The following is a 72,089-nucleotide window of genomic DNA, read 5'->3' on the forward strand; positions in this document are numbered from 1 at the left end:
CTCTCAAGTAAGAAGGCACATGGCAAGCGCAGTCAAGGCTACTCTCTTGGCTGCAAGGGCACATGGTGAATATGGCATCATCTGCTAGCTTTCTCACTTGGCTTCCTATTTAATGAAATTCCCCAGGAAGCCTTTTCCTTCTTCATCTCCAAAGACCATTGGTTGGTGGACTCTGCTTCTTGTAGCTATGTCATTCTCTGCTCTCTCTGAAATGCTGCAGGGTATATTCCATTAGATTTCAAGGTCTGAGAATCATCTATGGAGCAATGTTTTGTCCTCCAGGCTTTGTAGTTGAGAAATCATGATTTAAGCGATGATTTTGATTACTGTATCATTATATAAATATTCCTTTTAACTTTCTGGCATATTGGAGTAGACAGGGAAACACCTGAAATCTCTTGATTGTAATCCAGCTGCCTTGATCTCTGATAATGGTTGTATAGCCCCTATTTTCTGCCCCTGTGATTGTAAAAACCTTGTGACTAACCTTCATCTTACTTAGTTTTCCAAGTTACTAAGTAAAGCAACTTAGTTTACTTAGTTTAGAGTCTTGTAATGACTAAAGACAGCCCCTAACGGATCAGCCCAGAACTAACTCACCACAAGTTCCATATTATCTTGATGACTCGACACTGGATTTAACCTAAATTGGCCCACCCAACATTCACAGTAGCTTAGACTTTAACCTACAAGTCACCTATACCTCATTCTGCCATTTTCTTTCATACGTTCTGCAACTAAGCATGGAATCAATCTGCACATGCTCGATAATTAGATCAACTTTAAATACATCATCTGGAGCCATGGTGCTCATTATCCTAAACTTTGTCCACCTTTTCTCTAATAAAACTGCCCACATTAATGCAGTTCTGGGAGACAGACAGATTTTGGTCCATTAGGCCTCTGCTTTCCTACTACACATGTCATAGTAATCTTTCTCTTTTTGAAGCCCAGTTTCTCAGGAGTTAGTTATTGGGTGCACTGGGCAGAAGAATCCATGGCCTTTGTCCTATAACAGCTTGATGGAGCATTCAGCCTGCCCCCTCCTCCTCCATCCCACTTCCCAAGTGCTTATGCAGCCATTCTCTCCTCAAGAATTTGAGTGACTGTCTCACCCTCTGAGAACAAAGGGGTGACAGGCCACCTCTTCACAATCTCCTGGACATATGCTCCACCTTCTCTGAAGATGAGGGCAACAGCACCTTCCTAAACAATGGAGTGGATGGTCTGCCATCTCCAGGTTCTGGGGCATACTTATTCTTTCCAGACACATGGGTGGATCTGTTCTCTCAGCCCAAGAAGATGACTTTCGTCCAGAACTCAGCTTTCATGCTTCTGACTTTGAAGTGTTTTTTCCTTCAATCTGTCCTGTTTAGTTCAGGTTGGCAGAGGTTTCATTCATGAGATCTTGCATAATGCTTGTTGATTTTGCATGTAGTGCACAGGACCAGTTTCACCAGACAGGAGGACTTTCCTGTCTCCTTCATGGATAACTGCACCTCCAATTCTGACTCATCCAGAAACGGTTGATTAGGTCCATGTTCAGTTAATCCCTCACATAGAGTATTACTCTCTGAGGATTCACTGTTGGGAAGCTCATAATTTTCAAAACCATAAACTTTGGGTTTCTTTTTGCCCAGGAATCCAGTTTTCAGTTTATGTCATTCCTCTCACATTTCAATATAAGTAATCTTTCCACACATAGCTTGGAAATCTTCTCAGCTAAATATTCAAACTCATTGCTTTCAAATTCTGCCTTTCATCTGATCTAAGAACTCAATTTGTCAAATTATCTAATATGTTAAAAGAATGATCACCTTTCCTCCAGTTTCCAATGACATATTTGTCATTTTCTTCTAAAGTCTCATCAGAAGTGTTTTTAGCATCTGTGTTTCTACCAGCGCCTCTTTAAAGCAAGGTAGGTCTTTTCAATCAAGTACCTCACTCTTCTGGTACAAAAATCTGTTTTAGTCCCTAGGTTGTTTACATCAATACCATGAAATGGTTCAACTAAAGCAATGGAAATTTATTTGCTTATGGTAGAATTCTGGAAAATGTCCAAATAAAGGCATCATTAACGATGATGATATTTTTTCCTGAAGACTGACTGCCAGAAATCCTTGGCTCTTCTCACATGGCAAGGAACATGATGGCATCTGCCGATCTCTCCATTCACTTCTCAGTTTCATTGCTTTCAGCTTCTTACTTCCATGGTTCTCTATCTCTTTCTCTCCCTCTATTAATTCAATCTATATAAGGATATATATCAATCTATATATTGGATGTAATAGGATTATATCTAATCCTGCATGAGGAGGCTTACACCTTAACTGAAGCACCTCATCAAAATTTTCTACTTAATGGGTTAGCACTCACAGGAATGGATTACATTGAAGAACTTTTTTCTGGGATACATCCAGCTTCAAACCACTGCACTGCGGAGATTACAAACATATATAAGCAGCTATCCTTCATCCTTCTGCTATCCCCACCTCCTTTTCAATTGTGTGCCATTCCACTGATCAGGGGAATATTAAGTCTAATGAGAAGCTCAAACAGACCTTAAGTCAAGAAACCAAGAACAAACAACCCCAAATACTAGTCAAGGCAGAAGTGCTCAGTGGCAGGACCTCATTCCCAGAGGTGGATAGAAACCACCTGTAAACAGTATACTTGTCTCTCTTTGCCATCTACCCACCATAACTCAAATAATTTTGATTACCTTGGGGACTGGACACAATGGGATTTCTTTTCCTGCTCCTTTAGACACTTAGTGCTTTATAAGTGACAAGTAGCATAGTTTATTTGCTCTTTTGAACACCTTTATGCTGTGCAATTAATAGACTGGGCTCTTTTCTTTGATGCACAGTGGGGCAAGGAACGCTGCCAGCTGTTGACCCCAACCTGGAGAAATTTTTGTTCATCCCAGGAGACCAGAAATATGGTCTTCTTCCTCTGCTCGTTTGAAATATTTGTGCTGTGTTCATAACAAGAGTTTATTTAACCTTCTGGACTTTTCATGATGTGTAAGTAATGAGGAAATCATTTGCTGAAAGTTTCTGTTGTGTTCTGAACTTATGTTCTCATGATATGCCATTTTAACAACTCACTCTACACCCATATTGTCTCCACACACTCCCCAGGGTAGCAGGCTCATTAACACTGAGCAGAGGTGAGAGACCCAATTCTCTATTAGGCTTCCTTTGATACAACCTCAATGAAGAGGGGTGAGCACATCATTAATGCACAGTAGAGTTAGAAGTATATGCTCCTCATGTGTTCTCTACTATACCTGGGGTTGGAGAGAGGTGAGCTCTATACTGCCCAGCATGGATGAAGGTCCTGGTTTGCCACTGTCTTCTCTGATAGAAGTCTAGTTCTTGTTGGATGTGGTGGCTGGGGTTGGGGAGTTTGTAATTGTTCCATCCCAGCTAGATGAGACTCTAGGATGGCATGGTTGGAACTGCACCACAGTTTTTGTCTATGTGTGATGTTCAGCTGGAGTAGAGCAGACAGCTGTCTAAAAGTTCTATCAAGTTATGCTGCACTTTTCCTGGTCCTTTGGCTAGAGAGACAAGCTTTCTGTTTTGTAGTGTTTTGGCTGTGTCCATTGCTATTTCCAGGTTTTCGGCTTCTTCAGATTCAAGTCTGGCATATATGAGGCAAAAAGAAAACTTAAGGAAATCACCACCATGCCATTTCTTGTGTCCCTAAGTTCACAGATGTTCTATCTTCTTTTCTCCAGTTTTTAGACTCTTCTAGGTTTATTTAATTTAAAGTATCAAGGGTTTTTAGGTTAACTTAGTGGGAAGAATAGGAAAACTTATGTCTACACCATCTTCCCAGACTGGATGTCTATTCTACTCTTTTAAATTATTGCTATATACCAATATGAAAAGAAAGAAAAGTACAGATTTTAAGCATCATTTGAGATCCTGTTTAAGTTTACTTTGCTTAATCATGTGTCTTGTGTAATCTATCCCAACATTTGCAGTCTCCACTGGGGAACACATAGGCAGATATATGATTCTAGCTTGAACTGTACTCTATTCTACTGATTTTTTTTTTGCATTCAGTTTATCAATAAAATATAGATCTTAATAATCAAACACTTGCTAATGTAAAATCTATAAAATCTCTTTCCAGTGAAAGCCATCAAGTTAAAAATATGATGGCTATCCTCTTGCCTCCTTCTGATCATTTTTCACGACCAGTCTTGTTATAACATTCGTTATCTTTGCCCACTGTTAATCTGTCAGAACCAGCAGTCTTTCTTCATATATTGATAATATATCAGTAATGTACAATGTAGGAAGAATAATACCTTGTATGTTTGTCTTGAGGTAATATATGATAATATTCCTTTTATTTTGCTTGGTACATATAAGGTACTCACCACCTGTTTGTTGTTTATTATCATTTTCATTAATAGAAGTGGAACTGGTTATAATCATAGTATCCTATTTTGTTGATTTTCTGTAGTTGATTTATGTTTACTTAAATAAACATAATGGATTATATTGTTATAGTTATTTAATGTACTTACTGAAATGATAGCTTTGCTAGAACAAGAATAAGAGCATGCAGAGATGTTTATACATTGACTGTCTGAACTTAAAAATGTAGGTATCTGTCAATGTCACCCTTGTCAATTTATAATTTTTGTCTATATACAACTGAATCTGAATATATATATTTCCTCATTTTATGATTTTTTATTCTTATGGACTAGATGTCATAATATCAAATGTGAAAATCCCAAAAATATATTTAATCTCCTAATTAAAATAATAAAAAATAAAGGGGTTATTGGCTTTCAAACAAAATCAAGACAACCACAAAAGTGTGTAAGAAGATAAGAAAGGAAAGTGTGAATTTGAAATACCATTGGATTATTCTGGTAATTATAGTGTCTGGAATTAGATACACAAAAACTATTATGCATTGTGAATTTATTAGCACCATTCAACTAAAAACAACATAAGAACAGAGGGAATATAATTGATGCAGAACTGTCAAAATTAAAAAAGAGTAAATACTTTTATCACAAATCTTTAAACATACGAACTTCATGATTAAATGTAGAGGAACAGAGAGTGAACTCACCTTTTATATAATAATTATGCACAGAAATTCTTGAATGTATGTGTTGTAAAAAGAACTCAGACAGTCCTGGAATTATCCATGCTAATTTTTATATTAGCTCAGAAAGTGTACACACATAAACTTAAGAAATAGTGGCTTACTGTCTTCCATTGAGACCCCCTCTACCTAACTACATTACAGTACCTTTTATGGTTAAGATAAAGCTGATGATTAAGATAAAATATCATGGGTTTTGTGTATATTTATATGCATGTGTATGTGTATGAATATATATGATTACATTAATATTGTGCGTCTATGTGTGTTATGTATATATACCCATATATACATATGCATAACTTTTTTCTCTTTTTTCTCCACCCACCTAGTATGTAAATTACCTGTGGTGATAGAAATGATGTTTACAACATTTGGGATTGTAAATGCTTATGCATGATCTTAAGAATCGTGTTGAAACTATAAAACACATCAGTACATCGATATGTAGAGTGCATCAACAGTAAATCAATAATGTTTTGAATCTTTTGATTGATAAAATAATGTACCTTAATTTGATGTGACTTGTGATAAAACAAACCAGGTATTTTAAAGACAGCACAAAGCCAAAATATTTTATGAATATTGCTACTTAGCTATTTTTGGATCACATTTTGTTATTCATATTGTGTTTAAAAATATTTCTGCCTAACAAATACTATAAATTTCTGTGATATTACTGAACAGGAAAACGTTTTAAAAGGTAAGATGTTTCTCCTTTTGAAAATTCTGACATTATAAATTGTCTATGTTAGAATATCTTTTTGATTGTTTACTGTTTGAATTGTATAAAAACATGGTATGTGAAAATAGATTATTTCACTATAATTAATTCCATGTGTTTATATTTGTAATTTTGAATTGACTATAAGTGTATTTAATCTGCATCTCACACATTGCAAAATATTGACGTTTCTATTTTGAGATTTAGTTATATTATGATGTAAACAAGAATTTGTCTAAACGTCTCATTAGGAACAATATCAATTAAAAATAGTAAAAATAAAATAAAATTCTCATTTCACTCTTTTTCGTTAGCATCCATTTGGCAATTTTGCTCTTTAAGATGTAGGGAAAATAATGAAAGCAAATAGGTGCAAGTAAGCCAACCTCTTTAAAGGAAAAAAATGAAAAGGTAATTGTGGTGGTTTGGAACTATATGTGCCCCAGAAAATCATGTTCTTAAAGCTGGACATTGCCGTGTGCCTCATCATGTGACAGAGGAGTGCAGGATTGCCTGGAGTTGATCTTCACGAAGATTTAGATACTTTAATGGTCTCAAAACTGCAAGCTTGTAAGTTAATAAATTTCCATGGTTAAAAGCCAATTCATATTGGGCGGGTCATGGTGACTCATCAAGCAGAGTTCTCACCTGTCATGCCAGAGACCCAAGTTTGATTCCTGGTGCCTGCCCATGATAAAAAAAAAAAAAAAAAAAAAAAAAGAGCCAATGCATAGTTACCCAGCAGCTTAGTAAACTGAATCAATCAGTAATCAAATATGAACTGGGAAGTATATGCGTCAAATTTCAATAATTGTAGATTCAGGAACAATTATTTAAGAATAAGATGGACATTTTCATAGCCAAGTTATTTTGATAGCTATGGGTTATGGAAATTTAATAAGAAATAACAGTAATAAGAATAATATAAATAATGTCACAACATCCACCTAGTTAAATTAGGATTTCTGAATGTTCAACAGTTTTAAGTGTTCTTGCTTTCATTTGGCACTTCACCAGTTTATTTATGTTTATTTGAACTAATTTAATTTACTAATTGTAAATAATAGTAAATGTCAGTCCTTTAAAATACATTGCATTTCTTAAAGCATATTAAGAATAAAACTGCAACAATTCGAAAAAAAAGTCTTATTTTATGCCTCTAATTGCATATTTGATAAAAAAAATTGGAATTAAAAACATGATAGAACAGCTAAACCTATAACCGAGGACAACACCAAAATAAAAACAAAAGGCTGTTAATGTTTTTGAAGTAAAGCACCTGCTACCAATTAGTTCATATAGCATTTCCCAAAAATGAGATTAAGTGCTGAATAAAACCTATCATTCAATTTTCAAGGAAATAAAAAAAAAATCCCTGAATGTACTAACATGGTTGAGAAGTGCAGTCTCTCTGTGACTCTTTCTCTGTCTCCCATTTTTTGATAATATTAACTTATATATTTATTTTTAGATATAAATCTACTTGGAACAGTAGGAATAATTTTGAGATACATTTAGAATTCTATACTTGAGGTAAAATGATCAAAATGCTGCCTATATATTTTAAACAACAAATAAGCTTAGTGTTTTTCAAAGTTATTGGGGCAAACAAATTGTAGAATCAATATGTTAGGTACATTATAAACATAGATGAATAATATTTTGAAAATGTAAATTGATGGATATTATCTGTTTTGCCTTTTTTTTTTTTTTTTGGTATTAGATTACCCTTATATCCTTCTCAATTCAGTCCCTTGGTTGGCCCTGTTGGATTAATCATACAAAAGAAAGAAAAGAGGTTGAGTCTTAGCTTCTACATGTCAAAAGTCCTGTCCCTCAGAAGTAATTAAAAAGGTTAAGGAACATAGATTTTAGAATTAAACATGATGTGTCAGAGAAGGACTCCACACACTTCTGTGTGAATGTAGATGAGAATTTAAGTGTTATCAGCCCCTGAGATTGTCACTTCCAGTACCATCTATCATCATCTCTACTCTCATAGGAAACAATGAATTATAACCTAGACATGTAAGACTTACGTGTAGGAAAAGAATGCACCCAAAGTTAAGGGTGGACACAACACTCTAGGGAAGAAATGCCTGACATGACTAGATCTATGATACTTAGTTCCACCTGCAAATTAGCATTATCCTGACAGCTTTGCAAAAGCACCAAAGTCTGATCACCTTCCCAGAGACTGTGATTCATTAGGTCTAGAAAATAGTCCATAGGTTTAAAAAACTCTGGAAGATGATTTACTGTGAAGCCAAGAAACACAAGTCTAGAATGATGTGTCCTCAGTCTTCCTGAAGAACTTCCCATACTCCTGCATATAAAGCAAGAAAATGAACAGCTATCACCAATCCAATAATATTTCAAAAATCACAGAGCATTGGGTCTAAGCTAGCAAAATCCTAGAGATTCATTTAGGGTTTCTAGTCTCCTATAATTCTACAGAGGTGAAAGTAGGGAATACTGTCTGTGTTCCTGAGCTTAGAAACAGACCTTGTGGAGAAAAGAGTAGAGGCTTATTGGTGAACAATATTGATAAATCATGACCAAGATCTCTCTTCCCACTTTTCCTCATCCAGTTGCTGCTACAAATAGCATGATTCAACATCCACAATTTATAGACAACTCCCAAGTACATTGGTGTGAATATGGAATCCTTACATGCTCTTAGATTATTTGCTCATATCTCAGGAATGGAAGAAAAAAAATAGAAACTTAAACAATAGGAAAACAATTTTTATCTTTTTTTATATATTTTTTGAACATCATCCTTGTACTTGTTACACATGGCATATCACTTAATCCTCCCAGAAATCCTACAAGGGAGTTTTGTTTGTCCTACTTTGCTGCTATTGGAACTGATTCTAAGAAAGAATAGTTAATTTGCTCCTAATGTATCCAGCCAGAAGGGTAAATACTTGAATCTAGATTTGGCTAGGTCCAAAGTCCACAAGTTTTCCTCTTACAAATTTTGACTGTTCATCCTTTTATTTAAATGCACAATTTCTGTAGGCATATGGTGGACTAGAGAGGGTTATCCTAATTCATTATTTCTTTAGATTCGTTAGCATGAAAGAAAAGTGTATGAGTTTGTAAGTGGATATTAGGGGATACATTGAAAGGGTTTTAAAATTGGAATTGTTCTTTGATTTTTGTGGAATTAATTCAAAGATGACCCTAAATATAGCCTTACTCTAATTGGATTTTTCCATGTAAGAAAATTTATTATTTAGACGGCAAAGATTCTAATTAACTAGAAAATGCTGGAAATGATGTCAATATGCTCTTTACTTTCCTGTATTCATTAATTAAAACAAATTGAGCATGTATCATGTTCCACGGACCTAGTGAATGATAACTCACATGTCTGCACTCATGAAGAATAGTCTCTAGCAGGAGAGACAAATATGAATAAAATACTCATGGATGGTAATGTAAATGTGCAGTGTTCCGGAGGGGGGAGAAATGAATTACAAATAGTGATCAGGTGTTTGTTAACTTGAAAAATAATTATCAAAAAAAGAAGCAACACATGTAAAGCACAGACAGCATATAATATGGCAGCTTTGAAAGTCAATTTTAGTTGATATAATGAGAGGAAGGTTGATTTTTCTTTAATCCTGCAATTCAATAAATTCCAGGATTAAGTATACAACAGTTTAACAAACTCTTCACTAAAAAATGGTTGCAAAGTGAATTCACTGTGGCTCCAGTTTCATCCTGATTCTTTATTAACTCTTCCCCTAACATCTTTGTTGCATTTGTTACTAGAGGATATTCAAATATTTCGGCATGATAAATCCATTTCAGAAACAACCAGTTACTAGTGCTTACCCAGTGTGTGAAAAAAAGCATGAAAAAGATGCATTGAAAAAGAGCATTGCTATATGAAGTGTCCAAAAACAGGCAGCATCAGCATTACCTGGGAGCTTTTTAGAAATGCAGAATCTGTGTTGTGGGAGATTTAAAGAAAAAAAAAAAAAGGAAGTTCATGAAAGAGTAGAGGCTCTAATAAATACCTAGGACTTCTAATAAGTCCCTTGAGGAACTATGTCCTACTGTTCAGAGCAGACTGGAAATAAACCTGTCCTTTCTAAAGACTGAGAATCGGCTGCGAAGCACCTCAAATCCATAAAGATTAACCTGATTTGCCCCTACTTTGACTATATGTCCATATCTAGAGGGTTATCCAGGGTCATAATTTTTTATGCTCAATATTCTGTAGTTAATAAAAACAATAAAATGAAAACCATCCCTACCCCCAGCTAGGCAACCAAAGTTTGACACTCAGTCACACAGACATAGTTGATTGCCCTTGTGGTTGACCTTAATTTCCAGACTGTCTGGAGATCAAACTGATACCACATTGCACAAAACCACCAACGTAAATCCCCCTGTTAGCATGGACTATCTAGGGTGGACAAAGGCTCCCAAGTAAACAAAGATACTATAATCAAGCAGGACATTCCAAAGGCTTAGATACAACTTCCCAAGGCAAAGGCCAAACCTCTCTTTGGGTAAGTGAATTATCTATTATTCAGTTGCATTTAGTACATATTGGGATTTTCATATATTTATTTATTAAAAATATTCATTGACTATCTGCTCTGTATTGAGGTTTGTGCTAGGATGTTGTGACTGAGATACTCTGGTGATGAAAATTGATGCAATATTTACTTTAACAGATACCATAGTAAATATAACTGAAGTTAAAGAAAAATTGCAAAAAAAAAATAGTAGATGAAGAGTAGGGAGAATAAAATCTCCTTTTGGTATTTTTATAAGTAACTGGCAAAACACTTGGTAAATAAACCAAAGAAATAGTGGAAAATATTTGAGAGATGGTTGCAAATGAGGTCATAGGAGACTAAGCTTTGCGGTAATGTACAAAGGAGTAAAGTTCATTTTAAGAGCATTGTAAGTAGCAAAAGTTTTTGCTATGTAAACTTTTAAAAATGTTTTTAGAGTAATTCGTGTTTACAGAACAATCCTACAAAAAGTACAGTTTCCATATACATCTCTCACACACTCGGTTTACCGTTATTAATAGTTTGTATTAGTGTGCTACTTCTCTTACAACTGATGAACCATGCTATTCTAATTACATTATTAACTGAAGTCTATAGTTGACATAAGTGTTCACTCTCTTTGTCGAGTCTCCTTTTACGGCAAATGACACAAAGCCAACTCAGATCCATGCGATCATAAAGGGGAGCTCAGAGGACATGACACCAGCAAGACGTACATCTGTCCTTTCCCTCAAGCATCCCTTCTGCCCTTCTCTGCCTGGATCGTGCTTCTTTAATGCTTACATGGCAGGGGCCGCTGTCACTCAAGTTCAGAGTTACCCTGTTTCAGCTCTATGAACTGAGCTGGTAGAGGGACTCCTCTGCTCCAACATAAGTGGGTGACAATTCCAGGCAAGAAACTTTATGGGTACCATGTCCTTCTCTGACACAGGGACAAGGTACTAAGAGTAGTGCAGTCTGAGTCACTTCCTTTTGCACGAGAGAGGAATTTTATAGGCCCCGGGGATCTGTGTGTTATGTAATTTCAAAGCTCTGTTTGTTTGATTCCTTTGCAGATCATAACTAACTTGTTGGTTAGCAGCTTAATATATTAGAAACATTTACTACATTTTGAAGATTCCCAAATAGCTTCTCTTAATTCTTCCGTGTTGCATTCTTTTATATTTTGGAACTATATCCGGGATATAAAATTTTGGACTAAATCCCGGATATTCCAACAGTACCTCCTTCACTGCTTTTCAATCAAGTCTTGCAATTCACTTTAAGCATTGTACTTGAAAACTTTACTTTCTACTTTCTTTGAAATTGGAAAACTTGTATTTTTAAACAGTTATCTTTTGAATTAATTAATTTCTTTCTACAGATCTCTTCAAACTATTCTGATGATTCAGGCCACACTTGATCTAAGACTTCTTTACTATATATTTCATTGAATATCTTGTCACATCATGACCACTACATTCAAAGAGTAAACGTGAGCTTTGTACAATATTGTTGAATAGGTGTATTTTATCACAGTCAAGAGTCCACAATATGAAATTATAAGGTGAAAACTAAACAAAATAAGCATACATGGTTTACAGATGGATCCTGTATCTTACCTGTTTTTTGTTAGATAAATGAAAATATTTTTTATTTCCAACCCCAAACAAATAAAGGAAGGCAAAAAAATTCATTTTTACCTAAGTATTCATTTTATTGGACTGCCAGCATAAAAAATTACCTATTCTTGGCCCCTTAAAAATTTACAGATTATAGAATATGTATTAATTTTCTTTTAATCTAAAGTTTGTTGTGTTGTCCATACATTGATAAATTGACATGCTTCTACTTAAATCTGCATGTTTGAGGTTTATCATCCAGTATACATATGTTTAGTGATGCCCTATTACAATTCTTTTCTGAGAGAGTTTTTTCTGATTAGAACAATTCTTTTGAAAATAGGAGCAGAAAATAATGCCTTTCCTTTTAGTTTCTCCTAATACACACAGACTTTTAAAAAGTTATTGAACAAGGTTATGTCCTTGTCTGTGCTGCCACTGTAAATGTGTCCTAAATCTTAGTTCCTTAATGTAAGAATGGTTGATTTTTACCCAGAATCATGCATTCATGAAAGTGTATCAAATTAATGAAGAGTGATCTTACACCACTTTTTGACCATAAGTTGAGCAAAAATGTATCTCATTGTTACACTATATAAAACATTTTTTATATTTTCTTATTTTATAGAGCATATGCATGAACTGATTACTGTTCGATGCAACTCTCCATACTTTAATTTATCAAGATTGATTTTTTCTACATCAAATTTCCATTTCTAAAACTTCTTCACCAACATGAACAGCACTTCACTGAATTTATTTTTAGCTCCACTTTCCCTAAAAAATATCACTTAAATCTAATCACAAGAGCTTTTGCAAAAACAAAGAGAGAAATGAATGAGAAAACCATGTTGAGATATAAGGCTTGACAACCGAATTGTCTATATTTCTATCTCGGTGATTCATTCCCATACAAAAACATCATTAAGGAACCTACAAACAAGCACCCAGGAACGTCTAATTTGGGGAATGATAAATCTGTATTTTCTGGGTTTCTATGATACTTAATAGATTTGTCACTGTGGAGAATCATTATCACCATAATATTACACTTTGTAACCACTTTCTATATTTATCCATAAAGAGATTCTAAAGGAAATCACATATCTTTGGGTGCCCACTGGTTAGGGCAAAAATTAACATGGATTTCAATTTGAGTCTCCATAATAGTTAGACTGGAGTACATTTTGTAAATAAAAATACTCACAAGAAGAACTATTCAGAGAATTTCCCTTTTCAGAAGTGTTTCAACAATTAAGAAGCTGTTCTTTCTTGAACTATTATTCAAATACTGCTTGTCTGCAGAAAAACAAACTGGAGTGTCGAATTTATTTTTTTCCCTGAAACAGCTGATGCTCTACGCAGCTGCTTTAAGCTTCTAGCTTTATAACCTCTATCAAGCTAGTATTGACTTTATATCTATCATCAAAATCAGTTTCAGTTATTGTGAGAATAATAGACTAGACGACATTTCAAAATACCATGGCACGATTTTGTTTTCTATTTTGAAAACTCGAACTACATTTTGGATCATTGGCATGCCTCTCAAAGGAATATATACAAAAGACACAGCAGCATCTTTTACAAAAGATCATTTGTTTTTCCTGTTGCTTTCCATTAAAAGAGGCTTTATGAGGCAATAAGTATATTGGCCAATTTCCCAAGATAATATTCATGATTCCATCACTAACTTTTTTCTTGCTTTCTTCATGGATGGTCTCATGTTTCTGCTTTTCCTTGGTTTAAAGGGAAGGGACAATTTATAACTGTACAATTTATATGGATGGTGCTCTCCATTATATATGGTGTAGTGACCCCAAAATATTCAAACTATTAATAACAGAAGTACTATAATTTACAAGTACACATGGCTGTCAATATACTTAGCAGACATTTCATGGTCCATGTTATCCTATTTGCCTCTAGGCTAGAGATTTTCAACCTTTAAAAAAATAACAGCAAAAGATGTTACAAAAAAGATGTAAAGTTTAGATTCAGTAAATGCCAAGTGTCTTTATAGTGGCATCTCTGATTAGAGGAGTGATCATAGGGCAAAGACTTGTCAGCTCTTTTCTTCCCTTTCCCTAAGGGATACAGTGTAGCCACCAAGAAAAACAAAAATAAAATAAAAATCATCTCTGGATTCTCACAGCACAGCTTGAGTGCTCTTACTCTAGGTATTTCCATGGGATAGAGGGAATGGGAGGGAACCTGACTACTTACCTGGATATTCTCATCTCTGACTAGTCATCTGGATATTAGGTTATGCAGGAAGAATAATTACATTTTCCTTGTTCTTGCTGTGGGTTATTGTGTAGGTTAGAATCTATGTAACCCAGTGAAACCCGGGCTTAATTTTAATATATTTCTGTGTGCTTGGACCCATGTAATAGGACCTTTTGATGAGGTTACTTCAGGTAATGTGTGGTCTAACTCAGTCAAGATGGTTGTTAACCCTGTTACTGAAGGCGTTAAAGAGAGGTCAAAGAGAGAAAGAGAAAAGCAAGAGGGAGCAGCAAGAATTTGAAAGTCAATGGAATCTGGAAGATAAAAAGAGAGTCAGGAATGCCGCCATGTGACAGAAAAGCCAAGGACCAAGGACTGCCATCAGCCAGTCCGAGAATGCTACAGTCTTTGGGAAAAGAGCATTTTCTTGATGACACCTTGATTTTTGGTTTCTCTTCATCTTAAAATCATAAGTCAATAAATTCCCATTGTTTAAGCCAACCCATTGTATGGTTTTTGTTTTGGCAGCCTGGAAATGAGAGATAGGCAAGAAATCCAAGGTAGAAAAAAATAAGAATATATGGCTTGTTTTCTGTTTTTAGATTTGGCATATGACTGAATAAAATGGCAGTGAAGAACCAGTAGGAAGCTTGATTGTTTTAAAGCTGATGACCTGCTTCATCTTTTTTTTTTTTCTGTATTGGAGAACTTGTAGTTTTACAGAACAATCATGGATGCAGGATTCCCATAAGCTGCCTGATAAGTTTTTCAACCAGGAAGAGAAGAAATTCAAACATGGACTCAATTAAAGGACTTTCATCATGAGGCTATATGCAGATAGGCTGATGCTTAAGATGGCGACAGCCCTGAACAAGGGAAAAGGTCCATATATAGGATGGTTGGCTGGAAAATAGGGAAAGGGAGGTGCATTTTCATTGCCTAGCTTCAGAGTAAAAAATTGGCAGGCTGAGCAAGGAGTTACTACAAGCTGCTGGGACTGTAACTGGCAGAGGGGTGATCTTGGATAAGGGAAGATATTTCAGGAATTCAGCTGCCAGAAGGGGGATGTAACGATACTCATGTGACTGCCATGTGGGCTGCGGTAGGTTTGGTTTTGCCAGGGGCCTCCTGGAAGTTATGGATGTGGGAAGTTTCTTGGGATATTTGTTATGGGTTGGTCACATAATAGGAGAAAGTGTTCTGCCTATTACCACCCTATTATTAACATCTTACATTGGTGTGGAACATTTGTTACGATTGCTGATAGTACATTTTTAAAATTATACTAACTATACTTCATCGTTAAGCTTTACTAGGTATGTAGTATAATCATATATGGATTTTAAAAATATTTGATTGTTGTATATACAATCCAAAATTTCCCTTTTTAATCACATTCAGAAATATAGTTCAGTGCTGTTGATTACATGCACAATTTTGTGCTACCATCACCGCCATCCATTACCAAAACATTTCCTTCATTCCAAATAACAATGCTGTACATTTTAAGCCTTAACTCCCTATTCCCTATCCTGCCTCATCCCCAGGTAACCTATATTCTGAACCTATGAGTTTGCCTTTACTAATTATTTCACATAATGAGATCATAAAATATTTGTCCTTTGTGTCCATCTTATTTGACTCAATATGATGGCTTTAAGGTTCACCCATGTTGTCACATGAATCAGAAATTCATATCCTTATATGGCTGAATAACATTCTATTGTATGGCCATGCCACATTTTATCTATTCATTCATTCATTGGTTGATAGATACTTGGTTTGCTTCCATCTTTTGACAATTGTGACAGATGCCACTATGAACATCAGCGTGAAAATATCTGAAAATTTCAATTATTTTGGGTATATACTGAGTGGTGGGGTTGCTAGGTCATATGGTAATTCTAAGCTCAGCTTTCTGTGGAACCACAAAAATGTTTCCCACAGCAGCTGCACCATTTTATATTGCCAACAGCAATGAATAACTATTCCTATTTCTCCATATCCTTTGCAACACTTGTTATTGTTTTACTTTTTAATGACATGGTACTGGCACAAGGACAGACAAATAGAACAATGGTATTGAATTGAGAACTTAGAAATCAACCCTCATATTTATGGTCAATTGATTTTTGACAAAGAGGAAGGCCATTCAGTTGGTAAAGAATATTATCTTCAAAAAATGGTGCTGGAAAAACTGGACTTCATTTGCAATAAAAAGGAGGACCCCTGTCTCATATCTTTCACAAAAATCATCTCAAAATAGTTCTAAAATTAAGAGCCAAAACAATCAGATATCTAGGAGAAAACATAGGAAGCATCTTCAGGAGTTGGTGTTATGCAATAGTTTCTTAGACTTTGCACCCAAGTGCAAGCAACAAAAGAATAATTAGATACATGGGATATAATCAAAATTAAAAATTGTGGTCCCTCAACAGACTTTATTATGAAATAATATGACAACCTATACAGTAAGGGAAAATATTTGGAAACCACATATCTGATAAAAGTTTGAAATCTAGAATATATAAAGAAATCCTTCAAATTACCAAAAAATGCACAAACAACTAAATTAAAAAATGGGCAAATGACTTAGACATCTCTTCAAAGAAGATATACAAATGGCCTAAAAGCACATGTAAAGATGCTCAACATCATTAACCATCAGGGAAATGTAGATCAAAACCACTGTGAGATACCATTTCACACCCATTAGAATGACTGCTATACTTTTCATTTCCTTCACATAGGACCAGAGTTATTTTTTTGTCTTGGCCGCACTTTAGAATCAAGTGGGATTCTTTAAAAAATCCTGGCCTGCATCTTATATTACATCAATTGAAACAAAATCTTTGGCTGGGAGTAAGCACAGTCACTAGCCATTTGTTATTATTTCAAAAGGCACATGCGCTATTATATTATGACAGAATGTTCTAAACTTACAGCCTCATTTAAGGCAAGTGTCATGGTCAGCTTCATGTGTCAACTTGGCCAAGTGGTGGTACCTGTTTGTCTGGTTGGGTGAGTGCTGGCCTGTCTGTTGTGATCAGGAGATTTCATAGAATTAAATCATGATCACGTCAGCTACATCCACAGCTGATCCCACTTCTGATCAGTCAAGGGGAGTGTCTTCTGCAATGAGTGATGCTTAATCTGATCACTGGACACTTTTTAAGGAGGATTCAGAAGAGACAGGCTGTCTTCCTGCTTCGGCCAGCAAGCCTCTCCTGTGGAATTCATCCAGACACTCCATCGGAATTGTCAGCTTCACAGCCTGCCCTGTGGATTTTGGAGCATTTCCACGGTTACATAAGACACTTGTATAAATTTTATATTTGCAAGTGTTTCCTGATGATTCTGTTTCTCTAGAAAACTCTAACTAATACAGCCAGGATTGGGCTGAAGTTGTAAAGCAAATTTAAGCCTACATGTTGGAATTTGATAGGGCCAGTATCTAAGAAATGATTGGAAAGAGAATTAGAGAGAAAAGCTTGGGTGTTAAATGTAATGGTAGAATCTGAGATATGAAAATCATTGATGCTATCTGTTGCAATTGCACGGTGTAGATATGGAGGCTAACTTTCCATGACATTTGTGTATCTCCTTAACAGGTCATGAATAGTTTATTCTGCTTCAGGCCTTTCTTACTCCATGATCAGTATTCCTCCCCACCCTGAAGATGTTCTAGAACCTTCGAAATTCTTGACTTCAGACCATATCAATTCGTACCTCATATTTCAGTAATTTACATACCTCTAGGTCACTCTTAAATCCCTTCAAAATAGATCATTGCTTATCTTTCTACTATTAATCCTACCTTGATTTCTGGACATTTTGATATTACAGCCAATACCCGCTCTTCTAATTACTTGAATTTCTCCTTCACCTCCAGTTACAGCCAGTCCCATTGTCCAACAACGACTGGGCACTAGCATCACCTGAAACACTTTTAATAAACACAGCACAGAAGGAATTAAATCAGAATCTCAAAGCTCACATCTCCCAGTCTGCCTGTCTCTGTATCTGGGCTTCTGCCTTCTCTTCAATTATAATGATTTCCATCCTCTGTCTTCTCATACAAACCTCCACATAGGTTTGAACTACATTGTCACTAATTCAAGAACATTGATTCCTACAGTCGTTCTCTGTATATCCCTCATAGTCAGTTTTCTCTTCTTCCTGGATCTCACCATGAGTAAGCTAGGTTCTCACAGCAGGGTAAGGTACAGATCAGGTGGAGAGGGTACAAAACTTGATCCAGACCCAGTATATAATGGAAAAGTTAGTGATATAAACTAAGTCCTCTGACCACCAGGTCAATATCTATTTATTGTGCTTGACTCTGTGACTTGTTAGATCTTCATTCATTTTCTCATTTATTTATAATTTATAAAGTTCCATGTAGATGAAACATGGGATATTTAAAGTTCAAGTTGGCCTTGCCTGACTCCATTAATCACATTCTTTCTTCCCCTATTAAAATTAAACTTACTTTATAAAAAAGATAAAGGAGATTTGGGTTTTCATTGATTTGTAGGTATAAGAAGTCACTTGTAAATACAATTCTTTTGCTAATTACTATATTTAAAATGATAGTACATTTAACTCTTTTAAGGTTACTTCTTGTCACCATATACTGTATGAAGAGTTTGGAAAAACGAAGCTATTCATTTTACATGGACACATAAATATATTTGCAATAATTTCTGAAAAGTTTATTGGTGGGTTTTCTCCCTCCCTGAGGAATAAAAATGGATCTCTTCTTTGCTACTAAAATTTAAAATGTTGGGTCAATTTCACAGACCAGTATTAAGGAACTTTGTTCCTTAAAATTTTCCAAAAGTCACAGATCCCTTTGTGAATACCTTTAGAGTTGACATTTTTAAAATACTTGTGTCTCATATACATGAGCACAATAAATATTTCAAACTACTGTCTCGCTAGTGCAGAGATTTTAGCAGGCATTCTTTTAATATAGAGAAAATAAAGATCATTCCTGCCTCCTGGGCTCCATTGCCTTTCACAGAGTGCCTCAGTGGCCTCACAATGTAAGCCCAATGGTCCTGTGGCTTTTCTGTTTCAGTAAATGGGAAGCCACAGGAACCCACACAATTCATTCCACAGCATTCCTACTAAGCTTTTGTGCACAGCTTTATGTAGTTTATTGATTGTGAAAGCAATTGAAGCAGAGAAGAAGAAACAAAAACAGACTTGCTGGTTCTGTATGGGAACACATTACATTTAACTCCTATCCAAGGTACAAGTTAAAGTATATCTATCTGCATGTATCTGTGTGTATAAAGCAAACACAAAATACAGAAAGCAGTATGGTCCTTTAATTTCTAAATGTGAAGAAAAATACGCCCTGGAAGGGTTTTGGTAATATCATTTGAGTGAATTATGATTCAAAACTGAAACAAAAATTTAAGAATACAAAGTAGAAAAGATTCCTGAGATAAGCTTTGTTCATTTTTCAGGACTTTTATACTTAGAAGGCTGATTGATCAAAAGAACTAAATAAAAGGTGATTCTAGCTAAGAAGAAAAAATAGTCAAAATGAAATCATACTTTGCATTATATACTTACAATATATACAAATATACAAATGTGTGAGCATTAGATGTGTAGATTAAATGTGTAGAGCATAAGCTTTAGCCTAGGCTGATGACAATAAACTCAATAAAGTTACAGAAAAGTTGGTATAATATATTTTAAAACCTTATAAAGATTTAAGGATGCTCTCATACGTTTTTTTAGGAAAGCCAAAATATTCACTGTTTCCTAATGAAATTGTATTTATTAGACTGATTTTCCTTTTTCTCCACCATGTTAGCATAGAGATAACAAAGGAAAAGAGAATCTTAGCAAATGGAGAAAAAGAGGAAATACAGTGCCTAATACAAAATAAAAGTATAACTATTCACTAGGAAAAATAAGTATGTGTTAAATTCATGAGTGAGAGAAAGTTAATTTACTGGATAAAAATATATACTGAAAATTAATGATTGCAATAATTTATTGTAGTAAATCAATTATTATTGTAATAATGAAGATTATTGCTGAAACACAATCTTATTTTGAGAATCCATAGGATATGCATATGAGTCATAGGCACATCACCATAATTGTTGCCTTTAATGAATATTTGAATACATCCAAAAATTAAATTGTATTTCATTTGCTATAAAAGTTACGTTTCAATATTATATAAATCTCTGTCACTATTATTGCTGGCCTTAGCGTGGCTTTCTCGATCTGTTTGCATCCATCCACATTCTGCAAAAAATATTTCACATCCACTAAAGAAACACATTTTCCAATCTCCACAAATCTCCAAGTTAATAGGTACTTAATCTCACGGCCAGATGACTACCTTGTCAATTTTTTCTTTCCTTAAGAAAACTCTGAAGGGTTATTCTACACTGTCTCCCAGATTTTCAGTCACCAAAAATGGCACCTTATTCAACAATGCACACTTTATTTCCTTCTCTCCATTCTCTCAATTCTTCACATCCTTACTAGCTATATATTTTTATTATCCTGCAAACTACTTGCACTCAATTCCTTTACTCAGGGTCTACTTCTAAGGAGAGCACAACCAAAAATAAATATATTCCAATTAAATGCATTAAAAATTCTCCAGGGTGGAGGTTGCATGGGTAGTTCAGAGGTTAGAATGCCCATCTTTCATGTGGGAGACCTGGGTTCAATTCCCGGACCATACCCCCCCCCCCCCAAAAAAAAAAGAAAAGAAAATCTCCAGGGTGGTGTGATGGTGGCTCAGTGGCAGAGTTCTTGCCCACCATGCCTGAGACCGAAGATTGATTCCTGGTGCCTGCCCATGGGGGTAAAATATCCAGCATTGCTGAAAAAATTACATATACCATTTTTTGCCTTTAGATATCTATATAATGACATCACTTGCTGAACAAGCAAGTACTTTAAGATTGCTGGTTGAGGCTGCTGGAAATCATTTACATAAAACTGTATAACTTGTACATGTTCAAAATTAGCTTTGACAGCATATTGAGAAATGAAGCATTAGGGGCTTGAAAGCACCATTATCATCCTGATTGAATCTACCAAATATTCTTTGAGCTATAAAATGTATAAGTATGTAACCGTTAGGTGTAAACTCTCTGGTTTCATTTAATTGGTTGGGAAAGTTGAGGATTATTCTGTCCTTCATGGTCACCTCCACATGTTTAGTTTTCAAAAGCACTAACTCAAAATTGTAAATCGAAAGAGGTTTTTCTGTAAATTATTTTACACAAAAGAATCTATAGTTCAGTTCACCTTAGGTAGGATATTCAGTCCTAAAATTAAAATCTAATTTTAAAATTCTAAAGTCAGATTGTCATGTTGTCTTTGGGTTCCTAAATGCAAAGGGAACCCACGTAAATTATTTAGGGGCATAGTAAATGCAACAAAGCGCGCTCTAAAAAAATTCGGTAAACTTTCTTATTTTACAATTGTTTGATATCTACAAAAATTGTGCAATATCAAGTTTCCTATATACACAACACCAAAATTTTCCTGTTGTTAGCATCATACATTTGTCCCCCCCAAAATAATAATGTGTCAGCTTTAACTCCACACATCATTCATATTTCCTTAGTTTTACCTACTGTTTTTTATTTTTGTGCCAATATTTCGTCTAAGATACCACATTACATTTAGTGTTTTTTTCTAAGAATATCTTTTCTAAGAAGAACTGCCTTGCAACTGCAAGTTCTTCAGATATTCCTTGTTTTTTATTACCTTGTGGGTTTCATAGAGCACTGGCCTGAGACTTTGTAGAATGTCCATCAATCTAGATTTTCCTAATGTGTGTGTTATTAATACACTGAGAATATGGATTTTTGAACCATTTTCATCACATCATATCAGGGGCATATACTATGAATAAGACCTTACTGTTGATATAAAATTTGATCACATGTCTAAAAGAATATTTATTAAGTTTCTCCACTGTGAAGCTACTCTTTTCTTCTCTGTTTTCCTACTGTATTCATGGAAGGAAGTCATTAGGTACAACTGATGCTTAAGAAGTTGGGAGCTATGGTCAACAATCTTGTGACTAAATTATTTGGAATTCTATTGCACTTAAGAGAAGTTATATTCTCTGACCATGTAATGTCTAGTCCATTATATAGCGTATTGACTCATGGATTTTTTTTTTGATACTTTGTGTTATAATAAAAAAGATGCTTTACCTGTTGCTCAAATTGTCCCTCCTTTAGCCATTTGGGGTCTTTTCCAATGGCTCCTTGGGTTTTATGACATATCCCCATTATTGTGCTAGCTGTTGTTTTGCCTTTTATTTCTTTTTAGCATTAGAAGATGCTCTAGGTCATCCTGAATGTATCCTTCACCCATCCTAAAAATAACTGTTTCGTCAAGGATCCCTGGTTCCTATTACTGTAAATTGATATTAAAAGATAAGCTATTGGTGTTTGTTGCTGCTGAGGTATGTTTGTTGTCAGGACCATTTGACAGGCAAAATAAATAAATAAATAAAATGAACAGATATATGTCTGTAATAGCCCATGTATCTGCACATACCTGTAAATACTTCAATATGTTACTGTCTGTATTTATATTAACTAAACATGAGTTCATACTGATGTGAACAAATCCATCACCATTTGTATCATTTTACCCTCCTTCCCTTGCTTATTTGTAACATTTCACTCCAACAGTGAGAAACCTGGCAAGTGCCATCTACCATCTATTGACTTTACTTGTTCAGTTCCAGTATATATTTATAGTATTTTCAGAATTAAATCATATCCCCATGGGAAAAAAAATTGTTGACTATAATATTGTGCTTATAGACAGTTTCTTTTTTCTTTAGTCTCACAACCTTCATTCATTTCCAAAGTTTCTCAGGTCAGCACATTTTTTCCCTACCCCTTGCAGTGAGGTTGTTTCATTTGTTTGCAATACAGTTTAATCTTCCTGTTAGAGTCTGCATTTTTTCCCAAAGAATCCTGGCCTCCTACATGTGCATGCATTAAAGTTCACTTTTTCTGCTGTATAGGTCTATGGATTTTGGGGAAAACATAGTGACATGTATTCACCATATAATATATACAGAATAGTTCCACTATACCTAAAATCCCTGAACTACAGCTGTTCAATAGCTCCTTTCCCCAGGTACCCGGGGAACCACTGATCCTTTTACCTATGGAAAAAATAATTTTACCTTTTCCCAAATGCTATATGCATGTAATCATAGAATATTGTAAACTTTTCAGACTGGATCCTTTCATTTAGCCATATATATTTAACATTCTTCACGTTTTTTAGCTTGTTATCTCATTTCTTTTTATCTCTGAATAATATTCCACTGTTTAGATTGTTCATATTTTGTTTATCTAATCACTTATTGAAGGCCATCCTTGTCACATCAAAATTTTAATGATCATGAATAAAGCTGCTATAAATACTTGCATATGTTCTTATGGAGGCATGTTTTTAAATCAGTTGACTAAATGTCTAGGAGTTATGATTGCTGGATTGTATGGTGAGACTTATTAGCTTTGTAGGTGACTGTCAAAATGTCTACCAGAGTGACAAATCATTTTTCATTCCCAACAGCAATGGATGAGACTTCCTCTTCCACTTCATTTTTGTCAGCAATTAATATTGCCAAGTTTTTGGGTATTAGCCACTCAAATAGTTGTGTAGTGGGATCTCATTCTCATTTTAACTTGCATTCTCCTAATGGCAGATGATGTTAAGCATATTTTCGTAATTTTATTTGCTATCTATGCATATATTTTAGTACTTTAGTAAAATATTGAGATCTCTTGATCACTGTCAAGTTGGCCTGTTTGCTTTTATGTTATTGAGTTTTAAGAGTTCTTTCTGTATGTTGGTAACAAGTAAGTTCTTTATCACATGTGTGTTTCACAAATGCTTCTCCCAGGCTTCAGCCTGGTTTTATTCTCTTAATTGTGTCAGAGAAGTTTTTAATTTTCATAAATTGCAAATTATTGATATTTTGTTTAAGTGTTTAGGTTTTGTATCTAAAAAGTCAACTCCAAACCCATGGTCGCATAGGTTTTGCTATGGTTTATTTTAGAAGTTTTATAGTTTTACATTTTACAGCTAGGTCTGAGATTACTCTTGAGTTCATTTTTGTGAACAGATAGCATTACCGTCTAGTTCTTCTTTTTTTATCTTGTTGTTAGAATATATTTATTTTGCCTATATAAATCCAATTGTTATAGCACTGTATGTTGAAAGACTATGCTTCCATTGCTGAAGGGCTTTTGTGCTTTTGTCAAAAATCAGTTATCTGTTTGTGTGTCTATGTCTCATTTCTTGTTCATTGATCTATGTGTCTAAATTTTTTGCCAATTTTATGCTGCCTTGTTTACTATAACTTTATAAGAATTCTTGAAATTGAGTACTGTGAGTCCTCTAGTTTTTTCTTCATCAGAATTGTTTTGACTATTCTAAGATGTGCATTTCCATGTTAATTTCAGAATAGCTTTTCAATATCTAAAAAATATACAGTTCCGTGGGATTATAATTGGGATTGTATTGAATTGACAGATCAAGTAAGAAATAATCTACATCTTAAAAATTATATTTTCCAATCATTAAGTACAAAAATCTATTTATTTAGATTTTCTTTTAGTTCTCTCACTTCTGTATACAGATTCTGTACACATTTTATTAGATTTATAACAAATATGCTTCATTTTTGGTGCTATCATAAAAGATACTTAAAATTTCATATTGTAATTTATAATACTCATATTCAGGAGAGAATCTGACTTTTTCATATATTGATCTTCTATCTTGAAACCTTGCTAAACTCATTTATATGTTTCAGGAGTATTTTCTTTGCCTTTATTTGTAGATGTGTTGGGGCTTTCTATGTAGACAAACATGGCATCAGAGAATAAAAAGTATTTTTAGTTCTTTCCCAAGATGTATAAATTTTATTTCTTTTTACTGTACCATTGCAGTAGCTACTATTTCCAATCTAACATTGAATAAGATTGGGGAGAAAATATGTCCTCACCTGCAAATGTTCTTAGGGGAGAGCTTATAGTCACTCATTATCTAGTATGATTTTAACTGTAGGTTTCTTTTACATGTTCTTTATCGCGTTGAAGAAGTTCCTCTTTATTTTTACTTTGCTGAGAACTTTTCTGATGCTTTCTCTGCCTCCTCAGGCTGTGTTTTCACTTGCCTTTTGACATGTGTTCTAGTTTGCTGGCTACTGGAATGCAATATATCAGAAATGGAATGGCTTATAAAAGGGGGAATTTATTAAGTTGCAAGTTTATAATTCTAAGGCCACGAAAATGTCCCACTTAAAGCAAGTCTATAAAAATGTCCAAATTAAGGCACCAAGAAGAGGTTATCTTCAGTCAAGAAAGGCTGATGAAGTTTAGGGTTTCTCTTTCTCAATAGAAAAGGCACATGGTAAACATGGCGACATTTGCTAGCTTTTTCTTCAGTCTTCTCGTTTTTTGAAGCTCCACTGGGGGCATTTTCTTTCTTCATCACCAAAGCTCTCTGGCTGTGGGGCTCTATAGCTTTTTCCAAAATGGTTCTCTCTTAAAGGACTCAAGCCAGCAGCCCCACCTTTAATGGGTGGAGACATAACGCCATGGAAAACATCTAACCAAAATTACTTCCCACAGTTGGGTGTGTCACATCTCCATGGATAATTAAAAAGCTCCCAGCCAGCAGTGTTGAATGAAAATTAAAAGACATGACTTTTCTGGGGTCCACCACAGATTCAAATCAGCACAGCATGCCTTGTACTTTTTCTTGTATTAAGAAATAGGAACAGAAGTTGATAGAACTTTAGTGTGAGGATTCATGTTAATTTTAACAAGTTTTGGACTGTGTTTAATATTTATTTTACTTATAGGTATAGATGTTTTAAATTCCTCTAGTGTCCCTTTTTATCCCTTTCTAATTATGGTTTCCATAAGCACATCTTGCAGTCTTTTCAGATTTTTTTAAATTGAAATAAAATTCACCTTAATGTAAATGTCACAATTTTAAACATTTCAAAACCATTTTTTAGTACATTCACAATGTTGTGCAATAACCACTGTTCTTTAATTCCAGGACATTTCCATCACCCCGTAAAGAAATGGTGTACCCATTAGCAGTCACTCCCAATGCACTTGCCTCGTATCCCCTGGCAACCACTAATGAAATCCCTTTTTAGATTTGCTATTCTGGAGTTTTCATATAAATGAAATCATGCAGTATTTGGTGTTTGTGTGTCTGGTCTCTTTCATACAGCATAATATTTTCAAGCTATATCCATGTATCAGTATTTCATTCTTTTATGACTGAATAATATTCCATTGTATGCAACCATCACATTGTGCTTATCCATTTATCAGCTGATAAACATTTGGTTTTCCCATTTTTTGGCTTTTATGAGTAATGCTTACATGAACATTATTGTATACAAAGTATGTACACATTTGTGTACAAGTGTTTAAGTTCTCTTGGGTTTATATCTGAGAATGGGATTCCTCATATGTCATTTATGTTCATTCTGTGTTTAACTTTTTGAAACAGTTCCAAAGTATTTTCCACCACATTCCCATCAGCAATGGATGAGGGTTCCAATTTTTAGCTCTTTTCATTTTAACCACCTTTACTGAGTTCATTGGTATTGTGATTATGTGTTGGGGTGGGGAACTTTGTTTAGTTTTCCAATTAAATATCAGTCTTTAAATAACTCTGTATTTTTGAGTGGTGCCTACAGAATGTTTCTCCAGCTGTGTTTATTTTACCCCCATACTCCAAACTCCTATCGCTGGCTGGAACGTTCCCAATCTATTACCTTGAAACCACAATTCCTGCTGATCATATTTTCTGCTGTTAGATAAGAAGAATATAAAATACTAAATAGGGAGCAATGCCCTTCCTCCAACAGGAATAATGCTGGGGTAAATTGTTTTTTATTTTTTGCCTGATCTTTGTTATAGAGAAAACACTGGGCATATTTCACAGTGAGTCAACCAAGTGTATTTCTCTGATACTTTGCCTTGGAAATTTGGTGAGATTTCTGGAAGTAAAAGGCATGGAAATATTGGGGACATTTAGGAATTAGGGCCCTCAAAGTTTCTCACTCTCAAGCTAATACAAACTTAGACTCTAGCAAAGCATCCAAATTATTATTTTAATGTTATTACTAGTTAATGGCTCCAGTGGCTTCTGATCCAAATAAGCAGATGTCTCTCTGGAAGTGCTTGTCCTTTCATAGTGTTGGATGGCAGTTTTGCCTATAGCCTCACTTCTTTTATGGGTTTAACAAAAGTCAATGTTTTTTTGTTGTTTTTCCAGCTGTTTCTTATTGAAAGGACAGGAGTGACTATGTTTTCCTTCTTTGCATTTTAGAGTTGAACTACAATGCATATCTTTTAAAAACTGTGTTCTGTGCCATAAGAATATTTTGTGTAAGAATTTGACCTATTCCTGTATTTTTAGAAAGTAAAATGAACAATAGAGAAAAATACAAAAATTAAGTAAATGTATTAAATGCATTTAAAAGTGAAGGAATATAAAGATAAAATTCAAGGTATTGGACTACTTATGAGGGAATAACTAAGATACAATTATGGAGGGGAGAATATAAAGCTTCAAAGATACATGTAGTCATTTCTTTTTATTAAGTCAAGGGGGTATTTATTTTATAGTCATTCTTGAGATCATGTTATACTCCATGCATATACTTTTTTTTTTTTTTTTGGCATGGGCTGGCACCAGGAATCGAACCTAGGTCTCCAGCACGGCAGGTGAGAATTCTGCAATTGAGCCACCATTGCACTTCCCTCCATGCATCTACTTTTATATGTGCAATATGTTTCACAATGAGGATAGCATTAAAATATTATGATCCATGCTGAAGTATCAGTTGAAAATATATCTATTTCAATTTTATAAATTAAAAATTAACTTTCTAGAGGACTACAAACAATTTTATGAAAAAAAAAATTAAGCACATTTTCAGAAAAATACCTGAGACATGTTATTAGGAAAATATAGAGCTAAGATAATGATTCATATTTATGGCTATATATTATGAGAATTGTTTGTGCTGTCTTCTCTATCTAAATTCATGGACTTTATGATTTTCTTATATTTTCAATTTTTTATAATATTTCTACTATGCTCTACAAGCAGAATTCTTATTGTTGTTTGCCTGGCTTTCCATATTTAAATTTAGTTCATACACACCACAATTCATACTGTTATAGTTCTTTCACCTTTAAACATATTTTAAAAGCATATAAATGCTCTATTATTTTAGCACTCAAACATTTAGGGATATTTGCCTATTGTCATGTTAATTACAAGACAAATATGAAGGTTGTAAACTTTGAAGGACTTCTATCTCAATTGCCAAGACTGAGGATATTCTGTAATTGGTACATGGTGGGTAATTACAGAATATCCTCAGTCTTGGCAATTAAATAAATTATTTAAATCAGTAAATATATTAAAATCAGTCTAAAATGAGTCAAATACATGAGCTTATTAAATATAGGGGCATGAACACTTGCAAGGTCATATAAAACGGGCAACTTTGTAAAAAAAGGAAGTAGATAGAATATGATTTAGGCAGGAAATCCTAGTCTAGGATGAATGAGAGAGAACTACAGGGAAAAAAAATGGTTCTAGAGGAAAATTATGGACATTTTTTTGTAATTATATGGAGTGTTTAGCTGAAATAGCTGTATTTCCAACACAGCCCAAAAAAACTCTGCACAAGGCAGAAGATAAGAAGGCATGGTACTTTAGCCAGGAACACAAAAGTTTATGGTTTAGATGGGAGTGATAAACCAATGTCCCAAATGGCTGGTGACACCTAAGGGGAAAGGAAGGCACCCTTAGAGGAACTCTGTCAAATGGCATGCTTTGCCCTTTTACCCTTACAGCTTTTCAATTGGAAACATGAGATAAGCTTGGATGCAAGAGCCAAGGTCGTCTTTCCAACCAGCATCCCTTTCCTTCCAACAGTAAGTTGGACAAGATGAAACAGATTGCATATGATATCCTAACAACAAAAAAATGAGGGTGCAGTTTAAAATCCCTGAAATTTGAAGCCATTCCACACTATGTAAAAGGGCAAACAAACTCCAATAGTGGAGGACCTTTTACACCAGGGAAGGTGTTCAAAGGGCAAGCAGGAGAGGAGGATGAATAAATGAATACTAGTAAATTAAGAAATGAGTATCCTCAGTAAATTAAGAAATGAGTATCCTCCATGTTATTTCTGGAGATATTAATTTGGAATGTACTTTTTTCCTGATTAGGAGAAATGAGGAACATTAAGGAAATGCTAGGGGAAATGCTAATGAAATGGAAATATAGGATTTATTTTTACCCTTTGAATTCAGAAATTTAGCTGGGAGCTAGAATTCATATATTTGATAGTTTATTTTTATTAAAAATATTACTTTTTATCACTCATCCTTCACATTCACATAGTTTCATTTTGAAGTCTTGATTCTTTGTTATTCCCCAGCATAGGAAATTTACTGTATGGGTTCCAAAAGAAAAAGAAGAAAAGATCTCTATAATAGGAGAAGCAACACATTTTTTAACAAAATGATTAATTAAAGCCAGAAATAAATGCTAAACAATAGTCAAGGTCATAGTTCCTTCCTTTTCCTTATTCTCTCCTATGCTGTGAGTGTAGATCTAAAATCTGAGTGCAGTCAAGAACATAAACCCAGAAGTTGCCATTGTACTAGAGACACAGGAAACTGTATTTCAACTCCAGGTCTCATAGAATGTGGATTAATATGATAAATATCCCATAACTGGAAAACTGCCACCTGCCCTTAAGTGCTTATTAATTATTCAGTCTGAGCAAATGATGACATTGCTTCTCCCTTTGCTAACAAAAGAACAATGTCGGCTGGACCTGTTCACTAAGTTTGCTGTTTAAATAAGGCTCAACAGATGATACTACTTATCATCTAAAGAACAAAAATTTGGACAGCATCACCATTTCTATGTTTTTACTTCTGGTATGAAGTAAAAATTTCTTAGATGGATCCAGGTCACTTCCTGTGTTAAAAATGTTGTCATACTAAGACAAAGGGCAAGAGAAAAAAATAGCTTCCTGGATCACCCCAAATAGGAAATATCAAGATTATGCATGTGGTTTTCAGGGGAGGAATGCAGGGGGATAGGAATAAGCATATAAAACTGAACTTAGAAATGCTATGATGCTTCCTTGTAAATTGAAAAGGATTTTTAAACACACCTAAGTTAAAGACAAATTAAAATATATTTTTTAAATGACATCAATATACAAATTAATAATTCGGCTAGTCAATTGTTAATTTTTATGGTTTTAAATTTTCTGCGTTCAAGAATGAAGATGTTAGACTACAATAATGGTCTGTTACATATTTTACATTGTGTATATATTTTAAATTTGTATACAAATGAATAAGAGCTTGCTATACGATATTCAAAATCTAAGTCTATAAATTAAATTGCCTATATTTTGTGGTTTAGTATATGTTGATAGTATCTTTCAGTGTCTATCCTTTCTGCTTCATTTTTTAATCTTATAATTATGTTTAACCTCAGGGTAATCACAAACTCAGGTTAATTGTTTTGTTTTATTTTTCTCAAATGTAAATGCTGAAGAGGGGGATATACAGAACAAAGGTACTGAGGACATGGTTTTGTTTTTTGTTTCCTGACAGATCAGCAATAAAACACAACAATATTAAGAAAGTAAATCATGCTAATATTTGCAAAGAAATATGAACTTTCCAATATATGTCTAAATATCAATTAAAACTTCAAACATAAATGCAAGTAATTAATGTTATATGTAACAGAGATGAAGAAAGTACTACATACATATTATTATGTAATAAATTTCAATAATATATTTCTTTGGCAATGAAAAACACAAGGTAAGCAGAATTAGGTAAACTTGAGTAATTTGTGATAATTTAGATTCTGAAAAATGTAGCACTTTTTATGATTTCAATGTGATCTGGAGGTTTGGAAGATGAATCCGTAATTCAAAACAAATGCCTAGAAGTATTCTGCAAGTATTAGCAAATAATTTATGATACTTTTCTGATCATAGTACGTGACAGATTTCTCCAAACCACAGACTTTGGCATGAGGCTCTCAGAGAATGCTAATGAAATCATCCTTTGACCCTGCAAGAGCTCCAGCTGATAAGTCATGGATCAGCATCCAAGGCTACACAAATTATGGCGCTTTGTTGTTTTTCCTCTGAATGCTTCCTTGGTGAATTAACATTAAAAACTTGTTTTCTTCTTGTCATTTGTCTATTTTTCCATGGGGTTTGGGAGAGGCAATTTTTAAATTGGAGTGAAAGAAGTTTCTATCCTCCAGGGCAGATTTAAATATGGAACATTCTTTCCATCATCAAGGTGCCATGGGAACAACAGTAACCTCATTCAAACTCTAGCCAATAAGCTAAATCATGCATGTAGAAAAATGAGGAGGGTCTCCTCTAGCCCTAAAAGGAAAACCTAGATGGAGACAAAGAGCTTGTCCTAACATTCACCGTTCACCAACTTTCTTATATGAGTAAATTATTTTGAATAGAGGAGTCCACTGCTTCAAAGGAGTGATTTCACTATTTAGTAACTGGCTACACAATGAATATTTGTGTTTATCAGAATGAGAAAATAATTTAAATGCTGAGTAATATGCAGAGTTTGACCTAGCATTCATTTAAGGGCAAAAAAATTCTTTTAGAAATAAAAATGTCTTCAAAGGCATTACTGATAAAGAAGGAAAACCGTATTCACATAATGCCATGTAAGAGAAATTTGAACAACAGCAAATTAATCACTTGGCAAACTAAAAGTATAAATCTCAATGTGTTTTTAAATCTATATAGCCCTCCAATTAAAAATGTGCAGGATTATTTTGTTTAAAAACACATGGTTGGTTTGTTGCTTGGGCTATTCCTTTAAGGACTTACTAAATTTTTCCTTTTTGATATTTGCTTTTGAAAAAAAAAAATTAGAGCCATGTCTGCTTTCTTCCCTTTTCCCATTTTCTCCTACTTATGATTAAGCCTTAATTCACAGTTATTATTATTTATTTACACAATCTCTTTTTACATACATACATATTTCTACCTAACTTGTTGCAGAAAGCTGGTACGTAATTTCTATAATAGTCAGGGAAGATATAATCAAGGAAGATATAACCAAGTTTCTGGTTATAGCAAGATGCAAACATTTCCACAAATTTCCTCAATCAATTATTCCTTCCAGTGCCTATATAATGGGCTTCTTTTATATATCATTTCCATAGCTTTTCACGGATATTAGTTCAATATTTGTTTTTATTAACTAACAGCGTTCTAGGGCCAATCATTATAACTATTCTAAGGGTGTGCAGGTTTGAAACTGTGTACTCTATAAAAGCCATGTTCTTTAGTCTTGATTCAATACTGATAAGTGGGATCTTTCTGGTTATGTTGTTTCTATGGAGATACAACCAACTCAATTGTGGGTGGGACCTTTTGATTAGGTGGTTTCCATGGAGCTATGTCTCCAACTATTGAAGGTGGGCTTGCTTACTGGAGTCCTTTAAGAGAAAACCAGTTTGAAAAAAGCTTCAGAGCCAAAAAGACAGACATTTTGAGATGCAAAAGGAAAATGCCCAGGGGAAGCTGTTTTGAAACAAGAAGCCAAAGGACTGGTAGATGCCAGCCACATCTTCCCAGATTGGCCTTTGTTGAGCTAAGATATCTTTTTCTGGATGCCTTAGTTTGGACATTTTTATAGCCTTAGAACTATGAATTTATAACTTCATGAGTTCCTTTTTTAAAAACCATTCTGATATGTTACATTCCAGCAGCTTTAGCAAATTAAAGCAGATTTTGGTACTGGAGAAGTAGGGTGGTGTGGTTTGCAAATATCAAACATGTTGGAATGACTTTTTAAATGGATAAGAAGATTCTGGAAGAGCTGTGAGAGGCTTGATAGCGAAGGCCTAGAATAGTTTGAAGAGACTGTTGTTAGAAACATGGACACTAAGGATACTTATGATAAGACCTTAGACAGAAATAATGCATGTGTTATGGCAACTTAAAAGGAAGGTGACCTATGTTTTGAAGTGGCAGAAAACTTTGTCAAATTGAGTACTGCCTTTGGGTGAAAGGCAGGATTTAAAAGCCACAAACTAGGATACTTAGCTGAAGAGATTCCCCCAATTAAATGTGCAAAGTGTGGCTAAGCTTCTTTCAGCTTTTAGTGAAATGTGACAGGAAAGAAATAAGCTGAAAACTGAACTCTTGCGTACAAAGAAACCAGAAATTGATGGTCTGGAAAGTTCTGGGCTTCCAGAAAGGGAGACCCCAGAAAATAATGACCCATGTGAGAATTTAACCAAACATGGAACCAGTCAACGGTTTCAGAGAAAGCCAAGATTGGAGAAGAAATTGTGGATAATCCAATTGTATGACAGATATTGTAGTAAACAGCCCCCCCCCCCCTTCTTTTTCGTATTCAGCTGCCTTCTCTGTGGAAAATCCCCAGACCCCCTCTCCTGATCTCCAGGAATGGGCGAAACTGCAGGCAAGTGAGATAAGACACATTCCTGGGATGGGGACCCCTCCCCTAACAGCTCATCTGCTTCTGTAACCCATTTCATGCCTTAAACTGACCAATCATTTTCCCTTTAATATTGCCAGTCACCATATTAAGCTGCCCTTATCTCTAGCATGTAATACGGTCTATAAAAGCAAAGGTTGCCAAACAAAGGTGACTTTCAAGGTGACTCAGCTGAGCCTCGTGCACATGAGCTAATAAATTATTTGCTTCCTGAAATCACGGACCTTTAGTCTCAGCCTGTTCTAATTTCGTGGAATGTTCCTGGAGGCCTGTGGCCTCGTTCCTGGTTTTTACACTACATTTCTGGGGGCTCGTCCAGGATCTAAGTGGTGGCGACGTTCTCACCTTCCTGGCCCGTGGCAGCAGCGTCACCCAGACTGGAGAGCCAATGGAATCCAGTGCCGGTGCCAGGATATTTCCATGTTTTGGACTCCTGATCTCCCCAGCCGGGGCACTCGTCACCACCTTAGTGGTGATGAATCTGGGATGGTTTTGGGAACCAAGCGTCAGGAGCGCCACCAGTCTGACTGGTAAGTACTTGAGTGCATCAGGCTATCAGCTCACTGGTAGAAGGCTGGGGGCCCGAGTGGAAGGGGACTTGATCAACCCCCAAGACTCTCCGAGTACTGGTCTCCATCCGGAGGACCAAGGGAAACAGAAATCTTCAGATTCGGTTTCGGGAAGGACAATGTGGGAGGGATGTCGGTTGAATGTGCATGACTGAGTGAGGGAATGGAAGGTCTGGGCCATTGGAGCGAGTACCAGGCCACCAGTGAGTTCGGATTCTGTGAGTCTGCGGTGATCCTCTTATGGTTTAGGGTGGGCAACCCCAATAGGGGGGCTGGCCAGGGGTTTATACTGGGCCAGCAAAGCCAAGAGGTGCCCAACGTCCCCACTAGGGGAGCAGCCAGGCCAAAAAAGCACTAGATTGTCTAAAATCCCTTTGTTGCTTATTCTGAAAACCCTTCTCCCAAACTGTTGACTTTGTCAATATGGAGGGGGTTGGAATCTAGTAAGACACCATTGTGGTGCATGATGTCCAACTTTAAGAAGGATTTTACTAATGACTGGGGAGTCAAGCTGACCCCCAGTCAACTAAGGAAATTCTGTATGCGAGAATGGCCCACACTTAGGATAGATTGGCCATCTGAGGGAATTTTTGAATTAGAGGAAGTAAAGGCAGTTTATAGTATAGTGTCAGTGATGCCTGGACACCCAGATCAGTTTCCCTACATTGTCACTTGGTTGGAGGTCTCAGAGAAGAAACCAGTGTGGATAAAGACTTGTCTTGATGGACAGTGTCAGGTGTTTCTCGCCCAAGTGGTAGAGAAGTCCCACAAGAAGCCAGGAAGCAAGCCCAAGGTCCCAGTTTTACCCAGTGCACCAGAAGAAGAAGAAAATCCCTGACCTTATTTCCTACCACCAATAACCACAGCCCTGCTGAGCCCCTGCACAGCAACCCCCGATCCTCCAGCAGCCCAGAGGTATCTCCTGAGGCTCCACTGAGCCTGGCCATCCCTGGACCCCCGAGCCACAGCAGTTGTGGCCCCAGGTGGGTGTGGCTGCTCCACCCGCAGCCACGCCCTTAATGCCCCCGAGAGAGACCCAAGGACTTCCTTATGTTAATGCCCAAGGAGACTTTCAGGAAGGGAGAAGAAACTTCATATATATTCCCTTCACTTCTACTGACCTGCTAAACTGGAAGAATCATCTGCTGTCCTACACTGAGAGGCCCCAGGCAATGATTGACCTGTTCCAGTCTATCGTCCAGACCCACTAGCCCACCTGGCCTGACTGCAACCAGCTAATTGTAACTCTCCTCAGCACTGAGGAATGTTGGTGCATGGTAGTGTTGACATGGAAGTACCTGGAGGAAAGCACCCCCAATAGCACCTTAGACCCATCCCAATATGCCGCCCACAGTTTCCTGGGGTAGGACCCAGAGTGGGGCCCAACACTGATGCAGGCTTGTGGTCCCTCCCATGGTTCCGTGAGGCCCTACTCCAGGGCCTCTGTAAAGGCAGCCAAGAAGCCACCAACATGACCAAGGTCAAAGAGGTCTTGCAGAAGCCAGATAAGCCTCCAAGCGAATTTCTTGAGTGATTGATGGAATCCTTTCACCAATCCACACCATTTGATCCTGAGGCCCCAGAAAGCCAGATGCTAATCAATGCTACTTTGGTAGGACAGGCAGCCCCTGACATTTGGCATAAGCTCCAGAAGCTAGATAGATGGGTTTGCAGACATGAACACAAGTCAACTAATAGAGGTGGCCACAAAGGTATTTGCCAATCGGAACCAGGTAGAAGCTAAAGAAAGGAAGCGAGAATTCAATGAGAAAACTCAAATAATTGCCGCTGCCTTTGAGAAATGAAATGAAAGAACACTAGACAATGATTTGTAGCAAAGTAAATAAATATTGCTGGAAAAGGTAACCATTTGTGTAATTATAAATGCCAGTACGTTTTATTGTCCTATATTTTTAAACATGTAGTTGCAGTTTTTACATCTTGCATTTTCTAAAATACAAACGCAGAACAAGTAACAAAGCATGGTTTTGGACATACAATGCATAGGGATATAATTTGTAACAAGTACCACAGAAATAAAATGGAGACCTGAGACATCAGGAACAGTGAATGGGCGCTTTATTGAAGTTGCATTGGTATCAAATCAAATGTTCTTTCTGTATATTTAGAAAGTTAAACTTAAGCCTTATGATAATCACAAAGAAAATATATGAAAAATATATGCAGAAATAATTTGAAAATTAAAATTGGTACAACATAAAAATAGACTAATATAGAGCATGCATACATAAGAATTGAGTAGCAAAATGGCAGAAGAAAGTCTTATATTATCAGCAACTACATGTAATGCAAATGAATTAAACTCTTCAGTCTAAGGAGACTCATTGGATAAAAAAGAATGGCCCATATGTGCTGTTTACAAGAGACTCAAATTTAAAGACACAATCAAGTTGAAATGTAAAGAATGAAAGAATATATCATAAAAATAATAGTTAAAAAGACCTAGGGTGACTATAATAATAAAATCAGATAAAATAGACTTTATCAAAATTATTATGGGGGGTGTGAGTATAGTTCAATGGTTGAATTCTCACCTGCCATGTGGGAGATTCAGGTTCGATTCCCAGTCCATTCTCTTCTCCTCTAACAAACACACAAAAACAAACAAAAATTCAAGTGGTGCTGCAATACAGGGATAATCCCATGGAAAAAACATGAAATGTTAGCCCTGCCATACAGCATATCAAAACAAACAAACAAAACTGTTATGAAGCATAAAGAGTACACTAATAAAGGGGTCAATTCAAGAAGAAGACATAACAATTATGAATATGCATGCATCTAGTGAGAGAGCCAGAAAATACATGAAGCAAATATGGTCACATTGCAAGGGAGAAATAGGCAGTTCTACATTATGTATAGGAGACTTCAATACACCACTTTCAATAACAGATAGAACATATAGATAGAAAATCAATAAGGAAATAAAAATACATTTAGAACACTTCACCCTATAGCAAAAGAATATAAAATTTCTCTACTGCACACAGGCCATTCTCCAAGTTAGAACACATTTTAAGTAAAAAAGCAAGTCCCCCAAAATTCAAAACTTTGGAGTTACACAATGTATCTACTCCAATCACAATGCAATGAAGTTAGTAATTAATAACAGATGGAGAACTGGAAATTTTACAAATATGTTGAAATTAAACCATGCATTTTTTGTTTGTTTGTTTTCTTTTTTTTACATGGGCAGGCACCGGGAATCGAACCCGGGTCCTCTGGCATGGCAGACAAGCGTCCTTGCCTGGTGAGCCAACATGGCCCGCCCTAAACCATGCATTTTTAAACAACCAAATGGTCAAAGTAGAAATGACATAGACTATTAGGAGATATCTTGAACTAAATGAAAATGAAAGCACAACACACCATAGCTTATGGAGTGCAGCAAAGGCAGTACTGAGAGGGAAATTTATAGCACTAAAATACTTAACATTTTCAATAAAGGAAAAGAATCTCAAATTAGAGTCCTAACCTCACAACTGGAAAATGTACAAAAAGAACAATAAAGTAAATGCAAAGGGGAGAGTAGAGGAAGGAAAGATTAAAGATTGGAGCAGAGATAAATGAAATAGAGAATTAAAAAACAATATAGAGAATCAACAAAAACAGGGGCATGTTCTTAGAAAAGATCAATAAAATCAACAAAACATATATGCTGATAAAGAAAAAAGAGAGAAGATACAATTAAAATCTGAAATGAAATGGGAAAGATTAATACTGGACACACAGAAATAAAAAGTATTATAAAAAGATACTATGGGGCGGGCCGCGGTGGCTCAGCGGGCAAAGTGCTTGCCTGCCATGCCGGAGGACCTCGGTTCGATTCCCGGCCCCAGCCCATGTAAAAAACAAACAAACAAACAAAATACAATAAAACAAGAAAATGTTTAAAGATGTTTCCCTTTTTTCCTTCCTTCCTTCCATCCTTCCTTCCTTCTCTCTGTCTTTCCTTCCCTTCCTCCCTCTCTCTTTAAAAAAAAAAAAAAAAAAAAAGATACTATGAATACTATATGCCAACAAATATGATAATCTGGAGGAAATGTACAAATTTCTAGAAACATACAGATTACTTATATGGAATCAAGAAGAAATAGAAGGGCTCAACAGAATAATAACAAATGAAGAAATTGAATCAGTAATCTAAACCCTCTAAACATTAAAAAGCCAGAACCAGATGGCTTCACTGGCGAATTTCACCAAGCGTTCTAAAAGTTAAGACCAATCCTGCTCAAAATCTTCCAAAATATTGAAAAGGAGGGAACATTTTTCAACTCTTTCTATAAAGCCAATATCACATTCCTACCAAAGTCAGATAAAGACACAACAAAAAAAAAGAAATTACAGATCAATATCCTTATGACTAAAGATTCTGTAATCCTCAACAAAATACTAATGAGCCCAACAACTCATTAAAAAAGATTATACACCATGATCAAGTGGGATTTATCTCTGGTATGCAAGATTGTTTAACATAAGAAAATCAATTAAGGTAATTCAGCACATTAACAGAAGGAAGGAGTAAACACACACACACACACACACACACGATCATCTCAATGCAGAAAAGGAATTTGACAAAATCCATTATCTCTTCTTGATTAAAAAATATTAGAACAATAAGCATTGAAGGAAACTTCTAAAACATTACAAAGTGCATATATGAAAAACCCACAGTGAAGCTCATACTCAAAGATGAAAGAATAAAAGCTTTTAGTCTAAGATCAGGAATAAGACCAGAATGCCCACTGTCACCACTGTTATTCAACATTGCCCTGGAAGTCCTTCCTGCACAATTAAGCAAGAAAAAGAAATAAAGGTGTCCAAATTGGAAAGGAAGAAGAAAAACTTTCATTAATTGCACATGACATGATCCTACAAATATAGAGAATCCTGTAACTCCACACCAAAACTACTGGAGCTGATAAACAAATTCAACAGAGTTGCAGGGTGCAAGATTAACAAGTAAAAATCAGTTTTGTTTTTATACACCATGAATGAACCATCTACAGAGGAAATCAAGAAAAGAAATCTATTTAGAATAGCAACCAAAAGAAAAAGAAATAAAAGTAAAAAGAAAAAATTGCAGCTAAAATAATCAAATATCTAAGAATAAACTCAACCCAGTATGTAAAAGAATTATATGCAGAAAACCACAAAACATGCTAAAAGTAATCAAAGAATACCTAAATAAATGGAAGGAGATTCCATATTCATGGAGTGGAAGACTAAATATTGTTATGATGTCAGTTTACCCTAAAATAAGTACTACTTATTTGCACAGCCATATTTTCCACCAGAAATATCCAGAAAGGGAGTTTAAGATGCCCTCTGCCTCCTCCTTAGTTTTAAATATCATTCGACTGCAGATATTATCAGAAACTAGTTCACAGACAATAAAGTAGGAATGGATATATCTGTGATATATGGCGATTAGATTTCCATCACTTCAAAGTAAAGAGAAGGACATGAAAATTGAAAGACACAAATCATAACATGCATCACAGCATGCAATTATTTGAGGATTAATACATTAGAAATTGAAATAGAGTTTATTGCATATTTTTACCTATTTAAGGTGAGTAACTTGGTATTTAAGTGATATGTAAAGATAGATGCCATTCCATCTAATACATTGTCACAAATGACTAAAATCTTAATTAGAATTGTTGCATCAATAAATTCCTATCTATAACATCAGATAGAATATATGACAAAACCATAATTCCAATGCTGAAACTCCAGCACATAAGCACATATGAAAGCACAATTCAGTTATTAGCAGCAGCACTATAGATGATGGGTTGGAGAGAATTACTTGGATGTAGGGGATAAAGATGTGCATTTTCTATACATGAATTTAAAATAATAAAAGCAAACCAAAGGATCAGTATGCTTTTTAATGATCCCTGCACCAGCAACATTAAGTAATTTTGGAGATAGATACAGAGAACTCAAAATCTCTTTACTGGTGTAAACCCGAAACAATTGTTTGTGTTTGTATGTGTGTGTGCAAGGTTTAAGTTAGCACATTTTAACACTTTTGTCTTCAAAAATTTTTCCTTCCACATGGAAGTTAATTTGAGGAATTCTCAGTCATATTTAACTTCCACAATCCACAGATTCAGCTACATGGGTTTGTTTCAAGAGTAAGTTTATAACTGTTTGTTACCCTATGCAATCCTCTCTCCAGTCCTATGGGACTAATATCTCTGCATTTATAGAGTAGATTTGAAATAATCAATTATTGCACAGTAATTATAAAGATGAGGGAAAAGAACTTATATTATTCATTTTTAAAATATTTTATATGACTGTGGAACATTTATTTTATTAGAAATATACAACCCAAGAGTTGAACAATCTTTTGCCATGTGGTATTTAATTGCCATCGTATTTTCAGTTTACATTAACTTTCATCAATTACCATCAAGTCCTATTACAAAAGAGATGAGGTCAACCAAGTACAGAACCAATAGAACTTCTTTAAAATGAAAATATTCCAAAATTATTTTAGCATTTTATAATGACTAATTCATACTCATTAAGAATAATGAAAATGGTATGGTGAATGTCATAAGTTTCATAAGGTTTTGTTAAAATTTACTCAAAATCAACTTTTTCAAGTTATATTACAAATTCTCTTTCTAATAATGTATTTTTTTGCATGGAAGGATTTCCAGCTAAATCTGTAATTAGGGAATTAGCCATAAAACCTGATAAAATTACAATTCACAATGAAAACTAAAGGAGAATATAAAATACTAAAAAATGAATGACTTCTTTCTTTCATTTTCCTTTACTGAATACTGATTATTTTGTCAGAATCTAAATGAAGCTAGAAAAGAGATTAATTTGTGCTTCAATTTTGACTTTTCTCATTGTCTGCCCTTCAGGGCCTCTATTTTTAAAAATAAGTTGTACAAGTATAACACACTGAATATGATAGAATATTATTATAAGGGTATTTTTAAAGCCTCTGAGTATGTCTAAAACAATCTAATTTTGCATTTTTATAGGGAAAAACTTAACACATTTTTGTACTTAAAATAAAATGATTTATCATGGCTGCATAATCTTGCCTATTATTCAGGGTCCTAAATTGCATTGGTGTGTGTGTGTGAGAGAGAGAGATTATTGTAACCTCTCAGGGAATAAAAATAATCAGATGCACTTAGAAAACTATGCAGTATTTTATGATAAAGCACTGGGTTCTGGGTATATCCATAAAATATATTGCTGTTTCAAACATGATCTAAGTTATATTTATCATGTATTTAGCCTTTCTATTTAAATTTCATTCTTGGTTTTCATTTTCAAATGCTGTTATTTGGCATGTGCTTTGGAAGAGACATGCTTATTTCATTGAGTTCTTTGATAGAGAATAGAAAAACTGTTGGCCATTGTCATAGTGTATGCCATGACTGTTAGCATAATTATTTCCAAGCATTTGTAATTGATGATACTTAGATTTTATTGGCATGAAGAATGCTCCATTTGCTTTGTTTATGACTAGGTCCTTGAAGGAAAAATGTTTTTCAATTGTATAATTTTTGTACTTTGAATTAGCTTAACTTATCCTTCATTATGAAGGGCATGCCCGATACCTTCCTAGGATCAGAGGTTTTAGAGAATTCTCTCTATCACATCTTTCCTGCCCCACAGCTGATATTATACATGTCATGCAATCCAGGACAATCTTTTCCTTTGTGCAAGCCTGCAGTATCAAGGATTTATGACAGCTACTCCCTGCTGCTAGTGAGAGAAGAATAAGACTCAATATGTTTTAAAATCAAGCATAAATCAAAGTTGGGGGAAAAAATTCCTTGAAAAAATCCCATATGCCCATAAAAAAGCATCAAACATTTGTGAGTATTTCTCTTTATACCTTCACCAGATGGCAAAGAGTAGAAATGAGAGGAACGAAGATTGCAAGCATAATTTCAAGTGACTTCATAGATCTCATTATTAGCGACAGCTTGAGGTAGCTGAACACTTTTTTGATAGGATTTTTTGAGAGATATAGACAGATGACAGATAGATATATGATGGGTAGATATACTATAGATGGAAGATAGGTAGATAGGTAGATAGAGAGAAACTCAGAATTTTATATAAAAATGAGGAAATGTGGACAAGAAATACCATTTATTGTGGAAAGAGCATGAGCTTTGAAGCCTGCCGACTTTATCCAAATCTGGGTCTGTTACTGCTACTCATTACAAGTTATTCAGCTCCTCAGAGTTAGTGATACCATTTCTATCAATTGTGTGTTGCTATATCCTAAAAAATATCCAGCACGGAGAACAAACATCCAAGTATACTAATACTACATGTCATCAAATTTTCCTTCAAGAATATAATACATTATAGATATTGTTTTTGATCAAATGATGCTAAGAGGTCCCTTCCTGAACTGTAAAATACAGCATAGACATCAAGGGAAGGCGTGCTGTATTTGCATCACTACTGCATAAGACTGTCTTTTTTAACGATTCCAGAAATATCCTTTAGAAACTATATTTAATTTTTTTATATCTTTATGAAGCAATTAAGATTAAAAGTGTTCATTTGCATTAAAAGGTATTTATCTTTTATGCTTTTTCATGGTCCCCTCATTTCTAACCTAAAAGGTAATGTCAGATTCACTTCTCTGTTCTTACTAGTTAAAATTTCAGGGTACTATTGAGGGTATTTACTGTAGATATGTTGAGTTCTTAGACATTCTATCTCACAAGGAAGATGGTATACTGTTGGTAAACGGTAGCACTTATTAATATATCTCAATGGCTTCTGTTTTTAATAGGTAACAACCTGACACTATAATTAGTTACATTTTTGTTATAAAATATTTCTAGGATCTTCTACTACGTTGAACACTGTCAGTAACATTTTATTATGCTGACTTCTGAATATACCAATCAAACAGAATTAGGTTTTATTGGTGGGCTTGTTTGAAGCAGTTATGTACCCCATGTTCTTTTAATCCTAATCCAACATTGTGGGGGCAGACCCATCATTTGGGCAAGACCTTCTGATTATTTACTGGAGATGTGATCCCACCCATTCAAGGTGGGTCTTAATTAGTTTACCAAAGTCCTTAAAAGAATGGACAGAGAGCTCAGAGCAGCAGATGCTTGGAGAGCTAACACAGTCTGCAGAGAAATGAAACCAAAAACAAATGTTTGGAATTCAGTTTTCCCCAAAGAAAGGACCCACAGACACTTAGAGAGAAAAGTGACTGAAATCAGAAGCCAAATGCAATGAACCAGAAGAAAGGACAAGGTAATGACAGTCATACACCTTCCCAGTTGACAGAGGTGTTCCAAATACTGGCTCCCTTTCCTCTGAGAAACTATTCTCTTTTGGTGCCTTAATTTGGACATTTTCCTAGCATTAGAATGTTAATTTGCAACTTAATAAAGTTAAGTTTTAATTTCTAGTATATTGCATTGGCAGCATTAGCAAACCAAAACAATTAACATTAATAAGTACAGTGATTTAACCTGCATTACTTTATTTTAAGTTTAAATGTACAATCAGTTGTATTTTACTCACTCAAAAAACTTGAAATATTATTTTTACAAATGCTGAGTAAGGAATATGATTGTTGCTGGTAAACAAAAATGAATGTGAGAGTAATAATAAAGCACACTATCTTAGACTATCTGATATTTTCCTTTCTTATACTCATTCTTTTGCAAAAATGAATGTTACCCTGAATATTTCCTTTTCTTGAACTCTTAAATTTCACATACCATTCATTTCTGTCCTTGAAGCCTGCTTTTCATGAAAAAATAGGTTGTTATCAATCTGAACCTTAAATCCATAGAAAATGTCTGAGTCTGTCCACCAAAAAGTCTAAAATCTAGGTCTTTCATGATCTTAATCAATTTCCAATAATACTACTAAACAAATTTGAGTCTACTTATTAACTATAGACATTAGAAATTGCATCTCCACCTGGAAATGTCACAAATGTAATTCCTTAAAGAACCCTATCTGCCCTTTTCCAATGCTCCAAATTTGTGTTTGTTGCATTGTTATTAGTTTAGTCACTTCATTAATTTACTTTATAAGATCAAATATAACTAAATATCAAATGAGGTGAACACTCAATTGCACCCTCTTATTGCTTTGAGAATGATTCCAGTGTTGGGATTCGAAGGAGAGGATTTCACTGGAGCTGGAGATATTTCCTGAATTAGATGTAGAGCTAAGAGTTCTAGAGTTTGCAAGACAGAGTGCTAGAAAGAGAGAGAGCTGCAAATAGTCAGAAAATTCAAGATGACTATAACAAGGCCCACTCAAGTATCCAGAGAATATTGGTAGAATATTGGTGTGAGTAAACTATCCAAGACCAGGAAAGGATTAAATCAAAGCACAGTACTTGTGGCATGCACCATACTAGCCAATAGTGCTAATTCTCATTAAACAAACTGGAAAATCTCATAATTCATGGGACAGTGAGTAGATTATTCAAAAGTGGTTTTCTTTGGGATTGTGGAATAATTATCTTTTTTTCTAAAGTCTGTCTAAGCTTTCCCTCACAAATGTGAAGAGCAAGACCTAAAAGTATCAAATAATTTCCAAGTTATTAACTTTCTCCCAGAACAAAACTCAATAATATTTATAAGAACAAATACTACTAGTATCATTCAGGAAAAAATTCTTAACTCTCAGCAATCAGTCAAAATTATAAGGCATGCAAAAACTAGAAAACATGAATATAAAAATAATGTATCAAATTAATGTTATGCTGTTAAGGGAGAACTAGGGGAAACTTTTGCAGCGCTACATGCCTTTATTACAAAAGAAGGAAAAGAAGTAAGAGCCAAATCAATGAACTCAGCTTTTAACTAAATACATGAGAACAAGACAAGAATGAGAGTGGGAGAAAAAGAGAGAGGAAAAGAAGAAGTAAATTCAAAGAAGGGAAAAGGAAACAAAAAACTGTAAAGCTCAGAACATAATAAAGGAAATAAGAAATAGGAAATGAATAAAGAAAGTCAATGAAATTAAAAGCTGGTTTTTGAGAAGATAAATATAATTGCTAAATCTCTAGTCAGACAAAATTTTGAAAAGAATTTAAAAAATAGCAATATCCATTCCAATGGAAATTAATTGGTTACAGACATAACAGATATTAAAATTATAATACAAGAATATTATGGAAACTTTATGAAAACAAATATACTTAGACGAAATGGACATATTCTTTGAAGGACATAAATTATTAAAATCTACTCAAGAAGAAAGAGATCATGTGAATAATAAATATTTAAGGCTGAAAAAAATTGAATTTGTAATTAAAAATTGTATACACAAAGCAAACTATATGCCCAGATGCCTTCACCGTTGAATTTACCAACATTTATGAAAGAAATAAATGTCAAATGTAAACATTGCGTGTGTGTGTGTAGAAGATTGAAAATGGAGAGATACTTCTTCCCTCATTCTGTTAGGCCCATTTTATTGGATATTATTCTTAAAACAAAATCAAAGACTGTCCAAGAAAATTACCCTCCAATATCCTTAATTGATATAGATACGCACATTCTTAACAAAATTTTCATCAAACAAGTCCACGATTATAAAATAAATAATGCATTATGACCTAGTGGGCTTTATCTCAGGTATGCAAGGCTTGTTGAGCATTTAAAACTCAATAAATGTTAGAGCAATAGGAGTTCTCAGTCATCACATTTCATTCACTAAAGGGCAAAGCCAACTCGAAAGATAATTTCGGAGATTTCTTACCAAACAAATAAAGTCTTAGCGTATGATCAATTAATTATACTTCTATCTGATTTGGAAATGTGTAGAAAAACAGAATGTGTGCATAAATGCTTATAGATGCTTTATTCTTTTTATTGCAATTTTATTGAGATATTCCCGCGCCATATAATTCATCTGAAGTATACAATGTCATGCGGTACCATATATCATAGTGCATTCACCACATCAATCAATTTTTGATAATTTTCATACTCAAAATAAATAAATAAAAAGAGCACCCAAAACATTGCATAACCCTTATCTTCCCCAATTATTTGTTTATTTATGTTGTCTTATTTCCATTACTCATCTGCCTATACACTGGATAAAGGGGCTATCAGTCGCAATGTTATCCCAGTCACATGATAACATCATGAAAGTTGTAAAAGATCATCAAGAATCAAGGCTACTGGATTATAGTTCAACAGTTTCAGATCTTTTGCCTAGCCATTGTAATAAACTAGAAACTAAAAAGAAATATGTGTATAATGCAGAAGAATAACCCCCTGAATGACCTCTTGATTCTATTTGAAATCTCTTAGCCACTGAAACTTTATTTTTATTTCTTTTCCCACTGCTGGTCAAGAAGCTTTCTCAATCCCATAATGCCAGGGTCAGGCTAACCCCATGTCACGTCCCATGTTTCCAGGGAGAATTACACCCCTGGGAATAATGTCCCACATAGAATGGAGGACAATAAGTTGACCTCCAGAGTTCACTCAGAGAGAGAGGCGACATCTGAGCAACAAAAGAGGCTCACTAAGGGTGACTCTTAGGTATAAATATAAGTAGGTTTAGTTTCTCCTTTGCATGAGTAAGCTTTATAAGAACAAGCCCCATGATCAAGGGTGTCACTTATTAAATTGGTAGTCCTTAATGCTTACAAGAATATCAGGAGTCCCCCAGGTAGGGAAGCTTAATATTTCCACATTCTCCTCCATCCCTCAAGAGGACTCTGCAAATTCTTTTAAAATGTGTACTCAAATTACTCTGGGATATATTGAAGTATTATAGTAACCTGTACAGCATAACAAGATCTCATTCCCTATTCTAGTTTCCATATAATTATGTTGTTTAAATAAACTGGCCACAAAGGTTACATTAAATAGTGTGCTATAAAAATATGAATTTTGTACCAATAAGCATTTCTTCCTTTGATCTCCTGCAGAAGTTGAAAAATAGAGTCAGTATCATCTTTATCCCTGTATTCTGATTTACCTTAGTCTAACCAAGTCCATTTCATTCATACCTTTAATTGAAGTGTGATCCCTTTTTTCAGCTTCTTTAACAATTGTTGATAATGCTGACATTTAGAGCTGCAGTACTCTAGCTATGACTCTCAGGTGTCATACTGATACCCAAAGTTCCAGGGAAAGACAGGTTGTACACAAAGAAATTTGTTCAGCATTTCAGAATTTAGAATAGCAGTTAAAACTTAAGAATAGATATGACTGCTATAAGAGCTTACAAACTAGGAACCCTTATAATAAGCCTTATTGAATATTCTTTACTCCTTAATCATTGATTGCCCAATCTCTTTCTACGTTCTTTCCTCTGATAATCTATGTTTCCACATTCAATTCTTAGAGTTTGCACATTATAGTTAGTCCATATTAATAAGACCTTACAATATTTGTCCTTTGGCTTATTTCACTCAACATAAAATCCTCAGGGTTCATTCATGTCATTACCTCCCTCATGATTTCATTCCTTCCTGCCTTCTGCACAATATTCCATCATGTGTACATACACAGTTTGCCCTTCCATTCATCAGCTGCTGTGCCCTTATGTTACCTCCTTCCATTGCAAGTTGTGAAAAATGCTGCCATAATCGCCATTGTGCAAATGACCATTCATGTCCATGCTTTCGGTTCTTCCAAGTATATACCTAATAACCGGGTAGCAGAATCATATGGCAACCCTATACTAGGCTCCTGTGGAACCACCACACTGCCATCTACAGGGGCTGCAACAAACTATTTCCCTGCCGACAGTGAATAGACACATTTCTCTCTCTCTCTCTCTCCACATCTCCTCCAGTACTTGTATCCTTTTGTTTATTTTTTAAGCATTTTTATTCACACATCATACAATCCAACCCAGGTAAACAAAGAATGGCTCCCATAGAATCATATAGTTATGCATTCACCACCACAATCTATTTGAGAATGTTTCCATTTAGTTCTGTCCTGTGATGTTGACCCTGCTACCCAGTCTAGACTGGTGTACGATGTGTGTCTGGTCACAGAAATCCCCCAAACCATTGCTCCAGACAGTTTTTGGTTATTTATTAACTGCCTTAGGACGGACTAAATTCCCCACCTCCTTATACCAACATATTGCCCAGCCTCCTTTCCTGCTTTATTCTTAATCATCCCAAACTGGAAGAAACTCAGATGGTCTTCAAAGATTAATGGTTACACAAATATTCATTCAGGAGAATGCTGCTCAGCACTAAAATAAATGAACTAACTAGCTATGCAGAAACATGGATGAATATTAAATGCATATTGTGAATTGGAAGAAACCAGTCTGAAAAGCCAGTCACTAATAGTGACATATTGTGTAATTCCAATTATGTGACATTCCGGAAATGGCAAAAGTATAGAGATAGTAAACAAATCAGAGGCTGTCAGAGGTTTGTTGATGGCGGAGTTCAATACTGAATCACTGATGATTTTATTAGGGCAGTGAAATTATTCTGTATTATACTATAATGGTGATTATATATAACACTATGCATTTGGCAAAAACAATATTCTTTAATAGTGATCCAAAATACATGGAAATTACATAAATAATTTAAGAAGTAAGGGGAATCCCAGCATACAATGCAGTCTGGGAGAAAAAAAAAAAAACTATTGGTGATGCGAATTTATTACATTGCATGATGAAGATCCTGGGGAGATTGTGGCTGAAGTAACTTTTACTTCCAGCTCCTGGGAATTAGAACATGCATTTCCCTGGTGGATGGGGGACACTATTCTACCTGGCCTAGCATATATTTATACCATGATTTATAAACAAATATTCCCAGCAGTTTTATTTGTATCATCCACAAAGTGGAAACAACCAAAATGTCCATAAATTGATGAGTAGATGAACCCAAGGTAGTATATACTTACTCAGCAAGAAAAATAAGTGAACTGTTGATGATGAATCAAAGGTGAATCACAAAATAATTACAATAAATTTGAAAAGCCAGAGTAAAAGAATATACACTGTATGGGTCTAGTTATATACTACATTAGAAAATGTAAACTAATCTACAGTGAGGGAAATGTCAGGGTTGCCTAGATATAGGGTTGGAGGTGGATGGCGTTGCTCTCACATGCTTATATGTGTACAAAAACATCTGTTCTTACACTTTAATTATGTGAATTGTATTGCATGTCAATTATCTTTTGATAAACAAAAAGAAATCAAGATAAGCAAACTAGAATTAAAAACAAGATATCCAATATATAACTCTAATTTACAAATGGAAGGAGAGAATCATCATACCTTATGCACCTCTCCATAGATCATTCCATACTCTGTTTGTCAGGAATTAGGAGACATATACTACGAGTAATTTGATGGGCAGCTGCTTGTTTGAATGTTCCTCAGCAGCACAGCAGTTCCCTAAGTGAGTTCATCTGACATCCCAAAGTACTATTTAGTTATAGATTATTCTTTGAAGAGCATTTTCATGGTCCATAAGAGACATGCACTCACATTGGTGTCTCTGACAGTGGCTCGACACTTTAGCAATCCCTTTTGAAGTGGTACATCTACTTGGAAATTGATGTTTATGCAATTAGATGAAAATGTTTTCTAAGCCATGAAATCACATTGAAAACATTAATTGAGGGGAGGTATTAAAACAATTTTTTTATGAATATTTTGTTTTTTTGGTTTAGGCCCTTTGCTTCTGTGTTTATCCTCTGGAGTTCAGTTTCTCTGAATCTTGCCTAATGACTCTTTCTAACCACTGAATCTTAGCTCAAAGCTCTTCCTCGGAACATTTTTGATCAAGATTTTATTTGCCTTGTAGTATTTTCTTGACACAAGGCTACATCTTAAATGAATAGTTCTGCATTTGAAAAGACAATCACCACTGAGATGGACATAGGACATCGGTGAATTTATTGTTGGCCACAAGAAGTAGTCAACATAGTATAATAGCTATGCATTTTAACAGCATTGTTATTGCTTTTGAGTCACTAAGATGTTGTGATCTGTAGTATGAAAAACGCTGCTTATGCGGGTCAGTGGTTGGAACAGGAGGGTGTTTGTGACATGAGAGGTTTGGGGATAAAGTGGAGTTAGAACCCAAGGAAGTGTCTGCCAAAACACAGATTTCAGCGTACACATGATCAGAGTCTAAAGAGAAATGGGTCACATTTAATCTTGTGCTTCATTACAGTATAATAAACAACCAATTCTGCAGTCCAGAGGGCTTATGATTTCTCCCCTTAGCACCATAATTCTGCCCTTTCCACATTTCAGTGACTGATTTACAAGATCTCACATCCGGGTACAAATTTCCCCATTAGTTATAGCTTTTGGTTGCACATGATAGAAACACAACAGGAAGTAAGCTACTTTAAGCAAAATAAAAAATGAATTCGTTCACAAGAGATGAAAACAAAATCCGGACAAGAGATTGTATTCATCTAGGACTTTGAAACAGCAGTAATAATTAACTGCAACATTCAAAGTGCTTCATTTTCTCCTGTTTTTCTTCTCTGCTGGTTAGGTCAATTCTGTATCACATATATTGACCTTTTCCATATGATTTCAAATCAATGATGATAGTTGAACTACAACTATTGAGACTGATTTCATTCTTTATGAAAGAAGTCCAAATGTGAATCAAACTATGAGTTCAAAAAATAAAGTTCTCAGAATACCTTAGCGTGGGCTGGTTCTTATCTAATGTTATAATATGTTGAAGCAGGATGCAGATTCATATTGTATTAAACATAATGAAAACTGTGTTAAAATGTGAATAGGGAGATTGGCTGTACTAAAGAAAGTGATACTGGTCAGACAATTTCAGCTGTTTTTAATCATTGGTCAATGGCACAGTTTTCCACTTAAATGTTCATATATATATATATATTATACACTTAATCCAATGTATATTTCTGAAACATGGGCTATAAAGCAATATTTGTATTATAAATCATAATCTAGAATGCTTTATGTCTGCTATATCTAAAATTTTAAAAAAGCTTCACTTAATGTAGTCATGTAGTTTTGACAAACTTTCGCATATATTCATAAGTATATGCATTTATATGTGTATATATGTGTGTGTTTGTATGCATGTGCATGTATCTATATAATATTTGCTTCATTAAAGCCATGAAGTTCATGGAAAATAAATTTCATGGTTTGATATTACCATGGAGGCAGATGAAGTTAAGCAAAGCACAGTGTAGTAGAAAGCCTAGGTATTAAAACAGACCAATTTGAGTTTGGCATCAGTTTTCTATTACTTTCACTATTTGTTAATCTCTGAACGTCGACTGTAATTTCTTCTCCTTATTTGAAAACTTGTTGAACACATTTTATATGGTCGCTGTGAGAATAAGCCTTCATATACTATACTTATAACCTAGCAAAGGCAAAGTTTGATTTCTAGAATTATCCCACGGAAAAATCTTAATGAGGTGATGTATATATATAGTTATAGATAAAGATAAAGATATAGATTTATATATCTATACATATATTATTTATTGTGTGGAAATAAAATCTATCCATGCTAATTTTGATGCCTGTCTTATACGTTAGAGAATTTTTTAAAAATGTTATTTTCCCAAGCAATACATTAAATAGATAGCAGAGATCATGATCATATACCTATAAAAGGAATGGAAACAAACAAACAAAACAAAACTGGATCCTTACATTTGTAATTTGGAATAAAATTCATGGTAAAATTTTCAAATATTAGTTTCTCAAGGAATATAGAAGTAAGCTAGTGAGAAAGGTATAAAATATTCTGGGGAGTGGCTTTAATGGTGATGAATATACTCAATGCATAATGCATGCAAAGGGGTTGGTTATTTTTTTTTCATAAAATGTGACCATAGAAAAATAATATGACACACATAGAGAAAAATAATAACCAGATATTCTCACCTTCATTCCTGAATATTTGTATATTCATACTGATCAACAACACTTGCTTTTTATCTTTTCATTGAAGAAATGATGAGAAAATTAGGATGTGGTAGATGCATTTTATTTTATCATACCCCAGTGCTTTATGAGGCTATTGCATTATGTTCATGGAAGAATGTTTTATAAAGGAAAAGTTTTTAAATGAGCTATTTCAATTCATTTTATTCTGTAACTCCAAACTTTTATTTTTAGAATTGATAAAGAACAAGAAGCACTTCAGCAGTCTTCTGTAGCAATCAAATGTTACCTCTGCATTAGATTCTCTGACTCTTACAGCTAATTTTAAATCATTATTTCCCTCAGTGAATGCATGAGTTAATTGCATCATTTTATCAGATACTGTACTTATTATGTAACATTCACTTCCCTATATCCACATACTAGAGGATGCTGCATTTATTTTTGAAAATAGAAAACAATTCATTAAAGTATGTTATTTCCTTTACTTACCTTAACAAAATCATCCCTGTCTCCTCCAATGCCAAACAGAATGCCTTATTCAGAATAGATGCTTAATAATATTTGCTAAATGCTGAACAAATAACTATTCCCACTGATAAAAAGTGCCTGGTATTCTACGATTTTCTTTTCTATAGTTCATTTGTTTTTCTTGTGCTTGCTTGAAGCTTCTGTGTGCATCTTTCACCATATCTCAGAGGCCCAAGGAAAACAGCAGTTTGGGAATTCTTTTGAAAGGATAGCCATGCATTCAAAAAATATTTGGTTAAAGGTGATAATGTGATGTGTTATCAGGAAGCTCAAATAGAGATATTATGTGTTATTTGCTATAAAATCACTCCTGTTCCTGGACTTAAATAGCTCCTTTAAATGGATAGGGTGAGGATAAGAATATCTACATCTTTGTTGATAAGAATGCAATATTTAGGATTCTGTCCATATATCACTGACTGACAATTAAATTTTAATTTAGATTAGATAGCACTCAAGATTTATTTTCCCCATGGTCATATATTATTTTAATCAACTCCATTATCTTCATTAGACTTATTTTCATGCTTTATCACCATGAATAATGGATTCAACAAGTTTGTTTTCTTTAAAGATTGTGTTGCTTTTATCTACAGAAATTCTTAAGGTGATGGAAATATAGTGCAGAACAATTCCTTTCTTTGCATAAAATACATTTGTACATAAGATGAAATATATTCTCAAGGACAGATATATTAAATGCCTAGGTCTACAAGTACATTTATCTATGGAAATAGACATGGTTATTTATATATGGAAATAGACATAGTTATTTATATATGGAAATAGACATAGTTATATAGATGTATGGGTAAGGCACTCTTAACAAACATAAAATCCATCAGGAGACTATGTGATCTGATTGTAAAAAAATCATCTTAACTCACATCATTTGAAATGCAGCACCTATCATACCATTTATTTTCATGTCGTTCTTTTAATAATGTTCACAGCATTTGAAATACTGAAATATCATGTTTTCTTATCTGCAGAACTTTTATCAATCATGAAGAAATGAGTGTGGCTACAGTTGTTAGTGGTAACATATTTTCAACTCAGAACTGCAGAGGAGAAAAAAGTGTATGGACCTGCCTTCAAGGGCTTCTTAATAAGAAAGGTCTTTTCTGACCGTTTATTTTCTTCATTTAACATATCTTAGAAAATACTTAATTTGTACATACGGAAATGTTTTAGACACCTTGTCATGCTTTGCCCTTGGAGAGTTCATAGTGCGACAAAATTTGCATAGGATGACTTGAAGTTCACAAATTGCTTTTATATATCTTTTTTCTATTTTACTGTTAACTGCTTAATGATTTTGTCTCACTTTATAAATGAGAGGACTGAAGCTCATCATGTACCGATAAAAAATAAATGAAGTGAAACAAGAAAATGTCAGTCTTTCCCACCTAAAACTTAATATAGAACTTTGCTGGTCTGAAGCTGCTATGTACCCCAGAGAAGCCTTGTTCTTATCCTAAATCAGCATTGGAGGGTGGGACTTTTTGATTAGGCTGTTTCTATTGAGATGTGACCCACCCAGTGGTGGATTTGACCTTTTGATTAGATGGAGCCCTAACTCCGCCCATTAAAGGTGGGTCTTGATAGTTGATGGGAGTCCTTAAAAGAGTTGATGCAGGGAACACTTAGGAGAATGCAGATGTTTGAAAATGCAGCCCCAGGAGATGCCAGGAGCTGAGAGCCAACAGAAGCTAGACAGGATTCAGAGTCCAACAGGCGTTGCATTTGCCTTTCCATGAGATGCTAAGCTAAGAGAAAAACCCAGAATTTAACCCTAGAACAACTAAGTCAGGACTCATGGATGCCTAAAGAGAAGGAATCAGAAGCTAAAGGCAACAGAACAGGGAACAAAGACCAGCAGACATCAGCCATGTGTCTTTCCACGTGATAGACATCAGCTCTTCTTTGGAGTCAAGGTATCTTTCTCTGGATGCATCAGTTTGGACATTTTTAAGACATTAGAACTGTAAACTTTTAACTTAGTAAAGCCCCTCTATACAAGCCAATCCATTTCTAGTACATTACATTTCAGCAGCTTTAGCAAACTAAAACAAGAACTCTGGTAGGTTAGACTATACTAAGGAATGATTTTCTCCAATAGCTGAAGGAGCACTGTCTATGGCAGCCTTGTCTGGGATGGCAAGTACAAAGCATTCTATTTCATCTTCAGTCTGTGTTTTCCAACCCAATCTTGAGGAAGGAATTTGTGTCTTACTTTGCTATAGCTTCTGTAACAAAGTATCACAAGCTACATGGCTTAACACAACAGACATTCATTGTCTCTGACGTTTGGAGCCTAGATGCCAAAACTGAAGGTGCTGGCAGAGCCATGCCTCCTTTGAAGTCCATAGAGAAGAATCCATTGCTCTTCTGGCTTCTGATCGTGGCTCGCTGGCAATCCTTGGTGTTCTCCCCTCTGTCTCTGTGTTCCAAATTCCTCTTCTTATAAGTAAACCATTCAAAGTGAATTAGGGCCCACCTGGATCCAATTGGCCTTATCTTTCCTAGTAACATCTTCAAAGATCCTATATCTGAATAGGATATTTTTGATCCAGGGATCCAAAACATATCTTTGGGGAGGGCACAATTCAACCCATAGTAATTTGAAATGTCTCCTCTTCCTTAATTAATGATGGTCACTACCTTCAATCCCACCTCATGTTCTGAAGGGCTCAGATCTCCATTTTAGAAGGAGCTAAAATGCTGTTTACTCCAGTTCAGCAGGCCCTTTTGGACATCATCTTCTTCCCCACTCCTTGGCCTTTTAAATGCTTTTATTTTGTTTGTTCGTTTCTCCTAGTCTCTTAGATTCTACCTCCTGTCATGTTGTTAATCTTTCAATCCCATCAGTTTGATTAGATCCTGGAGTACAAACTGGAAAAAAGAAAGTAACTTTCAGAATGTCCTGCCCACAGTATGTGATAGCTAAAAAATAATTAGCTACCTCACACTGTTCTAATCAGCTCTTCTGTGGGCATCTCCTGTTCAAGATCATGCTAAAAAATATTTATCAGTTAGGGTTTTATCATAAACACATAAATCACTTAAGATATTTTAGCAGGAAATTATTTAATTAAGCAAATCTGTTGCTTGCAACACCTTTATATAACAGCTCAAAGGTGAACTGATCTTTCAGGAAATCATGATAGGTCAGAATCACAGGAAGCCATCTCTAAAGATCTCAGCAGTATTTCAACAATAAAGCAGATGATTGGCATGCTCTTACCAGAAAGCAGATGAAAAAGTCACATCTGCCATCAGCGCTTGTCCGTGTACTGAATAATGACTTTTCCTTTCCTTTCACCGAGGTCTGCTGTACTGTCAAAGAGAGGGGATTACACAGGGCTTGAATAGGGGATCACTGGAAGCCCTTTTAGAGATGTCTGCCACAGATACTTTTCAAGATGGCTTTTAACTGACTCCACTCATTATTACTCAATTGCATTTAGAAACGGGTTCACAGATCTTGGGTTGGAAGGATTTTTCAATATGTTAGAAAGCAATTCAGAGTTCCAACAGCTTTATGAGGTAGAGAATTATTTGGCGCTATCCTTAATAGCACATTAATTTCAATTCTGCTAGTCCTTCAATTTGTTGTAGTTACTGAATTGCAGTTCAAACATCTCTTTCCAGGTATGCATTTAACTCTCTGCATATTCCAAGTACAAACTTCAGCCGACATGATGGTCATTGGTGGTGCTGGGGCATATTCTACTCAAGACCAGTTCTTAGTACACTAGAGCTAGAGCTTTAAACTTGTTGCAGCTGCCACATTTCTCTGGGACTGTTTAAAGATCTTTACAATAATCCAAATGCACTTCCCATCACAACTTAGAATATGCAGAGACATTTAATTTGTTTCTTGCTGGTACACCTTTTTCTCAAAGACCTCCATACCTCAATAATTATATGGGAGGGTGAGGTGAGGTAATTTTTAGTTCCAACTCTTTGCGAATTTAGCATAAGATGGTTTTAAAAAATAGTCCACTTAGGTAATTTTTATTAAAGTAGAATATTTTCAGCCTTTATGACTAATTACCTAGCTAAAATTCTTATCTGCATTGCTAAGAAACTCCATAGCACAATAATTTAATTTAAATGTTTTAAGAAATGGCAATTATTCATTCTTCCTTCAAGTTAAAATTGTTTATTATAAAACTGGCATAATTGGGGGCTTATACAATAATTTCCTAAAACACACGAGATTGTATAAAATTTAATCGTTTAAAAAAAGTCTGAAGCGAACTAGTAAAATTTGTTACAGGATATGTATGAGATCAGACTTGCCTACTTAAAAGCTAAGTACCTCAGTAAGCACCTGAGCTAATGGTAACATATAAAGACATTGGCTTTTTGGTCATTTTCCTAGATTCAACTAGCTAGACAATATTATTCAATTATTATTATATTTATGTTGTTTTGACTTTTATATTTATTTTTGTCCTTAATAAATTTCATGAAGAAACTAGAAACTAGAGAAAGAGGTAAAATAGTATAGTGTGGCAAAGATTTGCTTATTTCTGAATAATACATTAATAGCATTAACCTTAAAACCTGATGTCTAAGTGATACCAAAAATTTAACACATTTCAATCTATTTTTTAAATTAATTTCCACATATGTATTTTTACAAATATAAGGATATATAGATGGTTAAAGCTAGATGAGAATAAAATTAAGGAAATGGGAATAACTTATTTTCAAAATATAAGAATTAGTTTCTAAAGAAGATAGCTGTCAATAGATAGTCTTTCCATGAAATTAATTAGGCATCTGTCATTATGGTGTAATGCCAGCATCGTGGAAGCATCTCCTTAACAAAATGTTTTTCTCACCCCATTGTTCTTTCCTTAAATTATACCAGAATTTATTTACTAGCTTAAAACTTTAGGACCTATTAAAACACAGGGATCCCTGAGTAATACTTTATAAAAGTATCATTTATTCTTCCTCAAGACGATTTGGATCCAAAAGAAGTGTGAGATGCTAGTATCATGTACCAATCTAGAAAGAGCATCACTAATAGACAGGAATGGTTGTAAGAAATAAAGGCAAGACCAGAAATCAGTACAATGGAAAGAAAGGTGATATATCAAGAAAGCAATGACATTATTTTTAGTCAATGAAAATAGCATTCACATAGTCATAATAATACCAATCTGAAATTTTAATGGAATTGTCTTCTAAAACAACATACATCTCTCCTATGACCAAACAATTTCATTCTTCCATGAATATCTAGGAGAAATAAGTACGCATACTGCTAACAAAAAAAGCATGCAAAAGAATATTCATAGACGCATTATTCATATTATCCAATATCAGGAACAAACAAAATGTCAATCAACATAAAAATAGATAAACATTTATGAGCTCTTAGTAGAATAAAATACCTCAGAGCACTAAAAGTACTCCCTAAGGGTGGTGCAACAGTGGCTCAGTGGCAGAATTCTCACTTGCCATGCCAGAGACCAGGGTTTGATCCTGCCCATGCAAAATAAATAAATAAATAAAAGTACTACATGGATGAATCTCAAACATATTGTGTCACTCAGAAGAAGTCAGATGCAAATTAGTATGTAGAATAGGAAATAATTCTATTTATATGCAGCTCAAGAACAGATTAAACTAGTCGATGACCACCTAAAATCAGAATAGTAGTTTCCTCTCTGGAAGTATCAACTAGGAAGGAGCAAATGGGAGACCTCCTGAGGTGCTGAACATTTTCCATACCTTGATCCTGTGTGGTTGTTTCATGGTGTATGTGTCTGTGTTTGTAGATGTGTAAAGTCTTCTTGAGTTGAACACTTAAGATAAATGAATTTTATTGTTTGCATCTTAACTTTAAAAATTTGCATCTATCTGTAGTGCTAAAGCATGTGTGAGAGTGCATGCATGTGTGTGTGTGTGTTTGCATTTCAATGGATATGATTTGGTGATTGTCGCTAAAGTCAGATTATTCACATGATAAAAGAAAAGTGTTGGGAAACAAATAAAATTGCACATTATGTATGTGAAAAGATTGTCATTTTTACTAGTGCAGTTATGCACACTAAATGTGTATTTTTGTCTTAGGAAAATTTTATTAAAATTCTCATTTTCCACTTTGAAGGACTCCAGTCATCTAATGCACTAATGATAGGGTTATAAATTAATAATTTTTTCTGGAGGGCATACTAATATTGTGTATGAAGAATAAAATGTGTGGATTTTTTTTAAAAGAAATACTTCTAAATATTTACCCTCAGGCAATAACGAAAGAAATAATATCATATTTATGTTAAGGTGTTTATATTTTTTAATGCGTTACATGAAGAATATGAAGAGAGAATTTCGTTAAAAATATATTTAGATTTAGAACAGAATCTTAAGTAAAAGAAACATAGTCTGCTCCAAAGTTTAAAAAAAGAAAGCCTTGGTTCAGTGGTCATTAGCACATTTACTCCGTCCATCTTCTATTTTCCTTATATATTGTGAGATTAGAGAAGACACCAGGGCAGATTATGCGTTTTTCTGTTTTGCTTCTTTACTATGAGAATGCTATGATTATAACAGGCGCTGTTAACTACTTTCTCCTGCAACTCCCAGCAGTTAAAAATCCTCTTGCCAAATATGGTCCATTACTATATATCTAATCATTTAGATAAGGAAGAAGTAAGGGCCCCATAACATTTCTTTATAAGATTTCATAGCTGGATGGCAAAATATCTATAACTTTGAAGGCATTTGAAATAAATATTTCCTTACACATTAAATATGCTTGTTATGAAGTTATTTATATATGTATAAACCATGTACAATATTAGCTTCATCTAATATTTCTCCTAGACATTTAATACGTATTCAAAACATTCTCAGAGTTTTAGAGAAATAAAAGGCTAGTCATAAAATGTTACAAAAGCAGATGTTTTTTTTTAAATTAAGACTTTTTGTTGGAGGAATATTGAATTTATCCAGAACATTAAACTGCATTTTGAATTATCATAAACCTGATTCTATAATTGTAATGTTAATAAATTGGATCCAGAGAAATTATATTTGGAAATAAAGCATGCAGTTGTTAACAAAATTACAAAATATGTAGTAATAATATTAAAGTACTATGAACACAACATCATGGATATAATTAGCAGCACTGAAATATGTATCTCAATGTGATTAAAAGGGGAAGTGTTGGATTGCATATATTGTAACAGAATAAATATTTTTAAAAAATCAATCCATGGAAATAAACTGTATACACACACACACACACAAGCACTATGAGAAAGGTTATTAAGCAAATTCTTTGGTTAAAAGGAATCCATATTTGGTCCCCTCTAACTCTTAATAACAAAGAAGTAATTGCATATGAACTCTTCACTTTATCTTGATTAGACATCTTGAAAGAAAGGTTATAATTTCTAACTAATATCATTTTTCAAATAACTACATCTTAAGAAGAAAATAATTAATTCAAAAATGTTAAAAAAAATGAGGTAGGAGGTGTATAGATATCGATAAAATTTCAAACTGAACCATTTTGTCCTTTCCCCTTTTCTTCCTTTCTCCCTTCATTGAATTGAATATTTCTCTGGTTTAATGTAAATATTCCATGCTCATGATAGAGGTTTTGGAAATACAGGTAAACAATGATGACAAAATTCCCCACGAGCTTCCCTTCCTGAGACAACTACTCTTACTAACATTTTGGTTAAAATGCTGACTCCCATATTTCCATAGACAGTGATACACACATATTCATTTGAGAAATATTTCTTGAATATCTACCATGAGACAGGGACCCTTCTGGTTGCTTGGTATGCAATGGTGAACATTACAAATTTCCTTTTCCTGTGGAATTACATTCTAGCAGGACAGATGATAAACACAAACTTGATAAACATTAAATGAAGAGTAAATGTGAAGTGAATTGTAGGACAATTAGTGCTGTTTGTAGTCCTGAGAGGGTCAAGGGAAGATCTCAGAATTAAATAGAAATGAGAATATATTTCATGGAGAAATTGAGATTTAAGGAAAGACTTGAAGGCAGCTTTGAAGATAGCTATTCTGATAGGCAAAAACATTGATGCAGACTGAGGAAATAAATAACCTCTGCAGGTAAAGATGAGGATGAGGTGGTCCATGTGACTCCAGAGAAATGAGTGAGTAGAAAAAAGCAGATGACAGAAGCAGAACTGTCGACTGGATCATGTAGGACCTTTTAGGTAATTGTGAGGACATTAACTTTTACTCTGACTAAAATGGAGAGCCATTGCAAGATTTTGAGAAAAGCAGTGTGATTGTCTGGGTTTTACTTTGAAAGGATTTCCCTAAGAGCTGTGTAGACACTAGGTTCAAGGGGAGGGGGGCCTAGGGAGGGGAATTAGAAGATGAATGGATAATGATAGCTCAGCCCAGTCTGAGAGAAATTGGTATGTGAGCAGTGCTCAGATTTTAGAAAGCACACACACATGCGCACTCATATAGATATAATTTTTGCATTATTTTTAAAATAAAACTTTCTCATTTAAAAAACTGTAGTTAACGTATGTGCTAGGCAGAGATTAATAGAAGGAAATATACACAATTAAAATGGCCCTAATTTTTGTCCAAATGCTCTTGCTAAGCGTGTCACAACATATACACCCATGAGAAGTATTGAAGAAGCTTGAGTACCTTGTAACTTCCTTAACATTCAGGGTACTGTGCTTAATACCTTCTACTACATGATATGTCAATATATCCCAGGCTATAACAATTTAGAAATTTTTGACTTCACAAGAGGTGTAATATTTTCTTATATTTCTTGGTTCTCTAACTCTCCTTCTCTTTCCCTCTCTCTCCCTCTCTCTCTCTCTCTCTCTCTCTCTCTCTCTCTCTCTCTCTCTCTCTCTCATTTTACCTATTCCCAGGCCTTCAACTTTTGTCTTATTTTTGGCCTCTTGATTCTTCTTAGTTAAATGACTAAAACAGTAAAAAAAAAATACTGACATCATATATATTTGAATTGTATACATTTTTCTGGACATCTAGTCCATTCTAAAATGGGAAATAAAGATAATTTTTCCTATTCTTTTTTAATAGCTCAAATATATATACAGTATAGATGTTAAATCCATCTATTTGTGAGTACATATTTATGTATATATTTGAATGCATATATATATACACATACAAACTCAGATGCATAGATATATAATAATCATATATATGTAAATAGAATTTATTCTAAGCCATCTGAGAGAGTAAGTATGATAAAATATTATTTTTCATTACAGTTTATCAATGTATAGCAGAAAAGAATATATCAAAATATGAATGGTAACAAATACTTCAGAGCAAACAGGTAGTTGAGTTGTCAATTCAAAGGAGATAACATGTTCAACAAATTGTTAGAAATATACACTTCATGAAAATCATGAAGCACCAGCTGTTTTGTACTATGCTGAATATTTTTAAAATTTTGAATAAATTATTCTTTATCAATAAATTGAAACTTGATATGATTTTATCATACCTAGTGGACTTACTTTGTAAGGAAAAGCTTATGCCCTCATTACCATATAACTACAAAAGAAAGCTAATTTAGACCCAACAGAAATCTCCTTTAAGAAGTGACTATTTTGATAAAGGTATTTCCATATGGGCTAAGTAGGAAAATCTAGGCAAATAACTATAGAAAGTATTCATGCTTTTATGCAAATATTAAATGTGAACAGCTGGTGTAGTGAAAAAATTGTCATGCTTGATAATTAGTAGTCAAGTTGTTATAGAAGCACCTTTCTTAACGTAAAAAAGTAGTTTTCTTTAATCAAATGCTTTAATCAACCTTCATAACATTGTGTCGTTTCTTCAAGTAGAGATTACTGTTTTCCTCCATGCCCTGCTTAGACCAGAAGATAAATTTGTTCACACCAATATTCAGAAAACATTGTGTAGTCATTATAATATGCAAAGAATCATAAAGGTAGTTAGAAAATATAACATTGGAAACACAAATCCTTCATAATAAAATATGGTAAATTAGAGTCACAATGGGAAAATTACTGCAATTAAAAGCATAACAATTGATGGAAAAATTTCTGAAAGGGAAAGGGAAATACTATTTTTTGATTGCCTAGAAAATGGAAGGCCACATGGTAGAAATTCTATACACATAGTTTAATTGAACTTGATAACATTGAAAGTAGATATTTTCTATATGGTATGTAAAAGGAAAGTCAGTGTCAAAAAATAAATGGCCTCCACAAAGCAATTCAGCTATGAAAGGACATGCATATATTTCTGGCTAAAATCTGTCATAAAGTCTTCAATCATGTTTCTTTTATCAATTGAATGATGAATTCATTTTGAAATAGCATGGAAAATTAAATTCTTATAACTGTATTTTTTAAACATATTGTACATTTAAGGTGATTACAGAAATGATCACATAATAATTGAGGTTTCCTAATGAAATAGATGCATTAAACCAATTTATTTTAAAAAATAGACCGTATTTTCCTTGACTCTTGTTAATTTTTCAAGAACAGAAATTCTTAGGAACACTTTCATTAAACCATTGCACTACTGGTATAAATATTAGTGATATTGCCTAAAGACTAAAAGCAAAATTGGCTTTAAAAATTCTATTTTCTTTAACCTGAAAAGTATAAATCCAAGGATGCTGGTTCAAAGTAGTGGATTGCACATTTTCCTTCCAAATTGCAAATAAATAAATATTGGGAATTTAAGAAGACAACACAAAGAAAACAGACCAATATAGTGTATGGAAACCGGGTTTCTGCCTTTGGAATACAATGAGAAAATTATGAATATAAAAGCTACGTAGCGGGCCTCCAGGAAAAGCAGTTCGGAAGGAAAGATTTATGAGAAAACTTCAAGAGTGATATTTTTGGATGAAAAATATATTATATCATAAATTTTGTTATTGAGGGAAGGAATAGTTTGTTCATTCAATCACTATTTATTAAGTCCCCATGGTGGACTCAGATAAAACCCTAGAGATAAAGCACTCTTTTTTTGTTGCTTAAACACTGTCATAGCAATACTTGTCAGAAATTATCTAGAAATTACTGATAATGTTTCTTGTAATTCTCCGATTGATAACTTACTTGAAACACATTATTTTATATATACACAAATTTATTCTTTGAATAACGTGGTTGAAAATTGAAACACGTTCTCTCAGAAACTTTGAAGGTTATATTGATTGAGTGGTGCTGAAAAGTGTAAAAGATAGTTGTAAAAAATGACCTATTTCAGAAGTTAAGTATCTTGAAGGCACTTGTGGACTTTGGACCTACAGATTTAATTTTATTTTTTCATATTTATAGGTACACAAAGCACACAACATAAGGGAAGGCATTTTATTTTTAAATTCTAACTTAATCAGAAAAGAAAATTACTCTTCTGTTTATCAAAGTAAATCGACATACCTTGTAAACACTGTGATGTGCATAGAAAGTTGCAATTATTATTATTCAAATGATGACCTATCAAATAAAGGATAAATTATGTTTCTTTAATATAAAAACATTTATTTTATCCAACTTTATTAGGTAATATTTGAGTCAGTTAAATAAAATTGATTGCATTTAGATAATAGAGGTAACAACTTCTTGAATAAATAAGGAATTTAAGAATACTTTGAATAAAATATTTGCAGACTTCATGTTATAATATAAATGTTAAATTTTAATCTCAATTTAAATGCCATTTATGAAAAAGTGAATGAAATGAAATTATATAAGACATAATGCTGAAATTATATACAAAATAAATTATTCTAAAATATAAATCTGTGATGAATTGTGAGAATAGAGCAATATGTCAGACCATATGTGTATATGCGTGAATTAACCCTAAAGCTAAATCTTTTTAAGAACAATGCATAGGGATTTTGCAATTAGAAGATATTTTTCTCTTCAGTGCATATCTCCAGCCAAATTATTTTACTTTGGACGAGTAACATTAAATTTAAATTTTCTGAAAAGTTCTGTGCCTCACAATAACACATTCTGAACTGCGCTACAGCTATAATTCCTATAGTTTAAGAGTTTGGACAATTCTAGACGAATGAAATAAAGTTAGGTGAAGATTAATTATAGCATGAGCAAGAATTAAGGTACAGGCAGGTCAAGGCAAGAAAGACTGCTGATTATACATAAACCTAACAACATCATAAGAATATAGGCAAAATGTGTTAGTAAAACAAGTTTCAGCTCAAGAATGACTAATACTTTTAGCCTTGGGAGCAAAGCTAATGTCTGAGTTAAAGAGACAGATTGTTAGTGCAGTTGTTGGCAGAGTCATCCATCTGGAATTGTTTATTCCCTGGTTGTTGTTTTTTTGGGTTTTTTTGTTTTTACTATTATAAAAAGGAATTCTCCCTTTATTGACCAAAAGGAAAACATGCAATTAACGTGGATATGCTGCCAGGTTATTTCCTGGCATTGCAGTTGTGTCTGACATTTAAGCAAATCACCTAATTGGTCTCTGGCTACATTTATCAATATGTGAAACAACAGATTTTATAGCTTTTACATTCCTGATAACAAAACTTGGAACATTTAATGTGTACAGTATTAAAAGAGATTTTCATTTTATCAAGTTTGTTATAAAACCTTTGAGTTAAAAGAATATATTTATAAAAGAATATATTAATGGAGCAAAAGTATCTTAAAGATCCCAGAGCCTTTACATTAAAAGATAAAAAAAGAGAGAAAAGATGTTTTTTAAGCACAAAGTATAAACAGATAAAAGTTGGTTTATTTGCTTGTTGTAATGTGCCTACACTAACAATATGTAATTCAACTCTATATTCAATTTTACATCTTACATATTAGCACACGCCACTCAACCATTCATATGCACAAGAAATAAATTTAGAAATCTCCCCATATTAAAATTTAATATGAAATTCTAGGGTGGGGATATTTACTCCTGTACAATATTTATTAATTTAGGGAATGTTGAATACAATATATGTAAATTCTGACTTATTTGTGTTTGAGATCAATTGAAAAGAGAGGTTGGAAGCTATAATGAAGAAGGGAAAGTACACTTAGCCAGACAAGACATTTTCTATCTTTGCCTTTGAAGAGCGAAAGGAAAATGCTATAAAATAAAGTCTTAAAGCCATCTTCTTTTAAAGTTAAGAAGCTGGGTGGAAGACCCAGTGAAAACTTCATATAATTTCTGGCTTCTAGCTCATTTGGATGGAATAAAAGCTATTTGATTCTGCACATTAGGTGGGATAGTAAAAAGTATTTACCCAGCAATGTAGAAAGAGTGAATCTTATGTATGTAGATTAAAAAAAAAAAACTTAAATGTGAGGTGGAGAGATTTTGGAATGGAATCTGAATATAACAGAATCTAACTGTATTACAAATGTTTGAAACAACTTCACTGATGGGGTTGTAAAAATGTGTTGACCTAAGTAACTTTGGAAAAGAGCAGAATCTGTTAAGACTAAAGGCAGAAGAAATTATATGTAAATACTATACTGCAGTTGATAACTTTGTTTCCCACAGGAATACAAGTTATTCCATACATGTACTCTAGAATTAAACTTAATTCAGTAGATGCATGGCTCTTGGTGGGAGCCAGGTTTCTACCTGCTGGAGTGGGAGGTTATAAAAGAGTAAGAGGAAGAGTCTAGTCTTCTCTGTATGATAATGAGTTAGAGGTAGAGAATTAATATTAAAGCATGTAGTTTAATACAGAAATGCACTACATATAAGAGCATCAATAGATACGTGTGGATATGAGTATGGGTTATGGGTTAGAATAAATACATATATTTCATTTCTGTGTCACTTGAGAATCCTAAAAACAATGACATTGAAGTAGCAATGAGCACACCTCACTGATTTCCATACCACTCCCCAATAAAAGAAGCCACGACTTCTTGGATACATAACTGATACCAGGACTAAGACAGAAAATATAAAATATGAGCCTGGAGCATCTTGTAGTGCCAGAAAGTAAGGAAATTCTCAAAAATAAAATTAAACCCACAATAATAGAGGTATGTCAAATGGACAAAAAAGAAAACTGAGAGATCCCAATATTTGATGCTCAAACAATTTGAGCAACAACATAAATAACTACTGGATTTTATTCCAGGTTATAAAATACATATTCATGAATACATACAAATATAAATGAGTGGTTGGATTAGATGAATAAATGTTAGAGAATGAAGAATTTCCTGTGCAAAATAATTCCAAAAAATTTACGTAGATAATCCCCACTCACTGTGGTAGAATCTAAATTCCCACTCCTTATGTGTGGGCTGCACATGGAGACCTGCTTACAAAAAGTACAATACAGAAGCATAGAAGTGGTGAATAAAAAGAATAACTTTACAGCAAAGAAAACTGATGACCAGTACCTCAGTCAGGTGACCAAGGTTAACATCATCGGGGATAAGTCATGTTGATACATATCTATGAACTATTTACTGGGCAAAACAATTCCAGCCATCATCCCTCTTACCTTTAACATAACCCCATCATTTTGCAGGTGTGATAGGAACATATGATGTATATATGTCAGTTTCTGTTGCGAGTGACATAAGTACTCTAAAACGTAATGTTGTAAATTACTAGAAATTGAATTATAACTTCTTCTCCAATCATAACAACAAAAGGTTTTGTGAGCAAAGAAATATCCTTTAATCTGCATTAATTCATTTACTGTAATCATTATCTGCTAGAATGATAATTCTATTGTGTATTTACATGATGAAAGATTCTAGAAAGGTAGAAAGAAATATCGTGTGTATTATATTCTGTTAGGTTAAAGAAGTTAAATAAGAGTGACATGTTCTAAAACACTATATACAATACAAAGAAGTAAAAGCTGAGACTAGATAAAGATGAGAGCTTGGTGGGACACTGTTCATAATAAAGGGTAAAACATTGCATGGGGTTATCATAGATTCTAATTCAAGTAAGAGCTAAACTTATATGGGGAAGAATACAAAAGAGTTGTAGAAATTTTTATTTATTGGTTATGGTGATCTGGAGCTATGTGCCCCAGAAAAACACATTCTTAAATTTAATCTATTCATGTAGGTGTGAACCCACTGTAAGTAGGACTTTTGATGAAGTTACTTCAGTTAAGCTGTGGCCTATCACAGGATAGGTCTTAAACCTGCTGTTGGAAACTTTTATAAGCTGAATGAAATTCAGAGAGAGAAAAGCCATAGGAAGTAAGGAGCTGAAGTTCAATGCGACCCAGAGAAATTGAGAGAAGTCATGGGTGGCTACCATTTCCTTATGCAACAGAGCCGCCAAAGACCAAGGATCACTGGCAGCCAATCTCAGACTATCAGTCTTCTGGAAGAAAGCATCAGCTTGTTGATGCCTTGATTTGGACTTCACCTAGCCTTAAAACCATGAGCCAATAAATTCCTGTTGTTTAAGGCCACACATTGCATGACATTTGCTTTTGAAACAAAGAAGGCAGAACAGATTTTGGCACCAGGAGAGTGGGATGTTGCTATTGCAAATACTATATATATATATATATATATATATATATATATATATATATATATATATATATATATATATATATATATATATATGTATGTATGTATAAATGGGTTTTAGAATTGTGTAACTGGTAGAGATTGGAAGAATTTTGAGGTGCTGGGTAGAAAAAGCCAAGATTACTTTGAAGAGACTGGGTAGATATATGGAAGCTAAAGATACTAATGATGATGGCTTAGAAAGAAATGATGAATGCATTACTGGAGACTGGAAGAAATGTGATCCTTGTTTTAAAATGTTTGGAAACTTGAAGAAAGTATTTTCTGATGCTGGATAGCAGGAAAAACTTGAAAGTGATGAACTTTAATATTTAGCTGAAGAGATTTCTAAGCTCACCTCTTAAGCACAAAAAAAACCCAACAAAAAACAGAAATTGATTGGAAAAATCTGAGTCTATCCATATAGTGTGCTCTGAGACTAGGAGTAGAAGCAGCCTTATCAGAGACCTTGATGACCTTCTGGAAAATGAATTCCTAGAGATTATGACTCCATGTAATGGTTTAACTGGACATGGATCCAGTCAGCCATTTCAGTGGAAGTCATAATTGGAGGTGCAGTTATGTAGGAAGGATTGCAGAAAGTACTTGTGTCTGGTGGTTTGGAGCCACATAAACTGCATGCAAAGTCTACGTGTTTTATACAAAACCTATAGAATGAGAAGGGGGAAATTGAAGGACAAATATGACAAGGTCATAGGTACAGAAGACAACATCTGTACCATAGATACAGCCCAAAAGTTCAGCCCCAACCTTGTATGTAGAAAAGGCAAAACTGTCCCTGAATTTGTAGGGGGCAGGTCATCTGCCCCAGTGATTGGAGTTGGCAGGCCTTGCACTTCATTGCTAAAAGAAAGTGATTCCACTACAGTGCACAGAGGGGGTGGGACATGTGTCTTGGTATTTTCAGAGTGCTCATCATCTCAATGCTCAAATTGGGTGGAAACTTCGTGTTCAAGGAGAGTATGGCCACTTTACAAGTGCAAGAGGTGGGGCTACCAGTCCATCAGGCACAGAGGATAAAATCACAGATGACTCTCAGACCTTAAAATCTAATGTAGTTTGCCCTGCTGGACTTTAGAATGTTTGGGACATGTGGCCCTTATTTTCCTTCTAATTCTTCCCTTCTACCCTATGCCTACAATCCCTTCATTGTATTTTGAAGCAAATTTGTTTTGTGGATTTCATAGGTCCACAAACAGAGAAGAATTGTGTCCCAGGACAGATATCACCCATAAACGATTTTGTTGAAACTTTATAGTTACCATGGCTTCAGAAATGACTTAAGACTTTGGGGATATTGTAATGCAATGCTTATATTTCTCATGTACAAACTGCATGTCCTGTTGCGTTACAGAAAGCATACTGTGGTAGCTTGGTTCTATGTATGTACCCCAGAGAAACATGTTCTTAAACTTAGTCTATGTCTGTGGTTGTAAACTCTTTGTAAGTAGGACCTCATGATGAGATTCCTACAGATAAGGTGTGGCTCAACTCAGGAAGAATGGATGTTAATCCTATTGCTGGACTCCTTTATAAGCAGGATGAAATTCAGATAAAGGCAGAGAAAGCCAACAGAACTCAGAAGAGGCAAAAAGAGGCCCTTATGTGCATTGCTATGTGACAGAAGAGCCAAGAACCATGGATCACAAACAGCCAGCCCCAGAATGCTAGTCTATAGGAAGAAAGCTTCACTTTGATTTGAACTCCTTTTAGCCTCAAAATGATGAGCCAATAAATTCCCATTTTATAAGCCCATGCATTTCATGGTATTTGTTTTAGCAATGAGGAAACTAAAATACTAGTATGCAGTCTTCCACTAGTTATGATGAAATGGACATGGACTGTATATTTGGAGGTTCTAGCAAAGGATAGTAAAGGCTTAATTCTACTATGTAAGAAGTATCCTCTGCATCTTCTTTATATTCTATCAGTCTGAATGTCAACCCAAAACCTATGAACCATGTGAAGTCATATATGACAACCAGCTCTAATTCACCAGTGTTCTTTAAAGCCCATGGAACCTACTTAATGCTAAATCGTATTTTTGCTGTCAGACAAATTCTTCCCAAAAGTGTCTACAGAAGATCATGGAGTAGAGTACCAAGTAGTGTATAATTGCAAGGTCAGTGAAGATTCCTTTTCTGGAACAAAAATTCTTCTGTCTTCCTAATTATGTAAATTTATTTTCCAAAAATTTTAATCTGTCTGCCTTAGCTTATAACTTATATCATTTAAAAACATCATAAACTGATGTGATGCAGAATTTGCTAAAATACCAGACAAGCATAAACAGAAAATTTTTCTCTGTATTTTAAAGTTTCAATTACTGAATCCTGTTTAGAGTTCTGCTAAATAAGCCCATGACCTCACATTTTAATGACTAGTCAGTGTGCATGGGACTATCTAATTTTGACATAGGTCCTTTTTTATTTCAGTAGTTTAAGTCATTTAAAAGTTTTAATTAGAAAGTACACTTTATGGCCAGTAACAGAGAAAGGAAATGTTACTTCAAAAGATATTCTTTTTTACAGTGTTCCTACTGTGTCAGAAAATTACAGTATGTCCATCTTTTAATTTGGCTCCGCAATAATGGATTTCCACCTACACGTATAATGCTTTTCCTATTTTTTAAAGCTTGATGCTTCAGTGGAAATATGTGACATGCTGCTGTGATAGTGTTTTGCTATAAAATAGTATTGAATTGGAAGAGGGAAGACCTGGAAATTTAGAACTGGAAGAGACTGCAGATCTGTCTACAGTTCAACTGCAGTTAAGGTAGAGTCACAACAGTGTGGTGACAAGTTTGCCATTTGATGGCAGCCATTGCCTAGTTCTTTTTTGGAGAACTGTTTACTCTATATTTTCTTACTGTCTGGGTAATTTAATTTTCTATTGAAAACTTGGTGAACTACAATACTTTTTATCTTCAATTATGTTTCCCCATGAATTTCAGATCACTCATTCTTTTTCTTATTATCTTAAAAAGAAAACAATGCTAATTTATATAGGTAAAATGTAATAAATATTTCATCTTAGCTGTATCTATGAATCCTGATAAGATTGAGGTGATGGATTTTTGGAAGATATCTAATAAAGTCTAATAGCTAGCTAAAATGAGGAGGCTAGTAGGATATTCTACAATAGAGAAGGGGACCCAAGGAGATGTACTTCTATGTTTATGGGTGAAAAGAAAGCATTTACAAACAGCTTGTTTACCTTGAACTTGATACTGAGTTGAGGTACAAAATTCTCCCCTGAGAATCCATGACCATATATGGCCCTCACATAAGTTTCCCTTGAAATTCCATCAACTTATCATTGGAAAAGGGCAGCACAGGGACTTCAAACAGAGAATTTCAATTTAATATGATTCACTGTAGAATCTCTTTCCATCTTACTGGCAGATGAAAGGCACAAAATTTCATTTCAGCTGTAAACATTTCAATAAAAGAATAATTCAATTGAAATGCATACAACAACAAAGAATGAAGCATGATGAAGGTGGTCTGGAAGAAACAAGCATGAGTAGAATAATAACAAAAAGTGGTTTCAATGTTGAATTTATGAGAAGCAGAAAAATTTTATTTAGTTTGTTACAAAAAAGGAAAAAGGGAATTAAAT

Source organism: Tamandua tetradactyla, chromosome 5, assembly GCF_023851605.1.
Source record: "Tamandua tetradactyla isolate mTamTet1 chromosome 5, mTamTet1.pri, whole genome shotgun sequence".
Classification (NCBI taxonomy): domain Eukaryota; kingdom Metazoa; phylum Chordata; class Mammalia; order Pilosa; family Myrmecophagidae; genus Tamandua; species Tamandua tetradactyla.